A 71,500-nucleotide genomic window follows, 5' to 3' on the forward strand; every position below is an offset into this window, starting at 1 on the left:
AACAAGCACTATCTGTATAAAAAAAATAAAGATTTGGTTGAAGAAGTCTGAGAACAGGTGGTAAACACAAGCACACCCACTTTTCCAACACAAAACAGGTACTCTATCCTTGGAGAGCAATAACCTACAAAACTGTAAACCCTGTTATCTAATTCCACCCTCTTTATTTTTGTCTTAGCTCTAGCCCCACGAATTGAAAACAATTACAAAAATAGACACATGCACTTTACTTTTACTGGCTTCCTGCATGTGACTGCAGCAGAAGCAGTGGTTCAAAATTCATCTTCTTTTAAGATGTGCTTTCACTGAAAGGTGGTTACTTCTTGAGCTTTTACTTAACCAAAAAGAACTAACTGAAACAATTCTCAGTGGCTTTTTCCCATGCTCCTCTTTTCGTTCATTTTTTTTTTCTTTTTTGAAGAGCGACCAAAGTCTACTTCCAAAATGTACCTGTAAAATTTGCATTTTAATGCTCTTCATTCACAAAACACAAGGAAAAGTGAAGAGTAAAGGAGGAGATGATGTACAGAAAGTAGACCTGTAAAAAAACCATCACAATGACAATCAGAGGTCACCCAACTCTCCATTTCACCACAAAAGAAATATTAAAAGCAATATTCTTCAAACTGTGCCACATTCAATTCCTAAAACAGAACAGCAGCTACTGTGTTTCTGTGCTGAAAGTCACTTTCCCACTGCTTTCTGTACGTTGTTTGCATCACTTAACTTTAAAGAGTCCAAGAGGCTTTTGATTGTTTCACTTCCCATTCCCTTTGTCCTACTCTTCATCGTGTTTGGATTGCTTTTTCCAAATGGTATCAGTACAGCTGCCAGTCCCCAGGGTTCCTTATTGATCGTCTGCTGGGTTTTATCTTCCTTCTGTAAAATCCAGGCACTTTCTCTGGCCACAGCTACAAATTTCTCCAGCTGCGGCTGATTAACATTCTTGCTGATATTAAGGTCTTGCTCAAAAGGATTCCAGATATAAAGAGGAGACGACTCAGGTTTATTTACTTCCTTTCCCTGCAGATAGTGTGAAGAAAAAGTTGCACATATGCATCATACGCTGAGCAAGGAACAAATCACTCAAGTGACTACATTGAGAGTTTTCTGACCCAGAAGACCACTTTCTGGGGAAAAAAATAGGCATCATTAATCAAGTTAATTTTCCTGCCAATCTGAGTGCATGACTCCTGTTCTCTAAATCCTCTTCGTGGTTGCTTTCCTCGCCACACTGAACTTAGATTTCCTTCAAGGCAAAGAATGTACTACAACAACTCACCCTGTCTTTTTGGCCGTTCTCCCATCTGCTTTTCCACAAACCTCAAACTCCACTTGCTGCAATCTACTCCTATCTCTGTTTGTCTATGGGCAGCATGAGTATCAAGTTAACGTGCACAGCTTAGTCTGATAAATGACTTCATGAGCTTCACCTGTTCAAATCATTTCTCTCACAGTGCTCACTAAGAGCTGGTACAATAAAGCAAGATTACTGCCCTGGCTGAAATTCTCCCCAGTTCAGTTTGTCATTTAAGTACAGAGCTATTTAGACCACGGTCCACTTTTATGCAGTTAGTATGGTAAAATATACAAGTTATTGTCAACTATGTAGTTTGCTAGTTATACACACTTGCATCACACTGCTTATCAGCACTCCTCAGGTGACTTGCTCTGCATTACAGCATCTCTACAAGCCTTCCACTGCATGCCCTAGCAGGAACCTAGCAGCTAATGCTAGTCCAGAAGTGTTCACATGCATGCTGCATACCCTTGCTCCAGGGCTAGGACAACTAGTTAAACAGAAGAACATCCACAATGCAGACATTTCCCTTGTCCAGTTCAGGATCAGCACAAGGAGGTTTGTTATGTTGTTGTTTTGTTTTTTTTATTTTATTTTTTATTTTTTAACTTGCCTTTTAAGGCGTAGTGGCAAACAACAGTTATCCAGCTTACTTAGTTTCCAGATTGATCTATATCAGAAAAACAAACAACTTTTATGCCAGAAGCTGTTAGTGCTAAAGTAGGAAATGAAACACAACCAAGAGTGACCACACAGCAACAAAGCAATGAAACCCCTCAGTCTGCAAGAAGCCCAGCAGGAACAGGTATTAGTAGTTACTGCATTTGCATATATGTCTCTATTATGCTTTCATATACATACACACACAGAAATCCCCAAAGAGTATGACTTAATTATATAAAGAAAACAAGATTACAGTGCAGACCTCTTGGTAAGCATACAGTCATGTTATCTGTCATGCTCACTGAGTTGTAACTAGGCTAACTGAAGGTTGATGGTAACTGCAGCAAGAAACAGAAGTGTAAAAAGCAAGTTTCAAAACTCAGTTTAAATTTTAATGTGGACACTGTTTGGATTTGTACTCACAGCTTGAAATGCAAAGTTTTTAAGTGTGCTATATTTGTCACTGACTTTTGCTATGACAAATATTGTGACATTTTAAAAGTTCCTGCTTTTTAAAACAGTCACTTTTTATATAGGGTGGTCACAAAAGAATCATAAAGACTTAGCATCATAGTTTCTGCTTTCCAACATATACAAGTACTGACACAGCACTGTTAAGAATGTTACCATAAGCAATCAGGGTTTGAGGAGAAAGCTCTTCCTTCAAGCAGAGGACTCAGTTTCTGGAAACAACCAATTTGAATGCACACTGCATAGATACTTAAAAATGAAAGCAGTCGTTTAACACAGGCAGTTGCTCAAACTGAAGACAGTAGAAGTTTAATTGATAATGATGAGAAATTAAAATTCATTTACCTTTCGAAGATTTATGGAATTCTTTCTGAAGTCGAAGTTTCCAAAGTATTGAAAAAAGTCACACAGCAACTCATCTGAGGGAGAGAAAGCGAACCAGCATTAAGCATTACGGAGATGTTTATTTTCAGCACGCTCAGAAAAAGCAAAGGTAATGAAGATTTACCTACCAAGCGTTTCCATGTTTTTTGTAGGCTTAACCTTGCTGAAGTCACTCACAAATGAGCAATCATACCCTCCAATTACATGTTTGTCTTTTTCATCTGAAACAAAAAGTGCAAGCGTATTTTGAACAGATAAAAAGTAAAATGCCATTGTACATAACAAAATTCAGATATAAGACACGACTGTTTTCAATGAATGTATCCTATTAAGTAATGCAAGTTACAAATTCATAACAAACTTTAAGGCTAAGATTCAAATTAAATGGTTTAAGATTTAAAAGGAAAAACAAATCTTTGGACAAACTAAGGGAAATTGTATTTTCAAAAACCTACAGGAATAAGGTGTACAACATCTATATATCTCTGAAGTTGAAGCAACAAACATGGTATCTCTGCATACAGAGCTTTATAATACACTAAGCCAGTAAAGTTTTCTGAGGTTAATAACTACACAAAGGCACCAACAGCTACACTCAGGCGTCCATCCTCTTTTTCAGAAAAGCTATTAGGAAAGTCTTGTAAAAATTTCATAAATAGCTGTTTCGTTATTCTGCGTATACAAGTGCTTCATTTTTGAGAGTCTGTTGGTAACTGCTAATGGAAACATTCAAATAATTTTAAAGCAACAGAAGGCAGATCATCTTCTCAAAGCTTCCAAGGAAGCATGTCAGTAAGCTGTGGAAAAAAGCAAGGAATCAAGAATTTGGGATGTCATTTTCCATGCTTTGTTCAATTAGCTGAAGATAACATGCTCTGAAATTGAAATATTACGACAGTCAGAACAACTTGCCTATTAAGGTAAAAAATTATTTGCAATTGCCCTGAATAGTCTCAAGGACATTACAAATAGTGTGGGAATACAGGTACATTTGGTGTCTTTAAAACAAAACATGGAATTGTAGAATCACAGAATCACTCAGGTTGGAAAAGACCTTCAAGATCACCAAGTCCAACCACAACCTATCCGTCCTACCCTAACTCTAACAACCCACCACTAAATCATGTCTCTGAGCACCACATCCAAACAGTTTTTAAACACATCCACGGATGGTGACTCAACCACCTCCTTGGGGAGCCTATTCCAGTGCTTAACAACCTTTTCTGTAAAGAAGTTTTCCTGATCTCCAACCTAAACTTCCCCTGGCACATATAACAATCTGCACAAAATCCTTAAAACCTGCAGAGACATTTGAAATCTTACGAGTCTGCTGCAAAATAAACAACAAAAAGAAACAGCGTGAGAGCACTGGGAACATAAATGATTTTAAGTTGTCCAAGGCACTCTGAGCAGAATTAAGCACTGTACTGAAAACTGATGTGGTTTGCATTTTAGGATAAATCACTTTTACAAAAAGTACATATGAAACTTACACATTCCCTCAAACATCAGGCACAGGCAATGCATATTGCTACTTGAGAGCACAGAGGAATGGCTTGGGTTTATTCCTAACCTTACAAAGTTACAATAATTGTGAGAAATGCCTCCAGCTCTTTCACAAACAGTTGCTCTTACCTGCCAGCTCTTTAAGTTGGTCTAGTGTTGGAATGATAGGTGGCGATCTCTTTTGCAGAAAAAACATGATCATCATGGTTAAAGAGAAGTTTGTAATCCAGGTACCAGGCACACTGTTTGTAAGCCCATGAACACGGGCCCAGCATCGTAAACTGAACACCAGAGCTCTCACACGGGGATCTAAACAGCCGTAAATATACAGGAGTTCTGAACACCTTATAGCAATGCTGAGGAAGAAAAAAGAAGTGTAAGACGTAAATAATAACGCAATTATTATTATGATGCCAGCACTGGCTGTTCAGCACAAATTATCAGTTATAAGGGAAGAGAGCATCAATATAAAAACAAAGAAACAAACAAAAATCCACACATAACTTTTATTCATGGAAAACAAACAAACAAAACAGATGAAAGCGTCTGAAATTGTCCAGGATAATGTATCTGATAACTGTCAATAATAAAAAGGATACAGTTAAAGGTAAACACTAATACTGCACTTGTGCTGTTTCCTGTTTCCTTGTTCCACGGAATAGTGGAAAAGAAAAAAGAACACTATGTATTTGGAGTTAGATCTACACACAGTCGAGGCCAAAACCACCTAATTTAGCCATAATTGCCTTTGGACTGTACTAGAGAACATCCCTATCCTAACATAGAGGGGGAAAAAAAATCAATACAAAAAACACAAAATAAACTTATCTTACAATCTCACTCTAAAGACTTAACAATTTATTGATTTTCCAACAACTAATGTTTGAAGTTGGATGTCATTCAGTTTGTGACAGCATAAAATGCACTTAATCTTGTTTGAAAACAATTTTGAAGTATTAAAAACATTATTGGTGTGACTGGAAGAAATTTGAAGTTGTTCAGCAAATTCTTTAAACAAACACAAGCAGACACTGCAGCTGAAAGCAGCAGCTTTGCTCCCAGGTGCTCACTCTTATTTCTATGTTACCACATCCATTGTGCTGACAGTTGTTCATAATAACTATCCAAATCCAGGTCCAGCTGCAAAACAACTAACCTGGAAGGACAGAAGTTTTCAGATGGATCAGCTCTGTTTCATCACATGGATGTACAAACTTTGTTACAGTGTACAAATGGGAGGGCAATATAAAGCAGATAATAAATGGAAGGAGGATGTGAGAGCAAGACTTACATTGCAAAGCTAGTTTAAAGTGCTTGCTGAACTACCCTGCTCTTACTTCCAGTCTTGCACTCAATTCCTCTAAAAATTCACCAAGGCATTAGGGGATGGCTGCTGCATCAAAGCCTTCTAAACCTGCACTTCTAAAGTTTCAATTGTGAGGTTCTCCTTGTGTCCACAAAGATTTCTTAGTTCTCCAAGTAACAATACTAACACAGTCCCACAAAACCATCTTTTGCAGAGAATTAAAAACAAAAAAAAAAAATATCTGCCAGGAAACCTATGCTGACTCTCACTGTGGCTAAACATTAAAAAAAAATGTTAATGTTGTGACAATACTGAACAAATCATAGAATCATAGGATCACCAAGGTTGGTAAAGACCTAAAAGCTCATCCAGTCCAACCATTCACCTATTCCCAGTAGCTCCCACTAAACCATGTCCCTCAACACAACATCCAGTCTTTCCTTGAATACCCCCAGGCTCGGTGACTCCACCACCTCCCTGGGCAGTCCATTCCAGTGCCTGACCACCCTTTCTGAAAACTAATACTTCCTCATGTCCAGCCTGAATCTCCCCTGCCGTAGCTTGCAACCATTCCCTCTGGTCCTAATATATATATCACATATAAATATCACAGAACTCCTGTATATTCTGAAACAGAATGTGGGGTAATTCAGAAAATTCAGTCTGACTGTCCTGACTGCATCTGATGTGTGCAAATTACAAAATCTGTAGCAGAAGGTGAGTTGAAAAGAATTTTGAAAGACAATCACTTGTGTTTTACCATTCCCTAACAAACAAAAATGGGGACGTACGTGTTTTTAATTCTGCAATGGATACATCACAGAATTAAAAACAGATGGATACTGGATTCAGGTGGTTATTTCTTAATAAAGTAAGTGACTGCAAAACAAATAAATCAAATGCTTGACTATCAGCCACTGATTACCTAAAAACATGGGAGCAAGCAGAAAAGGAAAAAAGATGCAGAGAACAATTTGTGAGATGCCTGCTCCCTCTACTGGGTGCTGCTGTGAATGGTACAAATAACAGTAAAACTTCAGGCTGCTTTCTAATGCACAACATTAATGCAGTATTCAAATCTTTTGCCAGTAAAAAGGATGCAGAACCCAAAATAACTTGAAATCCAGTGACTGCAAATCAGCTGATAATTACAATTATCATGATATATGGCTGCTTAATTTGGAAAGCAATCCAAACAAGGCTTTGCATATACATGTACCTGAAGAGATGACTGAAGAACCATGTCTGCTTTCAGTTCCTTACAAGACAACCATATTGGGAAGGCAGTTTTTCAGTTTTTGCTAGCAATTTACTTACTACACTGGAGAAACCGATATTTAACACACTGGAAAACAAAATTCTAATAGGCAAAAATATCCCTTTCAGACCCAACATTCATATTTGATACAAAACACAGAACTGAGTTGGCTGAAAACTTCTCATGACAAGTTTCCAGAACTTAGTATTCACCCTGAACCATTTAAAACCAGGTCTTACCTGTTGCTCACTGACAGGTCGCACTGGAATCCTGTTGGTTGATGGGAGAATTTCACCAGGGGGCAGCGAGCGTTGAGTATCTTCTGTACATTTGAATACCCAGGACCAAAGTTGTCAAGACAGTCACCAATTATAGAAAGAATCTTCTGAGTTGCTAATCTTTCCGATGGCAATCTTTTCATCTGATACTCCACTTCAAAGGGACCTTTTTTCTAACGAAAGATTTTGAAAAGTAAACTGTTAGTTCTGGAACTAAAGAGAAATTTAAGAATACTTCTGCAAGATTACAAGAGTTTGCAGAGTAGCAGTGTAGTACAGTGGATTTTCCAAAGCAGTCTGCAGAACTTGTAAAAAGTTAAACCATACTGCTTTTTCTTGTACAATTCTTTTCTCAGTGATTCAATTTTTCCCACGCTGATAGTGAGTAACTTACTGTGAAGTTGGCTATTCTGATGAGGGTGCAATGCCACTACATTACCTAAAACAATTCATGTGGGATTCTCAAGACCGCATATATGTTGACTGAAGAAGGTATTACAAGGCAGGAGGGACAAAACACAACCAAACTGTAACTTGCCAATTTCAAACCACCAGTAATTCTATTTCATAACCTCAAAGTACAGTGTACCAGTTAGTACAAGTATAAAGGAAAATGCCTTTTTATTTAAAAATAAAATAAAAAATCAGCACGCGAGTTGCTTGCTGCTTCAAGATGAAGGTTAGTTTCCTTAAGATTTAAAGTAATCACACCAGAGCAGCTGCCTCTTGACATCAGACATAAATTTCCCTGTGGATCTTTGAATTTTGAATTTTCACGTGCAGTTTACATCCCAGTAAAACAACCTACAAAATCTGTTCTCTTTATACTCTCTCAGTTTTTAAGCCTCAGCTAATTTTGCTTGCTGACCTGATGCTTTATAGTGGCTTACCCTCCCCTCTGAAGCATACGATGAATAGAACATGAATTCACACAATACAAAGAGCATTACATGGTGACTTAATTAGTCCCCCAGGAGACAAGTAAAGGTGGTCACTTTTGTTGTCACCATGCCAGTGCAAAGAATGCAGACTGGCAAAACAGTTCAGAAAGCACAGACCTTGCAACCCTTCCTACAGTTACACCTCAGGAACTGAAATTTATGTCCCCGTGATAACAACGAAGGTAACCTTTCCTTGCTGCCAACAGAGCTAGCATATGTGTGAGCGTATCAGAAGAGTGGTCCCTAACCCCACTGGGCTGTGCAGCTTCATGCTACAGCAGTGCTGGCTCAAAGGAGCCTGCAACTATGAACTCTGAGAGAGGTAACAGGAGAAAAAATATAGAGGGACTTGGCCAACACATAGGCATCCTGGGCGGCAGCTCGATATCTTAGAAGCTGGATGGACTTTTTCATGATGAAACAGACGCTCTTAGTCGGCAGAACTTACAGATGGAGTTTTGGTTCCTCTTGTGGGAGAATGAAGTACTGACACCACTTGTGATTCTCCATCAGTTCTTACCATGCCACTCAAAACAGGTTTGAACAAACTACTACTTTGGGGGTAAATTCATTACCCTTGGTAGCTTAAATGTTATTCTCAAACACCTGCTGTTACTCTAAACTTATCACAGAACTCTGCTTTAAGTCATTCACTGATCTGCCAAACCACCAGAAGTTGGAAACAAATGCTGTGCTGATTATCTGATCTTGGGAAGGGAACTAATTACTGAAGTACTGATGATGTGGACTGAAACATCTCTAAAAAGGCTAAATACTGGGAGAGCAACCATGAACTAGTTGTCCTTGTGATCTGAGGCATCTAAAAACATGTAAAGAAATGCTAATAAAAAAAAAAAACTAAGGGAAGTTCTATTGTCTAGGAAATCTGTCATTAGAATGACATCGTTCATTATGTCAATCAAAAGAAAATCTCCTTGTTCTATACCTTGATTTCAAAACTATTTTAGAAGCTGATCTCAAGCACAGCGATATTAAAGTGAGAATTTCTGTTCCACTGATCTTACAAAATAGGACTGCAGTGACACGAATCATTCAATTTAAGCTGAACTTATTAATCATTCTCTAATACTCCATGATATCGAGGCATGACATCACTTCAAAATTCAAAACAAAAAAAACAACAAAAGAGAAAAAATATTTAAAAATGGGCAGCTGTGATTACACTTGCCTCCCTTCTTGATTTGCAAATGTTTTTCAAAACCACAAACAAAAAGTTGACCTCAAGATAAATGACATCAACAGCCAAATGTTCTTTTTCATGGCGTTAATACAGGAATTATAGACTCACAAGGTTGGAAACGACCTACAAGATCATCCAGTCCAACCGTCTCCTCATCACCATTGCCTCCACCAGCACTAAACCACATCTCACAGCTTCTCATCCAGACGCCTCTTGAACACTGCCAGGGACGGCGACTCCACCACCTCCCTGGGCAGCCATTGCAGTGCCTGACCACTCTGAGAGAAAAAGTTCTTCCTTATGTCCAACCTAAACCTCCTCTGATACAACTTGTGGCCATTACCCCGTGTCCTGCTCATTGCCTGGGAGAAGAGGCCAAATCTCTCTTCACCACAACTTCCCTTCAGGAAGTTGTACAGTGCAATGAGGTCTCCCTTGAGCCTCCTCTTCTCCACACTGAACAATCCCAGCTCCCTCAGCCGCTCCTCATAAGACTTGTGCTCCAGACCCCTCACCAGTTTAAAAAGATTTTTTAAAAAAAAACAAAAACAAAAAAAACCAGTTAGGACTTCTGCAGACCAATGACCAATTTGATGATCTCTCTTCCAGCTTTCACACATTAAGTCATACATTTTAGGTATACTCATTTTTCTCAGAACTGGGATTAATGCCCTGCTGAAGTACATGTGCTCAGAGAAATCATATGCTTACCAATCCAACACAGTTTCTAATACCAGTTTGACTGAACAACAGATATATGCATATAAAAAGGATTAAAACAAATGTTAAACTGTGGGAAAGATGTTTTCACACCTAAGATTCACCATGACCCACTGCCTTTCTTCCTTAGGCCTGTTTTGTAATTCTGAATTCATCTTCTTCATTGCAAGACTGCCTTCAGAGTACAAGTTTTCTTTTGAAAGTATGACATGAAAGAAGGATTTTACTGCTGCAGAGCACCAATACCAAATTCAGCTAGTTAAAATATGTGCTTTGAACACAGGCATTTTATACTTAGATTTTTTCCCCAAAACTCAAGAGGCAACTAAATGTAAAGGGTTCTTGGATTTTAACCCTTCCAACAAACTCTCAGTGATCCTGTCTTTCTGCTGACATATCTTTCATTATAATCAATCACTGCAATAAAAATGAAAACTCTGAATTGAAGGCATATTTCTTTAAAAATCAAAAACAGGGCAAAACAGAAGTAGCACAGAAAAGCTGTGCAAATCAGCTTTCAAAGTGTCCCTATTCTCACCTCCTTTCGTATTTCCTTCTCCAATTCAAAAGGAATTGCCTACATGCACCAGGACTAAGATACAACACATTCTAAATAACCTTTACAATCTGAAGCTGCCTGAATCCCAATACAGGGATACACAGCAGAGATTTCCACATCCTCGCATGGGTGAAGACACAGTTAAGATAAAATTTAATACGTGTGCTGAAGAAAGCAATGCTGTTCCCTGAGTATTGCTTATTGGCAGTCTTGTGTAACCATCCAACTTCTCAAGATACAGATGGAAATTCTGCATTTGGTAAGCAAATTCAAGTGAACATATTTCAATTTCAAGCCTCTACACTTGCTTAGTAAGCATCACTTGTCTTGGTGCTTACTGCAGTGTTATCAATGAGATAATCAAATAATTACAAAGTACATTATGGAAAGTGAGACAACTAAGGACGCCCGCATTATTATTTGGCTCAGCTCCTGTTTCACTCCTAGGTCCTACTCCCAGCACACACTCAGGTTCCTTCCATGAGTAACCCAAACCAATTCCCTTCTCAATGAAACCATACGATGCTAACACTATAAATTGTCTCCGGACAGACACTGCAAACGTGAACAGCTCTAACTGCAATTATCCACCAGCATTACCCCAGCAGGTCTCAACACCTCCACCCACCCTTGTAGGTAATGTTTCTGTAGCACTGTTACAGTAACTTTTTAATCTGAGGAAAAACAATCTGACAGCACTCTCAAAATGCACACACACACACGCATAAGATTATTATGTATGAGGATAGAGAGGACCCTAAAAATCACAGCCCAGTATTGGTCAAGTCCAGCAGCTCCAGAAAAGAAAAAAGCAGCAGGACTGGAAGGTCTGGTATTGCTGAATTAGCTTTGGAGGATGAAGATTTTCTTCAGCCTGACAGTACACACAAAGTCTGCACAAGCAGCAAATTATTTTCTTCCTATTACAAAGAATGAGGACTGGAGCCGCCAGCATCATCTTACCATTTTTGTAGGATGCTTCTGTATATCACGGAAGTCCAGAAACATGTCCACATCACACCCCAATTTGCCAAAGGTGTTCACTGAAGAGCCAAATGGCTTTACAGTGCTGTCTGGAAAATACGCGCGTGCAAAATCCCGAACCAGAGAACAGGCCAGGTATCGGAGCTTGATGTTTTCTTCTGTAAGTTGATACTCATCCAGCAGAGTGTACATTTGACTGCTTACCTATTTAAGAAAATAAACATTGCTAAAGCATAGCGACCCATCTTCTGCCTACCGATACATATTTTCATCCACTTACTATCACTGCACTTAAACAATTTTAGACTCAAACAAGTTTATTTCCTATAGACAAAATTATTGTAAGCATCAGTCATTTTTTTCTATTTGTTTCAATGCATGACAGCCATTGCCACAATTCTAACAGGGGTTATTTTTTTAACAGAAAAAAAATGCTTTAAAAGCTTCACACGACCACTTGCAAATGTTACATGGACAAGGCTTGTTTTCATTTGAGAGAACTTATACTTACACTGTCTGCACGACAAAGCTTTGGAATAAGCTCATTCACTGGAATGTGAGACTGAGGAGAGAGGTTGACTGGCCTTTCTTCAGCAGCTTGACTACCGGGGTTTTTCAGTGTGAAAGTAAAAAGTCTGGATTTATATGGGACAACATGATGCTCAGCAGCCCTTGGAATTCCAGTAACAGCCTGTAGTGAGGCTACACTGCTCTTCTCTGAAAATTCTATTAAAGCATGAATACCCTAAAATATTAAAAATGGAAACAGTGTTAGATAAATGCATATGAGCATTGAACTGATTGCACTCACATTATTCAGACCTGCCTGGGAATACTATGGCATATTAGTAAGAGTCCTGAAGCTGAATGGCAGCCTCTGCACGTTAATACTTTAAAGATAATTTTATACAAAACGTCAAAAAAATTTAAGCTATGTTATTCTTGACAGTAAGCACTAAATCTACCTTCAAAAAGAAGCATAACAAAGGGTTAGCTCTATTTTTCAGACAATCAGCAGTGCAACATTAAAATTTCAAACATTTGGCACAAAATCTTTGGTGAGATTCACTTAAAAACAGGCATTGCTTAGGTAATTTAAACACACAAATTTGTTGTGCAACATCTTGTAAACAATAATAAAGACAAAAACTAGTTGAATATATTGTGTTTAATATGCATAACTTAGATGTATGAAGGCTTGACCAAATAATTGTGTTTCTTTTCATCCAAGTTTAGATTCTAGTTTGTATTGTCAGCTACTTACACGATTTTCAAAAAAGAAGTAATTGTCAATGTTTCCATGGCTGGATAAATACTGCAGTAATTTTTTTTCATTAAGTTTTGATGGGCACTTAATTAACACACTCCGATCTGCCTGTTCCAATCGTTCTGTCTGAACCTCAGTGAATGTCTTCTTCCTGCTACTGAGTTCAGCATCTGTAAGAAGAAACAACCATCCAGTTTTCCTTCTACACAAATATATAAAATTGATTTTTGTTCTCTGCTCTGGGTTTGCTCTTGCACTCTGGGAGGATCACAGCAAAACAGAAAACTCCAGAGAGAAAGAAATACATTCAGAAGTGTATTTCTCTCACAAATGTATACATTTTCTAAGAACAAAGAATAGAAAATGTAGGATGGAAACAATATTGACCTTCCTCGATACCACAGGACATCTGATGATATGAGGAATCTTTGGTCTCTGATTTGCTACTCACCATTAGAAACTCAGCACGTGAGTCCAGCATCAGCACCAGACAGAGCTACACTGTTAGCAAGCTGCTCTAAAAAGATAATGCCTCTTTGCCACCACAAAAACAGCACTTTCACCTTTGGAACAATTCTACACTTGGTTATTTTTACAACTCATCATCTTCCTTTACAGCAAACTCCTACACAAAATTTTCTTTCTGTACTGTATTTTCATCAACTCACTTCAAATAACCCGCAGATCAGTCACACCTTGCCACACTACTGGCAATCTATACTGCTACTGACAGTCAATAAAATCAGCATGGAAATAAGATATGCTGGAATATCCAGAAATACAGAAAACACATCCCAAACCTGAATTATAATTGCAAACCTGCACAACTCAAATAATCAAATGACCACATCATATTACATGTCGAAGGCTTCCTGTTCACACTACCATTCATAATTCAAGATTGGGAAGACAGAGAGCATGCAGCTATTTCCCTGTGGCTACCACTTGCTACAAAGATTCAATAGGCTGCTTTCTTTCTGACTTTGCGGATTGAAGAAAATCTTCTAACCAAACCTGTTAGCATCTATACTTATGTAAAAAAAAAAAAAGAAGTTCTACGGTTTCTTTCTGCCTTTTACACAAGCTTGTAAACACAAAGCAGCTGTTTCCACAGCTTAGCTGTACGCAGCACCGCTCATCAAAATAATGAAGAGGCACAAGTCACTGAGTATCAACAGTAGACAGTCCTCAGACGAATGTGTTCATTTTAAATGCTTGAGATGCAGTCCTCATTGCTTTCTTTCTTCCTCTGTACAATGTTTCAGGTTTGTGTCATAGCCTTGCAGTCACCAAACAGGTGCTCACCTGCACTGCTACTGGTCCCCAGCAGTGCTCAATGCACCCTAATGCTGCCCTCTGTGATGCCAACATACCTGTTCACATAGCATGGAGCAAACCAGGTGAGACAAACGACCTAATGCATACACCAAAACAAGAGGATTAACTGAAATCTGGACGTGCTCCTTCACCCAACTTGCTGCATGCTTGTTAATCCAGGGACAGAAACAGCACAGAATTGTGTTTCTTCTGTGTGACTGTCATACTACAGCCCAGCCTTCCCCGCTAGAGAACTACAGAATGCCTCTCAGGCTCAGAAACACGAGCATACACGTGGCCGCCTAAGGCCTTTCCAGCTCTGACTCAGGCGCACGGGCACAAGCTGGCTGCAGGGACCGAGCTGCACAGCACGGCCACGGCACACCGCTCAGCCCTCTCTGCTCCGTGACTCGTCCTGAAGGCGCAGCTAAACCCCTGGGTTGCTCAGCGGGACGGCCATCTCCGCTTAACCCACCTCCGGCCTCCACGCACGCAGTACGCCCAGGCCGGGCGGCGGGCCCCGCTCTCCCGGCTGCACTCCGAGCCGGGAGGTCACACGCCGACCCCACCGCCCTCGGCCGGTCTCAGCCGGAACGCCGCGACCAGCGGACGCCCCGCGGCCTCTCCCGGAGCGTCACCGCCCATCCGCCCGCCCCCCAAGAGGACACACGACAGCCCGAGGCGAGCGGGGAGCGCGGCGCGGCCCGCACTGCCTCACCTGCCTCCTCGGCGCCGCCCGCCCGCTGCAGCGCGGGCCCCGAGGAGCCGAGGCGTGCGGCCGCCGGGCCGGGGGGCAGCAAGCGGCCCCTCAGCAGGCACAGAGCCCGCCCTCCCGCGCGCTGCGCCATCGCCCGGCCGTTCCGCGCCGGCTGCCGGCATCGCGCACGCGCGCACAGCGCCCGGCCTACGGCGGCCGGCGGGGCTCAACCCGGCGCCTCCGCGCGTCTCTCGGCAGGAGTCGTGTCTGCCTGGGGGGAGGGAAACGTCGGCGGAAAGGTGGGCCTGGAGAGCCTGTGGAGAGCCTGAAAGAGTAGCTTTCATCTGAGCGATTAATTAAAAAGTAAAATAAAACGCGCCCGAGCAGTCACATACATAAGACCTGTGGGCACACCGGTAGCGTAGGTTAGGGGTGAGGTTAGTGCCTGCTTAGCAGCGCTCTTTGGCGAGCTGCACTCTTCTATGTCCTGTGGGGACTATGGTTGTGTAACTTACCCTGATTCTGTATCCCTGGATGACCCAGAAGACTGCTTGTAAAACACTGCCTTTGAATTAATACCCTATTTCACAGAGTGTGAACTCCGGTTTCCTCCACGTGTCCATAACAAGTACATAAGCTTCCTCAGGAATCCTACAGCACGTCCTTCCCAAATTCATTGATGTGGGGGGGGAGAAACTCCTCCTCTTTCCTCCTTTGAAGCTGGTCTAAAAAAAGAAAATGGTTTCATTAAAATTAATTGTGGGTTTAGGAAAACTAACAACGCAGGCATGTTCCTGGAGGAAAACCAGCGTGCTAGCTGCTGTGCGTGAAGGATGTGTTACTCAGCCTTAACCTAGAATCATTTGAGGTGGAAGGGATCCTTAAAGGTCATCTGGTCCGACTTCCCTGCAATGAATAGGGACACCTACAGCTGCATCAGGTTGCTCAACAGCCTGGGCAACCTATGCCAATGCCTCACCACTCTTAGTGTAAAAACTTATTCCCTATATCCAATATAAATCTCCCTTATTTTAGTTTGAAACCATTTCCCCCATCCTACCCTGACATAGCCCCATTAAAGAGTCTACCCCCCAGAGCCTTCTCTTCTTCAGGCTGCACAGCAACAGCTTTCCTAGCCTGTCCTTGTAGGAGAAGTGTTCCATCTCTGGTATCATTTTTGTGGCCCTCTTCAGGATGCACTCCAACAGGTCTACATCTCTCCTGTACTGAGGACTCCACAACTGGATGTAGTACTCCAGGTGAGGTCTCACTCTACAGAGTGAAAAGGCAGGATCGCCTCCCTTGCCCTGCTTAGCACGCTTCTTTTGATGCAGCCCAGGATACAGTTGCCTTACACAGCTGCGAGGGCTCATGTCCATATGCTGTCCACCAGTACCCCCAGGTCCTTTCCAGCAGGGCTGTGTTCCATCTTTACCTCCCTAAGCATGCACTTATTGGGGTTGGCTCGACCCAGGCGCAACACCTTGCACTTGGCTTTGCTGAACCTCATGAAGTTCTCCTGTACCTACTGAGCAGCCTGTCCAGGTCCCTCTGGATGGCATCCCACCCAAAATAGCACCACTGAACAAGTTCAAACCTGACACAGAAGGTACGTATTTCTTAGTGGAGGTTTGCCAACGTATTTATCACCTGTGTGTTTTGGAGGAGAAAGCAGAGGTCAGTGCTGCTGGAAGGGTTCTGCATGCTCTGTCCTGCTGCTGTCCTGGTGCATCGCGTCCCTGAGCACTCCAGAACACCACTTGCGCCATACTTTGAACTGTTTTGAATAGCAGGGGATGTACCTGTGACCTTCAGACAGGGCACTCAGTGTGTCTGGCTAACAAACAGAAAAAAAGCCACATATGCCCCAACACTGAAGCCCTGAGGGGAGCCTGTCCCAAACATCTGTAATGAAAGCTTTGTAATGGACGCAAACAGTCCTTTATAATGCAGATAATAGACAGAAAAGGCAGTGCTTGTCTCCTGGGATGGTGTGGCGGTTCTGTCCCACGGCTGCTCGCGGTGCAGGGTGGGCGACCAGAGGCGCCATTCCCTCCGCGATGAAACACCGGCAGAGGCCGCGCGGGTCAGCACAGCCCTGCCGGAGTTACCGCCGCTGGGACGAGAAGCAAAGCGCTGCCCTGCATCAACTGCCAAGCTAACAGTACCGGCACCCGGAGCATTTTAATCCGAATGCCGCCACCAAATCCTACACATTGTTGTCCTAAATTCCACCAGACTTCCAGCTCAACTTTTATTTAGCTAACGCTTACACCGTGCTCGCGTTCCGAACGGGTGCAACGCTCTGGGTCGCGTGGGGCTGCGACCCGCTGCGGCAGGACTCACAGCGCTGCCGGCGGGACGAGACACAGCTCCCCAGGCTGCGCTCCGCCGCTGCGTGGGGTGCGGAAAACACCGCGCCGCTTTTCCGAGCTCCGGCGGCGCGTCCCGGCGGGGCGGCGCTGACTCCCGCCTTCCCGTAAAGCGAAATAGAAACCGCGGCCGGAGCCCGCCCCGCGCCCCGCCCGCCCCCGGGGCTTCCCGCTGCGGGCCGAGTGGCCGCGGCGCCGGCTGAGAGCGGGCGGGAGGACGGGCGGGAGGCTGCCGGCGCCCCGCAGGTAAGCCCGGCGCGGGGGGGCGCGGGGGTCTTGGGCGGGCGGCACCTGCCGGCACCTGAGGCGCTGCGGAGCGGGAGGGGCGGCGGAGCCCTGTCCTGCGGGTGAGCGGGTCAGCGCCGTCGGAGCTGCGCTCCCCGCTGTGCGGTTGCTGCTGTTTGCGAAGGGCGGGTATGAGGACGCGTTAAGGAGATCTTTTTCTCAGAAAGATCGTTTTAAGGAAATGCCGTTCGTCATAAACGGGAAAAATAAATTCTTGGCCGGCAGGCGGCTCATGTGATGGTGTTGAAATAATGACAGAATTGGAGAAGCAGTCCCGTGCTGTAGCAACTGACCTGAGAGATCAAGCTGAGATAAAACCTGAATCCCACTGAGAACACAGGTAGAACACTATTAGTGACGTGATTTCTCGTGATTAGTGACGGATACCTGGGTTGTACAGAAAGACCTAAAGCTTTATTTAAGTGCCCAACACAAGCGTTGGTATGGAATTGAGAGTACTGTTAGCTTCATGCTGTGGTTTGGGAACACGTTGAGGCACAGAGCTTATGGAGAGCTGCGTTTGCTGTCAGCTGCACTGTGGTCTATGGTATGAAAGTATTATCAAGGAGTGACTTAGTTTAATTGTGGCGCTCACTTGTCTCTGCCCACAAGGGACGGGCCTCTGGAGGCTCGTGTTTTTCTGCACAAAGTCCCCTGAGGTTGGTGTGTAACCCAGCCTTGCTCTTCAGAAGCAGCCCCACAGTTCCCGTTAGTAGACTGGCTGATGCTTTTCTCTTTACTCCCAATAATTCGGCATCATAAAAGCAACAAATAAAAGCCCAGCTGTGGGGCAAAGGCTGGAAATCTCCTCTATGATTGAGAGTAACCACTTGTAGGCTTTCAGGGTAGTAGCGTGGTAGGGTGAGATGCTAGGGGTTAGATAACAGCTTGGGCTTCTGCTAGTTCTTGTATAGGTGTAGGCTGACAAAACCCTGACCCCTCTCAGCACCCTGCTAGATAAATGCTTGGGGGTTCCCCCTCCGTGCCCTGATACTGGGTGCCAGCACGTAGACTGCAGGCTGCTGAGCCCATCACAGGGCTTTGGAAGGGAGGATGTGGTACCGCAGCTCTCTCATGCTGTTTTTTGTTCTGCCCATGCTGAGTTTTCCTGTCCTGCCTCTTGAGCTTGCAGCACATGGTCTGAATTTCTCTGCCAGCTGCACCAATTTACTCATTTTTCTTCGACGTTAGAGCTGACGTAAGCATCTTCCAGCCCATGAGAAATATGTGCCGCAAAGCTTCCACGTCCTTGCGGGGACGTAAGATAGTGATCATAACCAGAAACTGTATCTGGGCAAGCTGCATTGCTTCATGACCTCGGGGGACTGAGTCTGCTGGTGGTGCCTGAGATAAATAGGTTGTGCTTATTTCTTTTCTTTTTTTCTTTTGTAAGTATTTTTTTGTTTGCTTGTCATCTTTTACTGAGAATAGGTGGTTTATGAAAAAGGGAAATGAGAGCTCTCTGAATGGGGTATGTGCTACTGGAGGAAAAGAAGATTCGTCTCTTCTTTGCTATCATCAAGCATGAGGCAGAGAGAATAAAACTCCAGACCTAACCATGGAAAACTTATTTTGCAGTAGTACCTGGAAATCTGGGTGATCATACAGCAGCTTGACTCTTTTTAGCTGTCATCTTTTTCTGCAAAAAAATCCCCTGTTATCTCACTCAGCCTTGTGATTACTACTTTTACTTTCCATGAAGCCTGTGAAACAAATGATCATATGAGCATAAACCAGTCCTTCTGCTTGAGCTGGTGTGCCATGGCTTTATTTGTTTTGCCTTTTTTAATAGACTGCAAAGGAACACTTTGAATCTATCATCGGTGGTAAATACAGGTTGGAGAAACATGACGTCTTTACCCATTATATTGAGACCTTTTTGATGATTTTGTGTGATGTAACCGGGATAAATATAAGGTAAGTTCACTTAGACATTTACGTGTTGAAAACTGTGTGTGTAAGAATGGTAATGGCTGATCGTGTACATGCCTTTCACTTGGGTAGAATAACTCTGGTTCAATCTGGGAATCTGGGACGAGAAAGGACTTCTTGGGATGCTGAATCCAGTTCCTTAGAGCTAAAGTCCATTTCAGCCAAATGGCCGAGATGTATCTTAAAAGTTGTTGTTAGGAATAGTAAGGGATAGTAGGAATAGTAAAGTGCTTGAAACTGCTTTAGAAGTTCATTACTTTCATAGTAACTCTATTTCTGACTTTTTCGTAAATTGGTAAAAATTTCAGTTCAAGTCTAATTCTAGTCAGTCATTTGCAGAAAAGGTGGGTGTTGTATCTCAGCTGGTGATGGATGGTGCTTCATGCAGTGATACTAACAGGTATTTATTACTGGTGGATGCTTATTAGCTTTGCTCTGTGATCTTCTGCTCTTTCTGGACACATCACATAAGTTGTTCACAAAATCTTGGGGATAAATTAATATGATACATTTATATCCCTGTTTGTCATCCATTTCCAAATGATGAGTCCTTGCAGTGGCACTGAGGGTGCTCCATTTTTGCATATCCAGCAAAGCATAACTGGCTCATGCTTCCTTACTGTGTCACTACCTCCACTGAGAAACTTTATGTAAAGTCCAAAATTGAATGGTTGGAAGAGTTCACAAATAACTTCCAAAATAGGTTGTTAGTGGACACTTTTTCTTCTTCTCCTCTATACCCATTCTACTCATGATGACTTTTCTTAATACAAAGTAATTTAAAAATCTAACCATGTAACAATGAACTACTCTCACTCTGATCGCTTCTTTTCCTTCTAGCTTTGCTACTGTAGATTCAGATGAAAAAATGTCCTCAGGTTTGTTTTATTTCTCTTTTTTTCAGGAGTGGTTTTGCAAAGTGGACAGTAATGGAGTATATGAGCACGGGTAGTGATAGCAAAGAGGAAATTGACTTGTTGCTAACTAATTTAAATATGTCTGAAGTGATAGACATCATGGAAAACCTTTATCCAGGTGGAGACCTTGCCGTCTATGAGGACAGCTTAATTACGATGTGTGAAGAGGAAAATCAAAATGAAGAACGTGCAGAATCTTTACTGTTTTGTGAGAGGGAGGTTTCTTTGATGTCCTCCGTCAAATATGGGACTGTGGAAGACCTGCTTGCTTTTGCAAATCAGGTGTCTAACGCTGCAAAACAATTTAAAGGATGCAGACAGCAAGAATCTGGAATCCTCTTGAATATGGTATGTCTTTTTTCTTTTCACTTGAAAATTAGTAGGTATAGGTGTTACAAGTTATTGCTGAATCTAAGTGGAGATCACCTCCAGTCCCAGCAGTAACAGGCAGACTGAGCAGTAACAGGAAGCTTGAGCCTGGAGGGGATTCCTAGGGACATCAGATCCAGCCCCTGCAGTCCCGGGCAGCAGTGAAGAAACATCTGCTCAGAAAGATGCAGTCTGTGTTGCGTGTTGGTAGCCTGGAGATTAGAAGGCATTTCCCAGTGCTGGAGGCAAGTTTAATACGTGCAGTAAGAAAGCAAAAGCCACAGATGTGAGGGCTTACAGGGAGCATCTGGGAGTTCTCCAGTGCCTTTGCTCATGCAGTAGCAGAGATCATTATGCTCAATTCCCAAGTAAAGGTCTGGAATCTATTCTGAATTCATTAACTGCACAAAAGGTTGCAAAACATGGTAACACAAGGAGAAAAGGTGTTTAACATCAACAGCAATGTTTAGAAATACAATATTGTGTAATATATCACACAATGCTAAATGCAAGCGTAGATGTGGTGTCTTGAGAGATGTTAATAATTTTTTTCCTAAAATGACCTTTCTTCTATAAACACCTATGGATATTAGTGTCATTGAACTGCTAGTAAAATCAAAATGTTGCTTTGGAAACAACCAATCATAAAATGGAAGTTTATTCATATATTTTTTGTCTTGCTGTTTTCTTAGTATGTTCTAGATCTGTCATCTGAAATTCTTGCATGCAGTGTGTTTTGTACATGAGGATTCATTGCTTGAGCCTTGCCAGTTTCTTAGCACCGAAACAGCAAAGCGTAATGAGTTATCCTGATTTTGAGGGAATATTGCAAAATGGTCACGTCTTGAATTGTAACACTGAAATGACAATTACTAACATTAAATGTGTCCTATACTTAGGGTAGGCACTGTTTTATGTACTCACAGTTGTTTTGCTTGGATATTATTTCTATAGATGCATACAATTGGTATGGACCAGGTGTTATTAGGTGCACGTGACTCATTGAGCAACTGAGGACTGCAGGCAGAGCCTCACCAATGGATGCATTTCAACAGGCACATCTGCACTGCATGTAGCTGCCGCTCCTTAGCCGGGGTCAGGAACATTCCTGGCTGTCTGCTTACCCCACAGCCTGCACTGCGAAGGGCCTCTGAGTGCCCACACTGAGTTTCTTTAAGCTGGAAGACAGCAGGCTACAGCCACAGGAGAATGTTCAGTTCAGTGTCAGGCAAGGATCTAGTCTGATGCAAAGCCTGCTGAAATGCGAACAGTGTGCTGTTTATTGATCTCTTTTGTTCTGCAGATCCACCCTGTATCCGTGTTGCTTACTAGACAGTTGTAACACATGCAGATTAGCTACTTTCTGCCTGTGAAACATAGAAGTGCGTAGGGGAGGTGCAGGAGGTGGTACAATTTTTGCCTTGGTTCTAATAAGCACCAGGGAGGCTCATTCTGCTCATCCTGAGCAAAGCGCTTGTGTTAAAAAGGCACCCTCCACATCACTTAAGAACTTATCCTCCCAAAAGTTAACTAAGAATGAACTTATTTAACATATTTAGGTACTAGTCATGAGTGCCAGCTTTAGATACTTTCCTAAATCAAAACCACCAAGGTAAAGCACAGATTCTGTGCGTGACATCTTAAATCTAAAACTGGTAATCTTCTGAGATGTTGTTATCTTACAAAGGGCCACAGAAGAGCTGAGCACAGTGAGACCATGTGACAGACAGTGATAAATATCTTTGATCTACTTTTATATGTCTTTAAACATCTTGGTTACCCGTCAGTAAACAGGTTAACAATATTCTGTTTAGCGGTGATGCTGTATATCCCTGATTTAATAAGAAGCATATTTGCTGGAAACATTAGTGCTGTTTTAGCTAAGAGAATATGAAGAGACTTCAGAACCAACATCAAACCTGAAGCAAGACTTCCATCACTACAGTTAGGAGTTTGATCTCTGGCATGTGCAGAGGGAAGGAGCTCTTCCAAAGGGCGATTCAGAGCAAGATACTGACTTGGATGCTCAGGACCACTTCGCAGAGGAACCTCCTTGCCCTGGTCACAGTGCAGAGACCCAAGGCTCTCTATGCATGACCACCTAAAACAGATAGTGCGACTCCCAGTCACTTTTCAGCTGCAAAGTAAAACTGCAAGAAGGTAGCTGGTGAAATCACAGCGGACTTCTTCAACTGCTTTGTAAGCAGCAGAAATTTTGATACGAGATGGAAAATTGAAATTCTTCTAGCAGTCCATTTGATATTAGGAAATGCTGAAACTCTTGCTCACATCATAGAAGATAGCCTGTGAGTAACAGCTATGTGGCATAACAAGTTAGCAGATTGCAGGAAGGGCAAACATATGCGGGTAAATCTAATAACAAGAGGTGGGTAATTTCATTAACCCAGCTGCTGTTGTTGTTGTTTCAAGACAATTAATTGCAACTTACACTTTGTGAGTTAGTCACTTGAGAGAAACGTGGATGCCTGGGCTGTGAATGGATGCCACACCTCACATGCTGTTCCCATTTGGTGTTTCTAAATAAAGACTGCTGAACAGATTGCGTGCATTGTGTACATTCATAAGCAACATATATTTTTTTTCCATCCCATGTATAAGATTAATTAGACTTGATGTAGTTTTAACTTCAGAGTGATTTATTATTTCATTGTAACTTAACTCCACAGATCACTCCCAAGAATGGCCGCTATCAGATTGACTCGGATGTGCTCCTGTTTCCGTGGAAGCTGACTTATAGGAATATTGGCTCTGACTTTATTCCGCGAGGAGCTTTTGGGAAGGTGTACTTGGCCCAAGATAGAGAAACCAAGAAACGGATGGCATGTAAACTGGTATGTTAGTTCAGGAGCTTTATCTATGTGCAGATACTGTGTGACATAGAGCATGTAGTGTATTTTTAAATGTGTCTGCATTACATTCCACTACTGGGCTGAATATTGCCTGTGTTCCTTTGGCCTACGTAAAGCAAGAGAAATGGATGTTTTTAATTGTTAACTTGTTTTCAGCCTTGAGACTTAAAAAGTTTAAGAGCTGTGGAAGTGTCTGGAAGCCTGTATAGCTATCCTGTGGGCAGGCCTGCTACCCTCTGCAGCTGTGCCTGGGGTAAATGGAAGAATTTATGCTTGTCCTGCAGTAATTGTGGCAGTAATGTATCAACATCGAATCACGTCCCTGCTGGAGATGATAACGAAACCCTGCCTCTGCAGATGATTCTGAGATCCCACCCTTCAACTGAGGCTTTCAAACATGTGTTTTTGTTACTGCAATGGCATTTCTGTCATAGTGACCTCAGCTTATGTGCAGATCTCATGGTGTTTTGGACACTAACTCAGCATAAGCTTGAGAGATGTCTCTAGGAGATTGCTGACCACCCCTCTATGTTAATGCAAGCCTGTCTTTTCTTTTAACATCACCTTTCAATGAACTATTCTGAATTGAGGGTCAGCAAAAACTCAAGTGGTATGCTTGTCTATACCCCGCCACTCGTGAATAAGTACCTGCCTTCTATGTGCAACAGAATAGGCAGGGAGTTGTATGTCCTGCCCTTCTGCCAAACCTATGGGCCTAGAAAAGGATTTAGTTTGCCAGTCCTGCATAACCCACTGCAGGGTTAAAGTTATCTAATGTTTCTGAATGTGCAAAAAGTATTTCTCACTGCACTAAAATTATTAGTGTGTTAATTGCTTCACAGCCACAAGCCTGAGGGGCAGAAAATAAAAAGAGTGATAATAGCCTTCCTGAGTGTAAACAAACATTGCCTATTGCTTTAATAATCTGCCATCAGTACTTTTAAAATAAATAAAGTGTTGCTGAGTGCTCACTTTAAAGCAGATTTCCTTTCTCAGAAGCCATAAAATAAGGCTGATAAGGAGTTAAACAAGGTCAGTAACGGTGTGGAGTACTGTCAGTCTGCAGACCGTGCTGAGCATTGTTGTGCTGCAAGCACTGATCCACATGTCAAAAGCGTGTACAGTTCTCATAGAGCGGATGAGGCTGCACAAAGCTAGCTAAAAAAGCAGTGGGATTTTTATCTCCTTCACCAGGAAGTTTGCATAGAGCTTTTGCGTAACAACCACCCGTTTTTGACGGGAATAACTCTTGCTACATTGCTTTTTCTGGAAGACTGCACTTTTTATTAAGGCAAGATTCCAAAAATTCTCTTATTTTTGAACAGGATGTGTCTGGATTAGAAAAGAATAAAGCACAAGATCAAAATAAAGCTTCACATTTAAACAAGTAGTTAAGAGCCCTTTGCTTCCTTCTTCCATTTTAATCTATAGGAAAACTAATGTTAGTATAAATAACCTGGGTTTTGAGCTGCTTTTATGTAGTTCTGTTTCCACCTCCTAGGTGCCAGTGGAACAGTTCAAACCATCAGATGTAGAAATACAGGCATGTTTCCGTCATGAAAACATTGCTGAATTATATGGAGCTATTCTGTGGGATGAGACCATTCATCTTTTCATGGAAGCTGGGGAGGGAGGATCTGTCATGGAGAAGCTGGAGAGCTGTGGGCCTATGCGAGAATTTGAAATAATTTGGGTGACAAAGCATATCCTGAAAGGGCTCGACTTTCTCCACTCCAAAAGGATTATCCATCATGATATCAAACGTAAGTGTGCTCTGCTCCTTGGGGGTGCTCTCTGTTCCAGATCAGGGTGGGGCTCTCCTAAAAGCCTGCTACAGAAGTGGGGTGCGTAGCCTTGCATCACAGGGACGGAGAAACTGGATCGTGCCAACAGATAACAAGGTCGGTTGTTCAGATAAGTTATATACACTATTTACTGCTGTGTTAATAGAGAGGATGATTCAAAAGTCATCGGTCCTTTGCCTTTCTTGAGCAATACAGATTTGAAATAAAAATCAAAAGAAGTTTGAGCAAAATTATCAGAGTGCATGTGCATTAAGCCAGAAGTTTGCTTCTTTCTGCGGAAATTTGCCCTAAATATTTCCCTTCCTAGAATTATAGAATGGCTTGGGTTGGAAGGGACCTCAAGGATCTTCAAACTCCAACCTCTCTGCTGCAGGCGGGGCCCCCAACCTCCCCATTTAATACTAGACCAGGCTGCCCAGGGCCCCATCCAACCTGGCATTGAACACCTTGGGGCATCCCACAGCCTCTCTGGGCAGCCTGTTCCAGCACCTCACCATGCTCTTGATAAAGAACTTCCCCGATGTCCAACCTAAATCTTTCCTGTCTTCTTCTTGTGCCTGCTTTTAGTAGTTCTGTGCCTGTACATGGCTGTTCCTCAGTTTGACTCCGTTTTGGAACTAAATACATAATTTCTATTGTTTTTTTTTCTTTTAACAATTATTTCAAATTTCAACTTGTTTGTTTTTAAAATCCCCTGGGCATTAACTTGTGTAAATCATCAAAATATATTGATACTAAAACTAAAATTATTGGAATCATATTTAATTGCTTTATCATACAGCTTTAATGCACTGCATATAATTTAATATTGAATACTATTCCTCCCAGTATCTCCTCCCCACTGCAAATAGATAAAATCTGCCTGCCACTCTAGTAAGAGTGTTTCTAATTAAGACATATTTCCTCTGTAAATTTATTTTTGCTTAAAGTAGATTTTTTTTTTCTGTGTGTGTAAAATAGAAATATTCAACTTAAAGTGTTAGAATAATTAGTTGACAGGATGATTATTAGGAATTACCAGTGCCTTCTGGAACAGGAGAGATGGTGGGTGCCCCATCCCTGGAGACACTGAAGGTCAGGCTGGACAAGGCTCTGAGCACCCTGATCAAGCTGTAGGTGTCCCTGTTCCTTGGAGGAGAGTTGGACCAAATGACCTTTAAAGGTCCCTTCCAACTCCAACAGTTGTTATTCTGTTATGTTAGTAAAAGGTTTATTTGGAATACTACCCAGTGCTCTGCCTCAGATACCTGACATAGAAAAAGTCCCCATACATCTGATTTCTTCCTGATTGAATCCTCTTCTGTTGAGTCCGTCATGCTGATGTATGGGGGATTGGGATTTTAGTGAGAGAAAGGCTTCCTTGAGCCAAGAAGGAGGAACCACTTTCTGTTGGATTTTAGCAGTAGATCAGTGGGTTGTTTTAACCCTTCAAGCTGTTAAATCACAAGAGCTGAGTACAAGGGGACAATCACCTCCCTGCACCTGCTGCCAGCTATTTCTGATACAAAACAGGATGCCATTGGCCTTCTTGGCCACCTGGGCACTCTGCCCCAAGCCTGTAATCTTGCCTGGGGTTGTTGTGGCCTAATTGAGTGTAGGGTCAGTGTTGGGCTTTTTCAGCTGTGTCACACAAGAAGTGAAGCAGAGCCTGACAGAAACTGGAGTTTAATGCAATCCCAAGGAGGCAGCAAAACTTGCCACGTTTATGGTAATGCTGCATTCTACGTGATTTTTTTATGTTGTGTAAAATCTGTGTCTTCATAGTTATACTTAAAATTACTGATTTATTCATTTATTCATAGCACTTGTAAGTAAGCAGTTTTCTGGGAGATTACTTGAGGAATCAGTATAGTGCAATGAAATTCTGTTTCTTCCCACTGTATCGGGGGGCACTGTCAAGATGGGAAATCACCTGACTCCACTGTTTGCTTTGGGGGGAAAATATATTTCTCTTGCATAACTTGGAGACTTATATGTAGCTGCAGAAGAAATGAATAAGAATTTCTCAAGACTTAAAAAGAAGCATTACGTTCATGAATATTTGATCAGAAATACAGCTGCAGAGAAGGTCTCTGAGTACACTGTGCCTTAGGCAGAGTTTAATGAAGGAAGGTGAATGAAGCTCCTAGATAGTGCTGCAATTCAGACAGGGAACTCTGCCTTTTCTTACTTTTGCATTTATCTTCTTTCATTATGCTGAGCCACTGTTGCTGACAGGTATGGTGGCTGTGGAGGGGCCTCAGTTCTTATTTATTTTGCTAGTGTTAAGAAATCCCTTGGTGACCACAGTTTTGTTGTCTGTAGCAATAGTTGCACAGCATGCTCGCAACTCTGGAGACAGGAAGGCTCTTCAGAGCAAGCCAGCAGACTGGCTGTGCAGAGATCTCCATCAATCCCCCAGCTTGATCCTTTGCCTTCAGCCATTTTCTCTGTTTCTCACTCTATTTTATTTTTGTTTTGTTTTGTTAGAAAAATGACCAGACATTAATTTCTGCTTTTAAACAAACCAGTCTTGCTTGATTTTCTGAGATATAATTAAAAATTGGTCTTGGATCACTAACAGACATGTTCTGGCTAGCAGAAGGACTGGCTGTTGGGACTGGTTGTGCTGGCCTCCTGTTTCAGGCAAACATCCAAATGAAACAGTCACATTGTGAAATAAATGCCCGACATGCTAGAACCTTAAATGCCACTTTTTTGTTTTTCTTTTAGCAAGCAACATTGTGTTTATGTCAACTAAGGCCGTGTTGGTGGATTTTGGCTTAAGTGTTCAAATGACTGAGGACATTTACTATCCCAAAGACCTTAGAGGAACAGAGGTAAGACAAAAGAGGGACAAAAATCTGTGTTGTATCACTCCTATTACTGTGATGCCCACATTCAATTTTGGAGCTTGAGAGTAAATACATATATTACTTGATGTTAATATTTGTTTGTAAGTTTTTAATGGTTTTTTTTTTGTTTTTTTAACTTGCTGAGTGGAGTCAGGTGTTGCACTTTGAAAGCTGTGTTAGCTTCCCTGCTGTCCCACCTGTTAGTGATTATTCAACATGAAGTCAAGGAGGAAGTCGGGATGCTCTGAAGCCAAACAAAGGAACAGTGTGCTGGGGAGGGTGGTTTGCAGTGTGCCAGCTGTTGGTCAGAGATGCTTCAGACTGGAATTTAGTTCTTTGCTCTGTCAAAGATTTCTCCCGAGATACAAGCCATTGACTGGGGTGACCTGCTGAGCACTCCACCTTTGAAACCACAGAAACAACAAACCTGTGGGTTCTTTAGCATTTCCCACATGTCTGTAGTCCTTATGTCCTATGGAGATTATGTACTGCGTGGTTGATGATTATCTGGTAAAATGCTTAGGTGTTACAGCAAAGGAGGCAGGGGCTTTAAACATTCTCGATGACTTGGACTCTGAACACACAGAGAGGTCCTGCTCACCATTTGAGTACTCTCATACCAAAGTGTTTCCAGACTGGCAATTTAGCAAACAGCGAAGCAGCAGCAATTAGCTTGGATAGCTGCTACAAAGGGGCCTTTGCTTGCTCTCTGTTGCCACAGGAGGCTGTTTACAGGAAACACTCCAGCTAAACTGTTGGCACTTACTATTTTGATGCTCTTTCACAGCATAGGCATGTGTACAGAGGAGATACTCATGTAACTGACAGAGAGCATCTTGCTTCCTTGGAAGGGTAGGATAAACTCATATTTCACAGAATGCCAAGCTTGTTTGATTTTTGTTTTCAGAATATTTGGGAAAATACTCAGGCATTTGTTTGTGTTGTCAGAGGAGTTAAGAGTTTAAAATGCTTACTGTATTGGAAGTAATGTGCTTTTTGGCATTTAATGTATGTGCTTTGATCATTTGTGTGGGTGCGTGCATGCTATTAATAAGAATCAAAAAAAAAAAAGGAGGGGAAGGGACATGATAGAAAAAATGAGATGGAAGCCCTGCTATGTAATTTCCCAAGGATAGAGTTGTTTTAGATGGGCAGTTTGCAGGCTTGTGGAGCAGGTGATGGTCCAACCCTGGCTGTTGGAGGACAGGTCAAGTTAATGTTGGGAAGCACAACTGTGAGAAACACTTATCCTTCCCTTTCAGGAAGAAAAATGAGTTTGCATTGTTGAGCACCTGCAGTCATGCCCACAGAAAGCAGACAGTCCATGCAGCTCTAAAACATGCAGGGTCCTGTGGTGTGCTGTATCCTACAGAGCGGTGTAGAGGGGCAGCTGGTTTTCAGAACTGGCCATCTGGTGCTCTGCCGCAGCACGCTGCGTGACAAGTAGGCTGTGGAAAGATTACTGGGAGAAGAGATGCTGAAATTCCAGTCGAAGACTTACAGGAACATTGTGAATGCTAGCATATGAGTTTTTGTGCTCACGAGACCCACAGCACTCATGCTGAGCTTTGTGGAGTCCAGTCATTCGCAAATGCTTTCTTCAGATGCACAGCACTGTTTTCTCATTGTTTCTTCCATGTAAGATCTCATCTCTTGCTCCAGAGTCCTCCTGAGCTTTACAACTCCGTTACATAGCCTTAAGAAGTGGTGCAGCTGTTGTCCAGGAGGGCTGTTTCTGCATATGGCTGTGTAATGACATCCTCTTGTTAGGGCTGTATTGCTGCCGTGCAGATTCCTTCATAGGAAATGCCTGGCTCCTTTTGCACTGGCCAGGGCTGGTTTTCACTCAGGAGGCCACAGTTGGAGTTAGTGTTCTCCTCTGAGGGTCTAGGTACTAGCTACGTACTGTGCCATGTTTCTGTCACTGTTAAATTGCACAAGCTTCAGTTGCAAATATTGCTGAGGTATTTAAATATCGAGGGTGTGGTTAATTCGCAAGAATGCTAAACTAAAACTAGCACAGTGTTTAAAAAAAAAAAAAAGGCTGATGTGGCTGGGTTGCCAGCCCAGCAGCAGAGAGCAGTGGCAGTGTGACAGGATCGGGGGTTGGGCTGCCCACCTTGATGGCAGCTGAGCTCAGGCCAGACGAAATCAGTCTGAAATCACAGTGTGGGTGCACATCTCATGTTTGCTTTTTGTCCTTGTGCAATCGGGGTGTGTCTTGACCTTTCTCACACTCTGACTGTAACTGCAGACAGGTTATACTTCCAGCATCCTTTTTCCTCATGAAAGTAACTGCTTTTCATCCATACAGATTTCACTGTAGTTGCATTGTTTGCATTGTATGCAGTTGTAATTACTTATTTCATAAAAATGGGATTCTGCTCTTTGGTCTTTGTGAGACTTAATTGTGGCAGATGCCTCTTTCTACCACAGCTTTGAGGAGGGCAATGGACAGGAGTCAGTAGCAGCTCCAGACGTGCTCCTGGGCGTGTGCTTCTAGTCCACAGCTCTGGTTGCAGATGTGATGTGTGATTTACTGGGAAATATTCCATGGTATTTGCGTGAGCCTTGCGGCCATTCTCCATCTGGTAGCGAGCAGGCCAGCAATGCGGCGATGATTTAACTTCCTGCCCTTGTCTCAATTAATGGCTTTTAATGTGATTCTTTGTGGCAGGGTGACATGAACTAATTAAAGATCTGTTTGGCTCCTTTAGAGGGCAATTGGGTGAGGGAAAAGTGGAAACCAGGAGCGACAACCAGGGCAGCTCGGTGCTGAAACCTTCCCCCTGCGCATGGCCAGGTGCTCGGCAGCGGTGGGCAGGCAGTGCCTCTCGCATCTCAGCTCTCCTCACCCCAGCTCAGCCGGCAGGGAGGTGCCCTCAGAGTGCTTCAACTGCTCTGACAAAGCTCAGCTTTTCTGTGGAAAATTTTGGATGGAAACCATAACTTGGACGGCAAGGAAATTCTGGTTTAGAAATTAGTTTTAGGTTTTAGGAATTTCTGGTTTAAAAAGAAATGAGAGAGAGACGCTTGCCTTAATAGCTGCTCTGGGGCTTGGTCACACAGCAGGAGCTGACTTTTAATCTGTGCCTTACCTTAGACCTGGCTTGTGCTTCGCTGCCCCATTTCTTAGGGTAGTTCCCCACCATGCTGGTTATTGGATAATGAGTGGAGAGAAAGCCAGTTCTGCCCAAACAGTTGTGTATTGTTCAGTGTAACAGAGCGGAAAATCTGTTCCCCAGCTGGTGCTTGGTCTCTAGGCTGCAGGTATCAGAGGGATTTGTCGTGTGTGTGTTTCAAATCGCAACGTATCATGGCTGGTCATTGCTTATTGTTTTCCACTGCTGATAGTCTTTTTTTTTGCTATGTTTCACAGATTTACATGAGCCCCGAAGTTATCCTGTGCCGAGGCCACACAACCAAAGCAGACATCTACAGCATGGGAGCTACTATTATTCACATGCAAACTGGCATTCCGCCCTGGGTGAACAGATATCCTCGTTCTGCATATCCATCCTACCTCTATATTGTGAGTGCCCTTAGAAAAACCGTATCTCTGCTTTCATTGAAGGGGCTCCCGTACTCTTGTTGGGAAAGCTTCAGTCATATAAAGACTGTCAAAATATTTGTCAGAGAGATGATATCATCCTTTTTGCTGTGGGGGAGGGAGGGAAGAAGTAGGTTTTGATCATTTAGTGGAAGGCTGAAACTGAGCTGGAGTAATCTCTGCGGTTTTGTTACAAGTTGACAAGCCTTGGGCTTCCTGCAAGAACAGGGATAGAACAGGGTGAAACTTGATTGGAACAAGTTCATCTCTGTCCCACTGTTGGTCTGTTTTGCTTAGAAGCTGCAGATAAAAAGAGCTTGATTCTGTAGTTCACATGCTGTGGTACAAAAGTCTGGTGAATTTGTGCTGCACTGGATTTTATACTTCGAATTGCTTTGAGTTTTAAAATTTATGATAACATCTGATAAAAGGTGGATTTGCTGTTGTTACATATTATGTTCTACTTGATTGTACTAGCTTGGAGAGGTGGTAAGTTGTAAATGAGGAATTCCCAGATCACCAAGGTGATTATTTGTGACTTCTTTTTCAATTGTTTTTGCAGTAATGGTATCAGTAGCCTTTATTATTATTATTATTATAATTCCAACAGATACATAAACAAGCTCCCCCTTTAGAGGACATTGCTGAAGACTGTAGCACTTCCATGAGGGAGTTGTTAGAAGCAGCTCTAGAAAGGAATCCTAACCATAGACTGTCTGCAGCAGAGTTATTGAAACATGAAGCTTTACACCCACCCCCAGAAGACCAGCCACGTTGCCAGAGTTTGGACTCAGCACTGTTTGAAAGGAAAAGGCTACTTGCAAGGAAGGAGCTGCAGTTGCCAGAAAACATTGCAGGTAAGTAATACCTTACCTTGCAGCCTTACATTGCACTCTGTAGATTTTACGTTGTGTCAAACTTCAGCTTGACAAAGTGTTTGGAAATGAGCTAAACTCAAAAAGCTTCTGGAAGGAGATCAGTAGAAATCCCAATCAGATTAGGTCAGACCCAGTACTCATTAGGTGTTATGTAAAACACTCATTGACTTCAGCAGGAGAACTTAGCCTGAATTCTGCGGCTCCAGAAGAATTGGCTCATGAAAAGGCCTTGGCAGTCATTTGGGGCAGTTTTTCATTAAGTATAGATTGTTGTCCCAAGATGACTAAATGCATCCCTATATTACAGGTGTTTTATTTATGTCAGCGATTTGTCTTTCAGCAAGCAAAGTTTCAACAGCTGCCATGAAAATAAATACTTTATGCCTCCTTAAAGATAAGCCACACACAAAATCTAACTGTAATGATGCTGTCAACAGCACAAGCCCTTTGTTTTAAAAAGTGCAATGACTGCAGGATGGAATTCAGCTCCCTTGTGCATTGATAATTGCTCTATGAAGGATAACACATGAGCCAGTTAAACAAACAAACAAACAAAAAGAAAAAGCCCATAAATATGTGGCCTCAGATAGTATCAAGCTCAAGGGAATTTTGGTGTCAGCAACTTACTAGCAGGCTTCAAAATGCTTTTCTTCTACTTCTAAAATATATTAGGATCACCCTGATAAAGGGCATTTATAAAATGAGCCCAGACAAGTGGTTCATTTAATTGCACTAATTACTTGAAGAGATACCTGTGCAAAATTTTGGGTGCGCTAATGAGTAACTGTTGAAATGAAACATTTAAAGTAATCACTGCCTTTACATCTATAGTGGTGTTGCTCCTTCTGGATTTTGCCTCATGGGTGCATAATCCTATGACCAGCACAGGCTATCTCAATCAATTCTTTTGAAGATGAAAGAATATTTGACCATTACACTGGAACTCTAATTTAGGTGCTTGAGATTCCAAGACACTCATTGCACAAGTATTCAGGGGAGTTCTGCAGCTGCAAAGTTTCTTCAGACCTTGACTTAAAAGAAAATAATCGGAGACAGACAGTCCCAGGTTTGTTCTACACTGTCACAAAGAGGATGTCGTTTACTTAAATGAAAAGTCCCCTGTAATGAAGGGGAATTCTCGACTGTCAGAAAACTAGCAGTTTTTTCTTGCACCAAACTCTCCTTCAGCGCTGTGGCACAGAGAATGAGGAAGCTCTCTCTAGCTGTGCCAGCAGACAGGGTTTTTTTTGCAACTGAGCACACTTGCTATTTGCAGTACCAAGCTGCTTACTTTTCTTTGTCCTGGATTTATGGGTTGATTTGTTATCTTTCATTTTATTTTATATGAGATTTATTTTATGTTGGCTTTAAAAATGAAGCTTTCTAAACCACAAACAAATAAAAGCAAATGCTAGGCTAATCATTCCAGTAATGCCTTTAACTATGAAATTGCACTGATGTGCTATCTGTGCAATAATGGTGTGCTTTGTGTCTTTTCTTTTTAGATTCCTCATTGTGTACTGGGAGCATGGAGGAGTCGGACCTGGTAAAGAGGCAAAGATCACTTTACATAGACCTTGGAGCTCTTGCTGGTTACTTCAATATTGTTAGGGCACCACCAGCATTGGAATATGACTGACCCAATAACGTTTTCTATCAGAAGGTCAGAAATGGACCTCTACCTCTTAAAACTTGATTTTAAGACTTGATTTTCAAATCTGTACATAAAAATATTGCCATTGTAGGCTGTAAAATGTGAATAGTTTGTAATTGCACAGATGATTAAGCTAAGCCCTTAGGGACTCTAATAAGCTGATCTCAAGCAATGGTATTGGTGCATCTACTGGCTGACCAACAAGAAGACAACAGAAAGAACACTGCAGGAATGTCTTCTTCTGGGGGACCTTCCTGTGCTGGGCCTTACACTTTTGTAAAGCTTATATGATATGCTTACAAGTATTGCCATAAAAAAAAAAAAGAAAGAAAAAAGAAAAAAAAAAAAGAGCGTGCGGGCCATAAGATCTGGTCTGTCTGAGCTGTCCTTAGTGAAAACCTTCCCCAAAAAAGTCTTTTTTCAGTCTTGAGACCTGGCCAGTCTCTGGTTGTTCTCAATGTAAATCAGGAGCTTCCTCAAGCTGAGCTAGTTTCTATATCAGGTGTCTCTGGAGTCAAAGCATCACTTGGTTACAGATATGTTTTAGCTTTGTATCTTCCCTGTCCCCCTGCTCCTTGGGCAGAGGGAGTATCTGGCTGTATCTGTTAGCTCTGGGAGTGGCACAGCAAGTTGGCCCTGCCTCCACCAGCTTTTAATGTTGCAGCTACTGCAAGGATATCTCAGCTAGTTTTCAAGGGTAGGGCAAGTGTCAGTTCATATTGGTAACAGTGGGCAATCTCCAGTCTCTTGCTTTTTAATGCTTTAAACTTGTGTATGATTGGCGTGAGCGCTACGGTTTGGAAAGCGTGTCATTAGTGACAAGCTGTGTTTATGTTCCTATGGAAATGGAATTATATTGTTCTTGCTGTGCCTCATACATTTGAAACACGATGTTTTGGATGATAGTAAAACTATGCAAACTGCATAGTTCTGTACATCCCATGGGATGAGAACGTAAACTTTTATAAAACTCTCTTTGATGCTTAGGATGACTCTTTTTAAGCATTTTTGTTAAAATGGCATACTATGTATGTTGTACACTGAATCTTTTCTGAAGCACAGTCTCTTTTTCATACATCCATTATTTAATGCTGCTCCTTTCTAACATGTAATCTTAAATAGATTATTTCCAGTTTGATACTGATATGGTCGAATGAATAAATCCAGCTCAGTGCCTTGAGAAGTGGTCGCTGTGTTCTTTGAAAGCAGTGTGGGGCTGTGACCCTGTATGTCTCCTTCCACAACCCGGTTACACTACATGCATTGTTCCACATGCTGAAGTGTTGGGTGGAGGGTGCTGTTAACAGATTTTGGACTTGGAACCAACAATTAATGCTTCTGACAAAACCTTACTCTTGGAACACCACACTCCTTCTGGACTGCCTGAATCTTGCACAGCAGATGTGGGCAACATGCACCACTTAAGTTCTGATGGTAATTTCTGCAAAAAAAAAAAAAAAAAAAAACCCAAACCAGATGGGAATAGCCAAGCTGCCCAATGCTGGCTGCAAATCTCTAGACGGCCATCAGCTTTGAGGAGAGCTGTTCAGGGGAGTATCCTTCATATTTACATTGGCTGCAGCTATCAGGATATTTGAGGATCAGATTTCCAATGTAGCTGACTTAAAGAAGAGGTGCCATAATGGTTTGGATACTCACATTTTTCTTGAGAGAACAGTGTTCAATTTTCTGATACCTTGCTGCTGCCTTTTGATCTCTGAGATTTACAGAACCAATAGGAAACAACTTTAGGGGGTGGTGAGTTTAAAATATGTTCCCCAGTTTCCATTGTATAAAGTTGTTTATCATTGCCAAATAGTGGCTGGATGTTATGCAAGTGCTTATCGAGTGCTAAGATACTGCAAAAATGAGGTGCATGTAGGAATTAAAGGTTGCACGGAAACTTTTACTATTGCTTGAAAAGTGTTATGCTGAATTTTTTGCTTGTTTTTTTTTTTTTTTAATGTGGTCTTCCTGTATGATAAACACCCCTTCAGAGGCCTGGTACACAACCAACAGATGGCTGTTCAGGTACACTAAACACCAAGCAGTGCTGCTGGCACTAATAGTTGAGGATGATATTTTAGATGAGCTGCAAGCTGCAGCTAAGCAGGGATTTCTCTCCAGAATGATGCATTGCATACTGTATCTCTCAGGAGTATCCCACAGGGATTGTCCCCCATGCGCTTGAAGCAATGGAAGTGAACCGATGATGGGGAAGGAATGAAAAGCAGTGGTAGGAACACTGCCACCCAGGGGGATGGCTATTGTGTCCCATGCAGTGGGATTCTGCCAGCAGGTTGCCTTTGTGCTAATTCCTATTGTGTCATTTCATTTTTACCTGCAAGGAGACTGACACCAGCTGCAGAGGAAATTATGTATGTAGAGAACACACAGCTCTGGGTTGCAGGTAGCATAGGAACAGAAGAGCTAGCAGTCGAGTTTGTCCTGAGATCAACCTGAGACTGAAGCCTCCACTGCTGTCCTCTGCAGAGTTTCCCCATGCTCTCTCTCAGAGCCCTGCAGGAGCATTTGGATGATGCAGAAATAAGGGCTTTCTTGCCTGTCTTCTCTGATACCTGTTCCCTTTAAACAAGCACCAAAGCACTGTTGGGAGCCAGAGCATCCATTTCTCTTCTCTGAGGAAAGCTCAGCAAGGTGCATTTCTAAAACCATCCCCATCCAAAGCTAATAATTGGAACAATGCATAAACAACTCCTTTATAAACTGCGTGCCAACAAAACTCAGCAACGCCCCAAAACTTCAGACAGACCGTGGGAGTGGCTCATTACGATCCTGGGCTGTGCTCATGCTACTTCAGGAATAGCCCTGCTGCACGGTGCTGGGGCACAGTGACTCACCAGGGAGGAGACAAGCGGCCACCCCACAACACCCACAGCTGGCAGTGCCTGTGCAACGTGGGCAGTGGGGTGGTATCGTTACAGGAAGGTGAGCTCGTCTGTGGCAAAAGGAAGTCCTCAAAATGAGTGTGAGGATTCCCACTGCCAGGCTTTTCCCATCACCCCTGCCTGCAGCTCTCCCTTCCCACCTCGCTCACCCTCCCTTGGCACTGCAGGTGTCACTGCTCATGCAGTTAGCCATAAGCCATTTCCAGGTACACACTGGGTTATTTTCAGGGACGATCGAACAAACTTATGCGTAAAGTAAAAACTTCCAAGCAAGGCAGGCTACCCCTTGGAGGCAGACTGACTTCCCCACAGAAATATGAAAACATACTTGGCTGCAACACATCAATAACTCATCTTGCCAAAAGAGCAACACTTTGGGGAAGGGAAATGACACAAATAATGACAAAAAGGCTCAGGAAGTTCTGGCTCACTTCTTACTTTTATGCAACTGCTATCACAGCCAGGATCTGTTTTCCAGTTGTGCAGCAGTTCTCCAGCACTGACTGCAGAACCATCTCTTCACTGCCTGTGTAATGCATGTGAATAAGCACGTCTGATAAGAAGGCAGAGATGAGATAGAAGGAGGAAGCCTCGAGGTGTGTCACTGTGCGTGCATACCTTACGGAGAGGCCTGGTATTTCCTCCTGCACCCATTAACTTGTACATGGGGCCAAAATATTCCTGCCTCTGTGACGAGTGTGGGGTGACATTCAGATGGCACTTACTGGGCAGGCACTTGGGCAGTGGTGCACATTCAGCCACCAGCAGCCAGACTTGGCATCTGTCTGGCCCATGTGCTCATCAGCAGGTGTCCATGCACACCTCATCTGCTGGCAGTGATGGGGAGAGCCAACCAGCAGGCCGCAGAGTAGGCTGCTTGTGGACATGAGTCTCTTCTCATGCATGCTTCCGGGTAGCACAAGCTCTGTGGGCTTAAGAATGACAGGATCACTGAATGGCTGAGGTCAGAAGAGACCTCTGGAGGACATGTGAAAGAAGACCCAACATGGTCACAAAGCCCACTTACCTAAGGGATGAAACAAGGTGGGGAGGCCTGATGGAGACAGTGGGCAATGGGCCATTCATGCATCAGTGTCCTGGGAAAGCAAAAATTCTGGATTCAGGCAAGGCAGCGTGGCTCTCCTTGTGAACTTCAGTCATAAGCTGGAACTTGCTTTCTCTTAGACTTCAACTTTTTGTGTGCTCAGCCTTTGTATTTCAGTTGGTACTTTCCTTCCAGGTTTTCTGCTACTGATATTACAGTACTTCATCATGCCTTTTTAAACAGGAAAGGTCTTATCTATGTTTAGGAAGTGGTTTTAGTGAACTGATGCTACGTGTAAAGGCGTCATAGCAGTCAAGGTGCTCACAGGAGCAACTGGCACCAGAAGGCTTGAAGACATCTTGTCTTCTGAAAACATTTTGTCTTCTCAGAAGTGATAATGTGGTGCTCTGCTTGCACATGCTGTCTCAGACCACATCACCTCTGCCCTAGAAAGATTACAAAATGAGGCAGAGTTTAAGCACCAGGGAAATATGTGCAGTGACTGAATATTGGCCTGCATGGGTGATTCAGCCTAGCAGCAATCCCTGTTGGGTTCTCCTCTCACCAGCCCCAGCCCGCGAGGCTCTGACTGTTTCTTTGAAGTCACACACTTGCCATGACATAACATCTTCATACCTGGCTTTTGGAGATACCAGCGACCAACTGGTACATAAGACTGCATGCACATTTTCCAGTCTAATTTATAAAGCCAGTCACCTTATGCTTGCAGACTTGTATTTGGACAGATAAACTGATGAATTTTTGAAGCATGGAAGTGCAGGCCCTTGAAGAACCAGTTCTGTCTTCACAGTTGTCTCGTGTGGAGCAGAGGTTGGACTTGCGACATCTCCTGCTCACTGCCTGACCTCAGTGTTGTGGGGCCGCAGGCAGCAGGGGAAAGAAGAGCTGTGCTGCATCCCATTGCCCACTGACACACAGTTCTGGTGGAGAGCAGAGGCTGGTAGATAAAAGCCGTGGCAGACCTTGTCTCCCTGCAGCCTGCATGCTCACATCTGGCTGATTTGCCCAAGAAGTGGGACCCATGCTCCTTGGCTTGCTCACCAGTGGTCTGACACCTAGCCTTGCTACGTTACAGGAATGTTTTCTATTATTTCCACCTTCCCGTAACACTGAGTCTTCTCCTCTCTATCTCTCCAGGCTACTCCTAGAAAAAACTACAGAAGGAAGCCTTTTTCCCACCATTCAGGCATCCTTTGATGTGTTGTGGGGCAGGGACATGCCCAATAGCCATGGCTTAATTATCTGCTGTCCCCTCTCCCTGGAGGGAGTCAGAGGAGAAACATGTCAGTGCTTCTCCAAGTGGCAATAATCACATAAGCACAAACACTGTGATATATCAGGAATAATAATAACTGTGATACCAGCATGGCTCTACCTCCTTACAGCCCCTGCAAGGGAAGTTTTACTGAGAGAGGAACCAGGCAGAAAGGCTGGAACTGTCAGAGCCGCTGGTGCAGGACAAGACTTGTCATAACTAAGAAGTCACCAAAATGAGTTGAAGAGCAGAATTGGCCTGTGCTGGGACCAACTTCCATGCCGAGTACCCAAGGAAGCTGACCACCATGGGACAGAGCCTGCACTGCTCATGAGCCAGCACCAAGCAGCCCCACCACGCAGTTTGTGCTGGCGGAAGGATGAGAGATGATTTATTTCCACTTTCCCAGCATTGTCAGTGACTCCACCTCTTCTCTCAGACCATGAGGCTGTAAATCCAAATATGCCATCGTTCCACTGCCATCTCATGAGTCAAGGCCATAGAGTGATGCATCCACCCAAAGGGCACCAAGAAGGTAGAAATGGAGAAAGGCATGGAGTGTAGACCAGCTGTATTTGTTTCCCTAATGCATTTATCTATAACATGCACAGAGGTGCTTTTTTTCAGTGAAACGAATCTCATCCAGACTCTACCTTGCACCTCCACCTTGCAGACCCAGGCACGCTCTTCAGAAACTCCAGGCAGAGCATGCCTGCTGTGTGTCTGCTGGGCCAGCACATAGCCACGTGCATTTTGGGAGCTATGTTCCCGCTGGCAATGAGCTCCACGTAGTTTCCCATCACAGGGAATGTCGGCTCTTTCACAACCCTGCAGCCCCCCTAGGCTGACTTCAGCTGTTCCCAGCGTCACACTGTTCACCATATGGCACGTTGCCAGGGATGGGATGCCTTCCTGTTTGTAAAGGGCCTCTAGCTGCTTCCACTTATTTCCTTGCTGTTGAGAGCTAAGCACAGTGTAGTGATTATTTATTTGTGCCTGAGCTCATCTTTCACAGAGTGAAAAAGAAGAGCAGCATCTTCTCCTCTGCGCTCTCTGCCCTGCCCTGTGGTTCCCCAGCCCCTGGGGGCTTTCCCCAGAGGGGTTCTGTGCAGTCGCTGTGCGATGCAGGAGATGCCCGGCTGCAGAGCTCACCACAGGCAGCCAGCTCCACAGCTGCAGGCCCAGGGGGAGCTCTGGTGTGGGGCAAAACAAACAGTGAGAACACATGAGATGGAGAGGAAGTGGTTCAGAAACCTTCAAGCTGGAAGGGAGAGTTATCACCTTGCTTTACTTGTTGTGTCACACAAGGTAGGAGCCTCTTTGCAGGAAGTTCCCCTGCTCCTTTTCCTGGCCCTGCTCCCTGGAGCAGATGGGGATGAACTCCTCATCATGCCAGTCCTTGGGCATGAAGGTGGAGATGGGGTGGTGACTCCATTATGGGGAATGCCTCCATTTCATGCCCTCCTCAACAACTTTCTTGGAAAAGCTGAGGCTCTTGGGCTGAAGTTCTCTATGCACAAGAACAGTGCAGAAATGAGCTGGCAGACTGGAAAGTTGAATTTGAAAAGAACTTTCAGGCTTCACTTGAATGCAGAGAAAAACTCTGACATTCTCAGGCACTTCTCTCTACTCTGGGACATCTAAGTTAGCTTTATTTTAAATACTGGAAGCTGGGGGATTTCCTGAGAGCCTGAAGGAGGAACGTGTCTGGAATCAGGTCCTAAAAAAGGCTTAGGAACTGAAGTCAGGAACTGATCAGCTGATGTCATGCTAACATCATGTCTGAGGGCTCCTCCTCGATTTTTTTTTTTTCCATTATGCATATACTTCCCTAGAAACTGGAGGTAAACTTGAACAAACTGAGAGGATGTAGCAAAAACACTGTTAGGGAAAATGTCTGCACTGTATTGGTTTGTGCAACGCCCCCAGCACTGCTGCAAGCAAACCTTGCACAAAAGAGGAAGGTTCCTGTGGTGAGTTCTTTCTCCACTTAACCCACGCTTTGCTCTTTGTTTTGATGTCCCTCAGCTGCTCAGTTTCTTTTTTCCAGCTTCTGCAGTTTTCTTCTTGCACCTGAAAGCTCACTAATTCATCCCATCAGAGATGGAGCCTTCCCAAACTTTATTCTTTGTCTCGCAGGGCCAAATAGATTCTGCATTTGCTACTCAGAACACAAAGCAGTGGCTCAACAGACGACAGCAAAAGGAAGGTGTAAGAGACAGAGACGTGCAGCCCACAACAGTGATGCCACATCCTCACCATTCCTTTCCTCATCGTCCTCATCTGATGAGGAGGAGAGCATTGAGAGTTATTGGAAGTGCAGGACTCTTAGAAGTCATCTACCAATAAATTTCCAGGAGGATGAGTTGAAGGGAGATCTTAAGGACTGAATGAAAACTTCTTCAAGTCTGGCTGACGTTGATCCAGTGCAAATCAATTGTTTGGTATGATTTGATGCCCTGGATGGCCTTTCAGACTGTATTTCAGCTTTAAAAGAGAAGGCCATTTTTCCCATTCTTTATCCAGAAATATTTGAGAGATTCGAAATTCTATGGTCCACTAGGAACTGCAAAAACCCGGGCTGCTTGTGCCCTTTTTAGATGTTTTGGATGTCCCATCCCTGGAGGTGTTCAAGACCAAGCTGGATGTGGCCCAGGACAATCTTATCTAGTGCTCGATCTAGTAGTGGTCATCAACCCTGCCTGCAGCAGGGGGTGGAACTAGATGATCTTTGAGTCCCTTCCAACACAAGTCATTCTATGATTCTTGACAAGCTTGCCACTTATCCCTGACAGGGGAAGGCTCTGCCAGCCCACAGACCATTCTGTCACCCTTGCTATCAAGGAGTCTGTTTGTTTTTTTTCTCCTGTGGGGCCTGTGTCCATGCATGCAGGTATCATACTAGCAAATGGCTGGGGGATGAGCTGCTGGGGGATGAGCTGCTGGGGGATGAGCTGCTGGAGAGGAGCTCTGCAGAGAGGGTCCTGAGCGTCCTGGTGAACGGCAGGTTGGCCATGAGCCAGCAGTGTGCCCTCGTGGCCAAAAAGGCCAATGGCATCCTGGGGTGCATTAAAAAGAGCGTGGCCAGCAGGTCAAGGGAGGTGATCCTCCCCCTCTACTCTGCCCTGGTAAGGCCTCATCTGGAGTACTGCGTCCAGTTCTGGGCTCCCCAGTACAAAAAAGGCAGGGATCTCTTGGAAAGAGTCCAGCAGAGGGCCACAAAGATGATGAGGGGCCTGGAGCATCTCTCCTATGAAGAAAGGCTGAGTGAACTGGGTCTGTTCAGCCTTGAGAAAAGAAGACTGAGAGAGGATCTAATCCAGGTCTGTAAGTATCTGAGGTGTGGGGGCCATAGTGGTGAGGCCAGTCTCTTTTCAGTGGTATGTGGAGACAGGACGAAGGGAAACACAAACACGTGTCTGCTTCTGCAGCAGAACTGCTGCCCTGCTTTGCAGCTCATGAAGTCAAGGAGAAAAGCCTGCTGGCTGCCACCTCCAGGGAAAGGTAGGCCATTGCCAGTGCCCATTCAGTAATACAGGAGCTGAAGTTCCTCTCCGAAATTGTCATTATTACCCCTGCTGTAATCGTATTTAGAGACTGCCATCACAATACAAAATTCTCAATGACCAGTTCAACAAACACAGATCAAAATTACTTTCTTTCCCATTGCCAAAGTGAGGCATGCTTTCCATCACCACCGCAGTACCATTCTCCTTCCTGCCCTCCATCAAGCATACAGCCCTGAAGAGACATTCTCCCTGCTGTTATACCACACAAGCTGATTTCATGTCTTTTATCAGAAGATCAAGGTTCTCCTCATTTCTTCTGTTTTACTACCTGGGCTGTTTATGTGTAATGCTCCTCAGTTTCTTGAAGTTATTTTTTTGTTGTTATTCTTTTTGCCTGTCATCACCATGCTAGTGGAAATAGACACCATTTTCTCATTTACTGTAATGTTTCCTCAATAAGTGACCTTATCAGCATGATACTTCCTTTCTCCTTGACACACATTCTTCTTGTATCCCCTACTTTATCTTATTTCCCTCTTCCTGTCTTGTAAGATTAGGCAGAGCAAGCATAACCTTTTTTCAACTGTTAAAATTTGGAGCTGAATGGGAAGTGGCCCAGATGACAGAACATGAGCTGCCAGGATAATTCCCTGCCCAGACAGGATTTTTTTATTTATTTAACTTGAAGCATCCTGGATTTGGCTCAGACCCAGAGCTCAGTTTTCCAGGTGGATAGATTTCATTCTGTGAATGCCTCCTTCAGGTCTTATATCCCCAGACTGTCCTTAAAGAACAAAATCTTAAATCATCTGTTTGTTTTCAGTGCACAGCCAGGACTGTGCAACCCTTCTCTGTGGCCATAAAACTCCACTGGACATCACCTAAAACTCCATCCCTTGAAGCAGCTTCCATAACTGGTCTGCACTGGCCTATTCCAGTATGAATTCCTCACAGGCATTTGATATAGCATAAAGAAAAATCTACAGCCTTTCACTACTCCTAAACAATCTTTTCAGTTTCAATTCCACGCTTCACGTTGTTGTCGGAAAACACGTTTGCTCTGCAGAAAAAGCTATCATGCTCCTTTGCAAGAAGTGTGCAGTGCATCATCAGATCTGCCCCTCCCCTCCCCATCCTGACCACAGGCTAACACCAAATCTGTACTGAAGTGACCGTGAAAAGGAGACAATCATTATTTTTACCAAAGTAGGCCTTCTTGCTGAAGGAAAATGTGAGGAAATACTGCCTAGGTAAGGACAGAGGATGCCTAGGCTCTATCCCAGCAACAGAGCATTAGCATGGGCAGGTAAGGTTCAGCCTCCTGTTCAGCAAATCTGATGTTTCTCAGTTCTTTGGCAAAATGAGAGTTATTATGTATTTTGAGACCTCCAGACAGGAATTCCTTCTGAAAAGAGAAACACTGTTACTCAGAAACATTTTCTGCTAGGCAAGAAGCATCTGAACAACACCCTCAGAAATAAGGTCTAATTTCTGCGTGATTCTGTGGGGATCCAGGAGTTGGACTCAATGATCCTTTTGGGTCCACTTCAACTTGGAATATTCTACGTGTCTATCATGTTATGAAAGCTGGAACTGTCCTGAGGATGCCGACACCAAGTGGGTATTTCAGATGGAGGAAAAAGTATACGGCTGATTCACAGGCATAGATAAGTGTCAGAGTTTGGTTTTCGTTTAGCTAAGCAAAACCAAATTATCTCATAATGCCCATTTTGTTTCTGAAACTTCCTGACGCTGCCTGAACCTAAAATACCCTGAGAATGGCCTTTCTTGCTGCTTTTTTACTTCTGTTTTCTGATGTAACTAGAAACCAGAAGCTCAGATGAGCATGAAAATGAAAATGGTGGTGACAGAAGAAGGAGAATGACATGTACTCCTTTGAACTACTGATGAAAAAAAAAGCTAAAATTCCCAGCTTCATCCAAGCTTTTGGTGCAGCTCGCAGAGAGCAGCTGGTGTGACCGCAGGTACCATCCCCAGGGCAAGAGCCAGCTCGCGTGCCTGCAGGCTGGCTGCCTGTTGAGATGCAGGTATTAAATATTAAACTGCTGACATTGACTACGACTGGCCAAAACAGAGCATTGCAGCTTCTGAGACTTCCATTTTTACTTCCCTTCCTTCCCCTCCGTTCCCCCCCCCCCCCCCCCCCCCCCCCCAGGTTATGCTGATATTGTCAGGATGCAGTTTTGACATGTCCTTCAAGATCCCCTCCAAGACCTTGCCTTGGATGGGAGGAGTGCACTGATGCTGGGTTCCACTTTTTGTCAGAAGACTTCTATCTCAGCCTGAGCTCTTCAGGCCTGTCAGGATTTGTGGGCATTTCCACTGGTAGGAGAAGAGAGTGATGCAATCCTGACCTTTCCTCTGCAAAGCCTCCGTGACTGTGTGAACTGCCTGGTAGCATCCTTGGCTCCAGGAGGAGTCAGGCCAAGCAGATGGGTCAATATTCATCATACCAAGTTAGTACTCTGCCCTTGCAGCATCCAAGTGACAATGGTCTGGGGGATGGGAGATACACTGTTTGGGCTTCTGTTTCTGAGAAATGGAGCAGAGAAGCTCCAGGGCCTGTTGGCAATGAGTACTGGCTTTCCCCAAAGCCATGTTGACACCATGTTGATAACGGCACAGCAAATGCTTGCTGACATACTTCCTCGGGTGCTGCACAGCATCACCTTGCTCACTGAGCCTTGCAGTAGGCAAGCAGGGTTTGCGGGGGGCAGTGAAGCATCTGAGGTGCCCATTTCTCTTAGCTGCAACTAGCAGTTATAAGTTGAAAGACTGTCATCTAGACTACAGCCCATTACTCCTCTTTCTTATCTCATGGAGCACAAATTCATCCAGATCCTCACTGCATGGCAAGGGGCTGTGGGAGATAAAAAAAAAAAAAAAAAAAGGCAAACTATTGAGAGGGTGGCACAAGGACAAGCAGCCCATGGCAATGTGCTTTCGCTCCCCAGCAAAGACATATTCTTGCTGCAGAGATATGACCAGACCCTACCTATGTCTGCATTCATTCTTGACTCAAAGGAGACAATGATTTATCCCTAGCAAGGTGTGACATTTACTGAGTCACTGAGGAGATCTGAGGCACAGGCACATGTCAAATCCATCAAGCCCATGAAGCTGATATTTCAGATGATGGATATGGGTACTGGAGGAGCAGCGGAAAAGTTGGTCATGGTGGGGACTACATAGTTGGACTACATGACCCTAGTGGTCCTTTCCAATCTTAATGATTCCATGATCAGTTTCCTGGCCCCAGCAGGACCTGCTGTTTCTGCTGTGAGATACAGGTATTACTTTGTTTTTGGGATGCCATCTCTGCTCCCTACCACCATCAGCAGCAGAGCAGAAAGCAAACAGGAACATGTGGGAAACAGGCATTCTTGGCCTTGGAAACTTCAGTAATATGCCAAAACATGTGAAGTAATTAACCCTTGTGTGATTTCATGGTTGTGTGTGATGGGCCAGAAAACACCAACTTGTTCAAACCCTTTCTAAAATTCATCTGGAACTGAAACTGTGCAGATTGCCTGACAACAATGAATCACGGATCATTTATACAGAAAAACAAGTTAATCACATTTACAGCACATAATGAGGAGATACGCCTGCCATAGCATCCCCAGGGAGTAGCTTAACTCCAGAATGGTGAGTGACTTCCTTGCAGAAGATACTGACTGCATATAGTGTTAAATTTACTTTTCTTCATGGCCTCTCTTCATTTGCTCTATTCTCCCTTATACACATACATGCTTGCATCAAGCTAAATTAATGTTAATCCTGCGAGCAGGATTGTTCCCCAGGGGCAGAGATGTGCCAGGGCTGGGATGCATCCTGGAAATGAGCCTGGACACTTCTGTTCCCACGTGACATGGCAAACACTGCTCTGGGCACCATGGTGTTGTTCTGGCCAGCTGGCAAGCTCAGGTAGCTGCAGCAGGTATGATGGGATGTGATTCTTGGCATGGCCACATTGGCAGGCAGAGGTCCTCCAGCTGCCTTTACATCCCCAGCCCAGCACATCGCTTCTGTGTCTTAAAATGAATACAAGTATACTGTGGTTTATCTCCTCTGATGGAAAGAAAGCAAGTGATGACCAGCAACAGCCCAACCTGTGGTTTCTACCCCATAGGGTTATATATAGGCAGGGGAAGTTAGGCAGTTATTCTGGCAGTGTACAAGGCAATATTAACACAATATGTGAGGTCTTTTCTTCTCTCCTGGCTGATATTTCTGCAGAAGAGGTTGAATTCCAGGTCAGTTTCGGACAGAGTAAGCCTGAACCTATAAGCCTGCACAAATCCTCAGACTTCGCTTTGTTTGAAAACTTCGATCGCCACCTAGTGATATAGCACGTAAAGGAACATTTCGGGAGCTTAGCGGCTCCCACTAGCCAGTTTAATTCTCTGAAACCGATAAGGAAAAATGACTGACTGACTGAGAGCAGAGCCACTGCCACTGCTGTGCCCTTGATGAGATGGCTTTGGTTTCACGGTGCACCAAGGTCCTGCTGTCCTCTGAGGATGTCATCTTTCCAAAATGTGGCTCAGCCTCCAGGGACAGCGAGGAGGGCCCAAAGGTTGTGTGCTTCCAGTGGGTACAGTGCCGCTCAGTCACACTCTGCTCTCTGGGCAGCCCCTCTGGACACAGCAGCCTGAGAGCAACCAGGCAGTGCTTCTCCATCACAGAGCAAGATCTGAGCAAGGCTTGCTTCAAAGCCCTAAGTACAGTGTGATCTCACTGGCATTTCACAGGTTAAACCAGCAATATAAATATGTGGTCATTGGGAGCATTTAATTGACATTCTAGCTTTACTGCCACGAATGTAGGTCAGGCCTTTATAAAGTCATCAAATGCAAAAGTTAATGTGAAGCAGAGATGAAACGTAAAATACAGAGCAGCTACATGTTCTGTACACAAAAATAAACTCATTAAAATGTTCAGCAGAAAATGGCATGCATTTGTCAATTATTCCACCAGGGATGCAAATGCATTCATTGCATTTATGAATTTTCTTAAATACAAAACTTTTAAGAGATGCCCTGAGATATTTGTGCAGTAGAGCAGGAGGACCTAGATGCACAGGAAGAAAAACTAAATACTTGTGTAAAGGTTAAGGAACAGCTGTTAAATAACATCCACAGCTTGCCACAATTCTTGGAGGGGCTGGCATAGGTGGTGTCAGATGAGCCCTGCTGCAAAGCTGGAACACAGAATCCTCTGCTCTGCTCCAGGTACTGTTCCCCATCCCTAGGCAGGGCACATTTCCCTTTCACTCCTGCCTGGAAATTGATCTGACTTTAAAAAGATGTCACAATAACATCAAATAATCTGGGGAATGAGCAGGCAGGGATGGGGAGATGGGATGCTTTTGGCTGCACTTCTGTAGAGTCTCTGATCCCAAACGTGCAGTCTCTGAGTGTTGTGGAAAGATACCCTGATAAACATAGCTTTTAGTTTTCTTTCCCTTTGATTTTGAAGTCCAAATTCATTTTCCTGGAATTTCTTCTAATTTCACTCCCTCCTTTTGAGTTTCTTCCTCCCTCTATTTCACCATGGGGTACTCAAGTGCAATAGTAAACTCCTGCTCTTGCTGGCAGCTGGGTGGAGCCAGGAGGTCTCTAGGAGTGATGGGCATCTGCCGATTCACCAGCTGCTCTGCAAGTGCCATCAGCACTTTCTTCTCTCTGTGCCTCTGCTGATGTGCAGCATTTCTACTTCTCCCTTTGTTTCTTGGTCTCACTTTCACCCAAACAACTTTTGCCCTTCACTAGCAGTGCTCAAAGCTTCACTGGGCACAAGTCAGTCCCCGGTTCCCTTTCTGTGCCGTGCAGGAGGAAGCAACTGAGGCAGCTGAGATCAAATGGGCTGCAGCACTTTTCCGGTGCTGGGGGCCCTAATTCCTGCACACACTGCACTGAGGTGACTGCTCAGAGGCCTTCCTGCACTCTGACCAGCTTGTGCTGTTCCCCAGCTCTCCAGATTCTATCTGTGCCCATATGCTCTGAGCAGCCTTTTTCTTTTCCTTTTTTCTTTTTCACTTTTCGTTTTTCCTTTTTCCTTTTCTTTCTTTTTTCCTTTTTCTTTTGCCATTCTTCAATGGCAAAAATTTACAAACTCTTTGTTGAGACTTTCTTCGACTTTCCAGTGGGGTCACTTGTGATGGAAGGCAGTGAATAGAAACAAAACAGCTAGGATAAAAATAAAATGAAGGAAATGACCTTTAAAAACAAGGAGATACACAAAGGCGTATGGAATTGAAAAAGAGTTTATTAATTGCTATTTGAGCTGAACTGGGACATATATTTCTATTTTAATCTTGGTCAGAATTATAAAACAAAGGCTTTTGGACTGCCCTTAGTTTGTATCATTACTTCTAAGTAGTATTTTTGAAAATTAATTAATTGTCAGAAACTGCCCTCTAGGTGCAGGGGGTTTCCAGTGGATTTCAAACCAGTGCCTAAGAATAGCTGTCGTAAGTTAGCCTCATACTCAAAATCCACAAGCTACTTACCAGTGAAATCTCTTTTTGAGAACTTTGCAAACAAAAACTACTGATCACTTCTGTTTTGCCAAGACCAAAAGTTTGAACATGGTCTATTCATTGTAAAATACACAAGAAAACAGTTTACAGATCAGCAGTTATCAACAACTCTTCCAGCATTAAGCAAATAATCCTAATAATAATGTATGACACAACACCCACCTCCAGCAAAATCACTTTTTCTGTGAAATTTTCGATTAGAAAAAAAAAACCAAACAAACAGTTTTCTGAGTCCATCTCAAGTACTGATTTGGTTTTTTTGTTGCAAGAAGACAACAGGGCTGTCCCTGGCTCTTCCTCTCCTGGCATAAGAAATAATCCAACCATCCTCTTGTGTTCAGAAGCCTGAGCTGTGCAGGCTCACCACAGTGCTTTAGTGGAAATAATGCTTATGCCATGATACCACAGGTTTTCAGAGCGTGGGCCCCAGGAGAAGAGGAAAAGGACTAAAAATAGCATAGGAAGCCAACTCGTCCTCTCTCACTGGTGGCCCATGACCATGTGCACCGTCACAGGCAGTGATGGGCCACTCTTGGGCCACTGCTACAGCATGGGCCACTACTCACACATGGGTCACCCTTCCAGTACCAGCCACCACTGCATGGGCCACCACTCCCATATAGGCCACCATTCCAACACAGACCACCACGCCTGTGTCAAGACCATCATTCCAGCATGGGCCACCAGTCTCCTGGGCTGCCATTGCATTGCCATTGTGGTCCACTGCTACAGTTTGAGCCACCACTCCAAGATGGGCCACCTCTCCAGTATGGACACTCACTCCAGCATGGGCCACTACACTGTCCCAGTGACAGAATATTTCGGCAGACCTCTGCCAAAACGCTGCTACATCCCAATGCTTCCTCACCAACTGAATGCAGGAAGAAAATCTTGCATCCCTTTGAGTGTTGGAAGGCATGTCCAACATTTGGTATGGGGAGATTTTTAACAGACAACTTGTTCTCAATGTCAAAGTACATTTTGAGAAGTAGCATACAGTGGGTTTTGAGCTAATATGAAGTCCTACAAACTCCTGTAAGCACAACTTGCAAAATGAATTGGTGTTATGTAATAAGCACAAGCCGGTAAGGATAAATGAAGTCAATACCTGTGCTTGTGGCTCAGAAGGAAAGATAATATACCTGAAAGGAAGCAAAACTCATCCCACCCTGGAGATTATCACTATCCAGCCATATAAACATCGCTTTGCTAGTAAAGCCACACAACACTGTTAACTGGTTAGTACATTAAACAGGAACTATGGATTTCCCAGATGCTCATCTCACTTCCTCGACAACTGTGCAAGGGCTTACCCATGTATGCATCCATTTTGGTATCTCTCTTCTTCATCTACAGGCAGGACTGTGAAGACTGAGCTGAACTGATTTCTGCAAACATCTTTGCTTTTGTTGGCAAGAAGCTCCTGTACCAGGTGAAGAGAAATCACGCAGTAAGCAGTCGCCTTTGCTCAAAAAAGTTTATTAGTTTATAAAAAAAAGGCCAGGAAGTTCCTCCCTGCCTGGCTATAATGCCACTTCCTTCAGCCTGCAAATTGAAGCTGCCCTTTGGCTGCTCTGCTCTGTATACACTGCAGTGCTTATTAAATAACATTCGACTGAAAAGGATCTGGAAAATCAAATAGAGTTTACTACTAGTTGATAACGATAGAGGAAACTACATAAAGATAAGCGCTTTCATGTTTCAATAACAACAACAAGACCTATAAAAATAATCTTCAGTATACAATGTCATTTCCTTGAAGTATAAACCACCAGTCCTGTCTTCTGCAAGCCTGGAACTTGCATCTCAATAAAAGGCATACACAAACCGCTTATTTACCACTGGCAGCTCAGCAAAAGCTTTAGCTTGTGGAAGTTTCCAGTGAAAGGAGTTCTCAGTCACTTGAAGTTTTCCAAATCTTTTTACTATTAATACATTTTGTACTGTTGGTTTAAGGGCCACTACACCTCTGTCATTAGCAGCTGATTTTAGGAGCAACTCTTAAATTGGTGTAAGTTTTCACAGACTTTACCTTGCTTCTTTCAGAGTGACATTTCCTGGATTTTAGGGGAGAGTGGTCAGTTCTTTTCCATAATTTGGGCAAAAATGGATTGCTTCTATTTAGGACCAAGTGAAAATCATATGTTTCCATTTAAACTGCTATTTGGGATTGAGGTGGGGATGAGTTGGCACTGGGAGGATGGAAGTGTCTCATGCTGGACGCTGTGGGAATAGCATCTTGGCATTTTGTGTGTAGGTGAGCTCACCATCCGGGCAGACTGGGGTGGGGAATTGGTTTTGCAAGTATGCCTGTATGTCACTTTCACAGACGAGCATTAACAAAATTAAACACTGCTAACGCTTTCATTAAACATCAAGCAAAAAAAATCTTGCAACTCTCTCTCTCAGGTTCATTTATTTTCAAGCTAAAATCAAAGGTAGTGTTTGCCGATACAATATACACCAGCAACTTGTATGACTGTAGAGTGGAAGTCCTCAGAAGCTCTTCCATTTAAAGACAACACACCCTAAAACACTTCGTATAATTTTCCTTCCTCTTTAAATACCAGCACTTTCCCATCCAAGCTGTTGCAACGAAGCTTTCAAATTACCCCAAATTCTGCAATAGATTTTTTTTTTCTTTTCTCTTCTTTTTGACATCCTAACTGTTGAAATCAGCAGATATTTATGCAAATTTTGTATGGCCGCTGCTGGGAGGTCGCCGTGCTGTATTGGGGAACGACCAGAATGACCACGACCAGTTTGTGGTCTCTGCTCTCATCTGGACTTCGATCCCGCCCCACGCCCCGCGTTGTGCGGCCGTCCACCCAATTCCCTCAGCGCGGCCTGCCCTTCCCGCAGCCCTGCGGCCTCTCGGTGCCCGCGCTCCGGGCGATGTGCGGCGGCCCGCAGCCGGCAGGGGGCAGCGCGTCCCCGGCCTCGGGCAATGCTGGGCGCCGCGCTCTGCCCGCGCTCTCCGGCAGCTGTAGGCAGCGCTCAGGGAGCTTAGGGTGGGGGGGGAGGAGGCTGTACTGCACTGCCGGCAGTGGCAAGCTGGGGCTCTTGGAGGCTCAGTGCCGCAGGAGCTGATGGCGATGGCCTCTTCAAAATGCGCGTGTTCCGCACCCATCAGAGGCAGCTGTCTGCTCTCCTTGTCCTACCTGCTTTGTCTCCAAGAATGCAGCCATGGGGGCAGCTTGAATGCATTTCCAGCCAAGTACCTGGTGCCCTGAGGAAAGTCTCGTCATGCACAAGAGTGGAAACATTTGACTGAATCATGAGCGTTTTTCATTAAAAAAAAAAAAAAAAAAAGTTTTGTTTCTTTTCACTCTAAAGATATGTCTTCATATCAGTTTAGATTATCCATACCTAAGTCCTTTCAGACATCTGATATAGACTTGGCTCAAATGCAGTGCATGAGGCAGTAAGTGCCAGAGATAACGTGATATTGAAATTCCTTTCTTCTGTTCATTTCAAAATTGTCTTTAAAAGTGTAACTTTTCAGTTCTATTGAGTTACACAATTCTAGTGTTTCTCATGACTCAAAAATTCTGTGAAAAACAGAGAATCAGAGAATTGTTTGATTTGGAAAGGACCCTTAAAGGCTATCAGGTCCAACCCTCCCGCAATGGACAGGGACACCTACACTAGATCAGGTGCTCAGATCCCCATCCTACCTGACCTTGAGTGCCTCCAGGGACAGGACATCCACCACACCACTGGGCAACCTGTGCCAGTGCCTCATCACCCTTATAAAAATCTTGCTCCTTACATGCAATCTAAATTTCACCTCTCTTAGTTGGAAGCCATTCCTCCTTGTCCATCAAAACAGATCCTGCTGAAGAGTCTGTCCCCTTCTCTCTTACAGTTCCTCCTTAGATACTGAAAGGTCACTCTCACATCTCCCCGGGTACTTCTCCAGGCTGAACAGCCTTTATCTTTTTTACCTTTGTAGCCATTTTACTATTCCTGTCTTGCAGCTCTCATTATCTCTGCATCATTTCTTGAGACTGACTGACCAGAACTGAACAAATTCAGGTCAGGGCAGACTTGACACTTACTGAGCATTATAAGAGGTAGGGTGGAGGACATGCAAGGGGAGCTAGTTTAGAGGCATGGATCTAAGTTTTCTAGGATCTCCTGGTTGTTTGGCAATCACTGCTGCATGCACGGCTCACAGCTTGATTTCTGTCCCAAAATGTGCTTTGATGTCATGATATTGCAGTCACTGTTGCACTGTGAAGTGAGTATAGCCAGAGCTGGAGCAAGGGGAGGTTGATGGCCATCAAGTGAGGCAAACAAGTGACTTCATGTCTCTTTGCAACATACACTGGAAGTTCAAGTCCTGCTGTCATCATGCTCTGTGAAGGGTGTCGACACCTGCCTTGGAAGCATTGGCATGACCCACAGGCACGCGGGAACTGCTGCAGATGGCGGCTGGAAGGCTCAGCGCTGTGCAGTATGGAGAGGTAACATCAGTCAGTACTGGAAAATTGGCGCAGAAGATGTTTCTGACCTGCGGGCATCCAGTTCAGCAGTGTACTTTGGTATGGACAAATGCAGGTGTCTAGACTGTGCTGTGCCTGTAACAGTTCTGCAGGATGTGAGAATTATCTGGCGTGTTTTTAAGGGGAGAAAATGACCAAGGCAAAGCTGTTCCTTCGACTGAAGGATATGAGAGGAGACACTTTTATAACCATCAGAGTAATCCTAAACAAATCCTGAAACTTTAATGGGAGTAATTTTAGCATATTTCCTGTAATTTGTAATATTTATTTTGATATACATTCAGAAAGTTTATGTAATATTTTTTATGCATGAGCTGCTTTTGGCAAAATACAGAGATCTTCACATACGAACAAATTTGCTATTATGATTGGCTGAGCTTTAATAAATGATTTGTAATACCAAATATTGGACATGTGTTTGGAACAGAGATGTGCCAGGAGCACATTGCTCCAGGATGGAAATATCTGCTTATGGCAGAGGACCTGACCTCAGCTGGCCTTTGTGTGACCGCTGCAGGAATCACTTTTAACCTGTGGCCCAACTTTCTTGTCTGTTGTTTTCCTTTGAATATTTGGGAGTGTTTTATTCCGGCTTTGAATGTGCTTTCAACAATATGAGAAACGCTGGTGAATGGGGCAGACACTGATCTCTCTGTCACTCATAAAATCACAGAGTATCTCTGTCATCGGAAAAAGTAATTCAAAATTATAGTCTGGAACTGAATTCAGCTTGTCCATTAGTAAGAGTGATTAATTTCTGCAATTAATTTAAAATTGTGAAGGAAAAAATGAAAGCTGGTATTAGTAAGAAACATTTAGAAGCAGGAGTTCCCGAGGTACCTGCATGTGCATTCATGAGAAGCAGTGCCCTATGGTAACTGAATGTAACTGATGTTGTGTGTTAAGTGCATGCTTCCACAAATATCCAGCTTTTCAAATGAACTGGTTTTCTTAATATATGAGAGACTCTGATGCAGCATGATGCAGTATGATGCAGTATGAGAGACTGATGATATGTTGTACTGTGGGCCCTTCCAAGGAGGAAGGTGTCCTCTCCTCTTCACCCATGGTCTGGTGCTTCCATACATCACTGGCCACTGTTCACCAATGGAATTTTCTGCTGGCTACCACTCATCTCAGAAACTGAGTGTCACCCACATCCTTCATGAATCAGTCTTCTGACTGACTTTCTTGGACCACAAAACAGAGGGGAACACTGCAAAGCCCGTGTGTACAGCAGCACATCTCATGGAGATGCTCTCACCTCTGAGTGCACACTTCAGTTTCATCCCCAGTCCTGGCAGCTCTCTCTCCTTCAGGAGCTGTTTGAAAACTTGGCTGGCTTGACTGAAAGGGTTTTCTGTTTGCTGGCTGCCGACCTGCTGAAGCCATGGAAGTGAGCATGCTGCTGCTCACCTCAGCCAGGCCAACGGGCAGGGGCTGGAATTCTTGGAGCAGCCTTGCAGCAGGTGAGAATTCTGAGCTTGCATCCACACCCCACACTGCACTGGCCAGATCAGTTTCTGCCAGTCATGAGGATGCTCAATTTGCAAAAAACTGCAGGCACCAACCTGCATCTGAGCTAGCCCCTCTCTTTTAGGGCACATCTATGCATCAACCAGACTAAATTTAGCTTAAATCAGAGAATCTGGCTTCCAGCTAATTTTAAAGTACACACTTTGCATATTGCAGACCTATGTATCAGTGGAACATTGCTATTTCAGCAGTAGTGCATCATGAGAAAGGGGCTGTTTCCGAGGCAGCACTCAGGGCAGTTACATTACTCTCTAGCACCATCTAGTGGGTACATCGGCCGCAAAGGCAGCTTTCCTGGATGCACTCCGCGTTAAGAGAATGTTTTCCCATTATTGCAGGTTTAAACAAACGGTTATAAAAGCTTGCACTTGACCTCTTCTTTCCATTCATTCCTTCCAGTGCTGTCTGGTGACATGATGCACCTATGAACAAGCAGTCTGGCCTGTCCCCGGGGGCACAGGCTGCTGAAGAGCACAAGAAGATCGGAGTTTATCATCAGCCTTTCATGAGAACTTGACTGGACAGGCTCTGAAAGAAACTGAACTTCTGGTAAGAAAAAATTATGTTTGACAAAGCTGCTACTGATCTAATTTTGTTGCCTGAAATACAGTGGACGTGTCATCTGTAAGCAGATATGAAAAAAGAAAACATTCATTTTCTATTATTTATAGCATGGCTGTCACATTCTCATAATGCGCCAGAATTTTCTTGGCGGTTGTTTTCTTCTGGGTTTAAAACACACAAATAGTAAACAGAGAACAGATAAGGCTAAGCCACGGCAACATATAAAAAGAGGCAGCAAACAACAAGGCTGCCTGCAGCCCCTTAGCACTCCTGCATCTGGATTTATAGATTGTGCTCAAATCAAACAACCTTTAAGCTAGGTTTTATCATAGCTTTTGTTGTCAGAACATGGAGGACAGGCTGACTGGGACCTTTCAGCGAAAGCTCTGCCTGCTCCTGAAAACCAAACCTGGTTTTTTTTCATCCAAGGGAAGGAGGCAAATTTATATGCAGACTGAAGACGAATGTGGGAGGAGACACACAGGAGAACACTGGGTCCTTACTTGTTGACTGGCACTCCTCACAGCACAGGAATCCAATCAGTGGAGCCCTAACCCTGAGCACACACTGCTGACACTTTACTCACCTTAGTAGTCCTTTACCTTTTTCACTCAGACTTGATGCAGTCTGGTCTGTGGATTCCAAGGAGGTCTGGGAGAAGCTGTTCTTTGTATCTGTGCAGATTCTTTTCTCTGTTGAACTCTCACATTTCTCTTATAGCAGCATATTATTACACAGTATGTTGACTCCTGGAGAATTATTTCCAGTTCTCACCAGCTGAGAGAACACATTCACTGTAAATAACCTAAATAATAAACCTTGGTGGAACAAGAGCAGACACAGTCAGGAAGGGGCATTTGCTGGATCCAGCACTTTGTAGATGTGTCTATTAACATCTATAGGTAACATTCAGACCTGTGCTTCTCCATCTCAGTCCCAGGGCAGAAAGTTGCTAGAGACATTACTTAAGGGACAGGGATGATGGCATTCCCTGTACAAGCGACACATGCTCTGGGAAAACCTTGTGAGCGCTGTAGCAGCCAGTACAAACAAGGGCTTTCCCTGGCCAGGATGTTGGCTTCTTCAGGCCTGCCCAAACCTCCGCTTGGAAATCCCAGAGGCTCATTCTTTGTACCTTATTTCAACTTTTCCCAGGCACAGAAGATCTAGTCTCCAGGCTCTGGTTGAATGCTTTATTTTATTTTATTTTATTTTTTGCTCAGAACTGCACCCAGTTTGCACAGTGCTAATGTCAACCTCAAATAATTAGCACACGTGGCCAGTTAATCATCTAGCTGGCTCCAAGTGGAAACATGCCAAGACGTTTCTGTAGTAGTGAGGCCATTACATTTGTATTTTATTTGCATTGGATGTTTAAATATTTCTGCATCCCAGTCACAGTTTCCTGCACTAATTTTTTTAAGTGTTATACATGTTTTGGATGGAACTGAGCAGAAAATATTTTCAGTTAGTATATACATTTGTGGCAGTTTTAGAGCAATTGAATCAAGTTGGGTCAAGTTTGATAAATCATTTTGACAAAGAATGGGGAGAAAGCCTGGAAAGCATCTTGACATTTTGTTTTAAAATAATATTTTTACAAAGGCAGATAGTGATAGGACAAGGGAGAATGGTTTTAAACTAAAAGAAAGGAGATTTTGATTAGATTTTTGGAAGAAATTTTTTACTCTGGGGTTGATGAGTCACTGTGGATGCCCCATCCCTGGAGGTGTTCAAGGCCAGGTTGGATGGGGCCCTAGGCAACCTGTTCTAATGGAAAGTATCCCTGCCCATGGCAGAGAGTTGGAACTGCATGATCTTTACAGTCCCTTTCAACCCAGGCCCCTCTGTGATTCTATTATTTTCATTTGGAAATCAGGCTATATTTAAAAATAAACAATTCAAATCAGCCCCAAGTATTTCTACTTGAGAGTTATTAAAAATCCATAATTCACCCAGTTCTGCTGGAGAATTTGACAGGTCCTGGTGACCTAGTAAGCACATCTTAATAGGAGAAATATTTCTGGGTAACTTGTGGTTGAACCCATAACAGCTTCCCACTCTGGATTGTCACAAAAGGTTTTGCAAGCAAAGTTCTTACTATATGTGTGGCATTCCTGGGCATTCCTGAAGAAATCATTGTGCAAGTGACTGTCACTTCAGGATCATTTTCAAGGGCTGATAATTCACTACAGCATGAGGAGAACTGTAAGCCAGGAGGCTGTTCTTTCTTTCAGTCTCTTGGCCAGAAAGATTTGGTGGCATTGCTTCTGGAATCATTCTCTGTCTCAGCTCAGGTTGAATACAGTTCCACCAAGGAACTAGATGGTGTTTGGGACTAGGAGAAGGGGTTGGAATTGATGATCTTTAAGGGCCCTTCCAACATAAGCCATTCTGTGATTCCAAAGAACTCTGTGAAGAAGTGTTTTCACACCCAGGTGATTTGCTGATGCATAGCTGTCAAGGATTCAGTATGTGTACTGATCGTGCTTGTAACCTATACCCACACATGGGAGAGATGAAAAGAGAAGCTCAAGTGTAGTTTGTGTGGGAGTGTCACACTACAGCACCTGCCAACAGTCATTTTTGCACTCCCATTAGTGTTGCTGGTTACCACCTGATCGATGTCACTGCTGTCGCTGCTGCCACTGGTCTGACTAATTTATGTTGCTTAAGAGCATGATGTATATAAATTACCCCCTCCCCAGTATGCACGTGTATATTTAATTGTGAATAAACTCTCTGAACAGTCTGATCCATCTTCTGCTCATGTTCTGACTTCTGTTTGCTTGTTCATTATTCATAAGCATTTGCTGAATAACACAGACAAACAGTTTTCAGACTATGAGTTTTCTGGGAATCATTCACTTCAGCTATTCACTATTCATCTTTTGTGGTATAAGACTGGCTACTTAAACCACATAGTGGTTTTGCCCTAATTCCTAACTGGGTATTTATAAACAGTAAAATAATGACGGACGAATTGTGAATGCATTTCTTTGATTGTGAAGATCCTGTTTGCCTGCCTACGTGGGCATGTGTCCCAAATGCAGCCTTGCCTGGAACAGTGTACATCCGTACAAACACAGAAATTTGGGCTTTGGGAAAAGATCTATGAATATAAAGGAGCATAGTGCACTGAAGCCATGTTTCAGGGCATTGAACCTACCATGGACATGTTTTGAGTAGAATATAGCCATTCTTTGCTTTGTTTTGCAGTGCAGAATAATACTGTTTGCTCTTACATTTTCCACTTTGGTCCAGTGCTACCTTTATGCACAGGCAGGTCCCTCCTAGGTCTGTTTGGGTGGCTCATTGCCACCTGCACCCTTGGGTAGAGCTGTGATGACAACGTTAGAAATCATCCAAAAGGACAGACAAGGAGGTTTTCATAACTGTAGTTCATCTGGAAAAGGGCAAAAGTTTTTTTTGTCCCACTGAGGTAAAGTATCTCTAAGGCTGCCCTCTGTGATCTGATTTAGACTCCAATGCTTGATGGTTTAGGGTGCACTCCATCTCTCCTTCGACTGGACTCCTTCTGTACGTAGGAGTGCATCTCAGGAGGGAGAGATGGATCCCCTCTGTCAGTGTTGACTAGAGGGCTGAAGGTTCAAACATGAGCACTGATGTGTTCCTATATGTGCAACTCACACAAGTCCTTGATGTACGTTGGTTCCTTGGAGGTTATAACTACACCTCTCTCCTTTACAGAAGATTGTGAGCACCTTTGAGAGGTTTTTACCAGGTTGTCTGCAAGAAGTCCATTCAGTTTTACTTAAGAATGAGGTGCATTCACAATCAGCTAGGTGTGATCCATTGAGCTAAGGGGAGATAAGATAAATGACTGTGGCCAGCTGAAATGACTTAGCTTTTGTTAGTATTTTCCAAGTAGAGAGCCTTCTGAGGAATGCTTGTATCCTACCATCACTGGTATTGCGCTGCCTAGTCAAACTGTTCTGAGAGCCTCTGGAGTGTGGGAAAACTGGATTTTCAGTTTTTATTTCAAAGTAAAAACCTCCTGAAGTATCTATGGGTAACACAGCAAGTGACTGGAGATTTTGTGCCCTACATTTCTGAAGTACTTCAGTTCTGCTTATAAGCCAGATTTGGTGACCATATCTTTTTTCAGCTTGAGCCTAGAAAACAGTGATATCTTGCTGCCAGAAAAGATATCCATTTTCTGTAATTTGTTTTAACCTATTTCTATCTATGTATCTATTTCAAAGTTTACTGCAGGTCCCATCATCACTGTAAATAAGCAGATGAAGAAAAGAGAGTTTCCATGGTGATGTGCTAAGGAAGTAGTGTTTGATCTAATCAGTTTTTATTTCAAACATTTCCAGGTCTGGAGCTTAATGATAAAATAGTGAGTGGGCTTGTGGATTCTGTTAAATAGACATTGTTGTTACTACAGGAGGAACCTCAGAGAACACAGGAAATTATGCTCACTTCAGACAGCACCATGCTACTCCCTGAATTGCAAGCAAGTGAATAGCAATCCTTCCTCCCTTACCTGCAATATATTTTGCAAAGGCTGTTGTTCAAAGACAGAGATATGGAAACACAGAGAAACAAAATAATCATAAAACCAAGGGATGAACATTGGGCTGCTTTACATGATGTCCTGCCCCATCCCTAAGCCACACTGGAGACCAAGAGGACTTCTCCTGTGCTTTGGGAGAAGCACCTAAGTGCCATGGTGAGCCACAAATATAGTTATGAGGCTATTGGAGAACAAGTGATGACAAGCAAAGGATCTGTGCTTGTTATTCCTTCTCCAGCCAGTATCACTGAAAATTGAGAAGAAATAAGGTCATTATACTTCTCAGGCCAAGCACTAAATGCTAGAAAAAACACACTTTTGGTAGAGGGTCTCAGAACTCTGAGGTGTCAGTCAAGGTGTCATTATTTACCAGTTTGTAGTCCCCAAGTTGCTACCCTGCCATGAATATAAAAGTTTCAAAGGAGGTATGCTCGTAGATTGGACTGTTCAAGGGCTGAGGGAGATGAAGGTGGGCTGGACTGCTTTGCTGCAGACACATTAAGGTGGGTCCAACAGCCCTGTACTGTTAAGTCCAAAGATGAGAACACTTACTTCCTTGCAGATGCATCAGTGAAAACTTTGACCAAGCTGGATCGTGAGCATGCCAGAAAGCTATACTGGATTTCACTTACTAGTTTAATGAGGTACAAATTTCCATTTTCTCCATGAGATGTCTGAAAACCCACGACCTTGCTAAAGAAGTTAAATTAAAAAAAAATAAATAAAACAAGGACTCATTTTGGTCCATATGCAAGATTACTTCAACAGTCCATTTTCAACCACAGTCAACAGAGTACCTTATGTTTATCAAAGTAGATTTTCCATTATATATACAAATATATTTTTTTAAATGTGAAAGGCCATTTTGAGAGACCACAGTGGCACACTGTTACATAGGCCTAACAGAACTTCTGCAAATCTTTCATTTGTTTACCGTGATGAAAGCTTCCTCAAACAAAGTGTGCATCATTTAACTTATTTATAGGACTCCTCACTTCTCCGAATTATACTCTCATTCTTTCTTTCTGCTAAGAAAGCCTTGCTTTCTTCTGACATCAATTTTTAGTGTTTTATTGTGAGCATTAAGGGATAGTCAAACTTGTTCAAATCAAATGAAGATATGTGCAGTTTTCTGTCACCTCTCTCTTCTTCCTTGGAGTGTGTGTTTGTTTGAAACAGCCTTTTTGAGGACTTGGAAAAACACAAAGATTTTAAAGTAAAATAGAAAAGATGCGTGAAGGGAAAACAAGACATACTAAGCTAAAAGACTCCCCAAACAGACACAACTTCCCATCTACTCTAGTAGACTACAGTATGGTCTGATAATGATCCTAAAAGGAGGTTGTGGGTGAGATGTGGGTCAGCCTCTTCTCCTGTCCTATCAGTGACAGGACTAGAGGTTTTATGTGGCATCAGGGAGCTTCAGGTTGTATATTAGGAAAAACTTCTTAGAATGAGAGGTGAGGCACTGGTACAGGCTGCCCAGGAGGTGATGGAGTCACCATCCTTGGAGGTTTCCAAGAAACTTGTAGATATGGCACTGAGGGACATGGTTTAGTGGGCACGGTGGGGATGGGTCAGTGGTTGGACTATATGATCTTAATGGTCTTTTCAACCTCCATGTTTCTGTGAGTCTGTGAATGCTTTCAGGAGAGCCTGAGCAGCCTCCCTGAGAAGCTGGACTTGCTTAGTGTATCTGAGGGCAAGACTGGCCCCATGCTTTCTACCCAGCTGGAAGGCTCAAGGCTGCTTTGGTGGTGAGGTCAGACCATAAGGAGAGGTAAGGAAGGGCTGCAGAGCTGGGATTTTGGCTATGTTGGGCGTACCTCAGGAATTTAATTTGGCTGTGGGATTATTCCCAGCACAGCAGTATTCTCCCTCATTAAAGGAGGGAAAATAGCTGTAGCCTGTAACCTCTGTAGGGGAGGAATTAAACTGAATATTGCATTTGGATAGGAAATGAGCTTAGTGGGGTCTGTGTGCTAAAAGTGTGTGTGCTTTGGTATCAACACTATGTCAAGTTTCAGTCTATGTGTGCAGGAACAATAGTGAAACGAACCAGAAATTAATTACTGAGAAGTGGTTTCCAGTTTAAAAAAACCCTTATCAGTTTATCATGTACCTTTTCTGAATGCTTTCTAGTACCACATAATTTTGATGATTACTGAAATAATTACGGAAATGAATCATGGAGGTCATTTGCCAAGATGGAAGGTGTGAGCAAAAGCCTTCTGAGCAACTCTATGCTGTCTGAGCATGGATGCAGAGCTGCACTGTGACCTGCAGCCATGCAGGTTGGCATGTTGTCAGTGGGCAGCTTCCAGGCAGCCTGTAGAGAAAGGGGAGTAGGGTAGTGAAGCACTGACACAAGTTGCCTAAAGGGGTGGTGGATGCTCCATCCTTGGAGGCATTCAAGGTCAGGCTGGATCGGGCTCTGAACAGCTTGATCTAGCTGTAGGTGTCCTTGTTCATTGCAAGGAAGTTGGATTAGATGATCTTTTAAAGATCCCTTCCAACTCAAACGATTCTATCATTCAACAGTTCTATGATTCTGTGGGAACACATGGTGCAAGACTGCAGGACTGGGGAGCCCCATAGAGCTTACCTCCCAGAACTATTCAGGGCTTTGTTTCACTCTGCCTTGCCTTATGTTTTGTTTTCTTTCATGTTGTGAAAAATCAAATAATGAGTTAGGATTTGATTAGGCCATTAGGTTGGTTTTAATCTTAGTAGAGGTATAAACAAAAAGCTGAAGTTTAAAGTTGAATCTTTTTTTTGATTACTCATTCTTGCATTGTAATTTTACGGCATATACTCTCATGTCATGGTGTCAGAAAAACATGCTTCTCCTGAATAATTCATCCAAGAAAACTGAAGCAATGTCTTCTGATATTTGCTCTGTAATATCGGACCTCTGTGGAAGGGATGAATTGGAGTCCTGAAAATGTTCTTTCAACGCTCACATAGATTACTGGAACTGCAAGTACAACTTTTGCCAGTTAATACAGCTGAAGCTTAACATTTTTATGACATTCCCAGCTTTTTAATATGTTTTCTTTCTAACTGAAATGTGGCTCATCAACGAAAAGAACCAAGAATTAGCTTAATCTTTTCTGGAGCATTTTTAAGTCCAGATCACTCTTCTTTCCTTGGGAGACTTCATGAGCCTTAAGAAGTTCCAAACTCTCATCAGATTTTTCAAAGCAAAACATGTCCAACTTCGATTTTACATATGTATAAAACATTATTATTTTCAATTTCTGACTGATGCTTTTCCAATTATTTCCTTGGTTTAGCTAGATGAAATTTTGCCTTACTTTTTTACTGAAGAATGTAGCCATGTAGCCCGAATATATGTATAAGACAGAGTGAATTGTGTGTCACCCTCTTTTTCTTAGCTGATTTCTTTTCCTTTTTTTTTTTTTTTTTTAATTCCTTGAGAGGATTCAGGAAAAAGAGAAAAAGCTGTTTGATGTCTGAAGGTGACATTTTTACTCAAACACCATACGTGGTCATTGTTTATGTGAAGGAATTTTTATTGCCATTTTATCAGCTTTGGTGTAAGTCCAGTGCCTTTAATGGCACTTTTTTTTTCAGGTGAAATGCCAGAATTTGTGATCCGTGTTCTGGCAGAAAGCTTTGCACTCCGAGAATCACTGCAGCATCACAGCTGCACACTGTCTTGTAGGATAGGAGTATTTCTTTAAATTTCATTATAATTTTATAGCTAAAACCAGTCTCAGTTAGTGTTATTTCCAGAACTTCTTTACAGAACTGAGGTGCTTTATGTGTTGTGCCAAAGGTGCTTTTATTCTGGCAGCATCTCTGCTGCAAGCTGCAGTCTATGGGCAGAGTGGTTTTAAACTCCTGGCTTCAGTGTATGTTGCAAACTATCCTTTGATGTTGACCATGTCACCTTGGATGCATCTCTCAAAGACTGAATTTTCAGTTTTGTCTCTCATTTTTTCTTTGTTTTATTCAACTCTTTCACCTGTTTGCTCCATTCTCTGTTGTCTTATTCCAAGCATGCAAACAACTTAAAGAATGATCTCTAAAAAGAAATAGTTATGCCTTTAGAGGCACATGTTATGCTCATCCAATAATAAAGTGCAAGAACATCCAGTCTTGCAGGAATGTAGTGAAAGCTTGTTACGAACAAATGTTGTGTAGTACAATACACTACAATTAAACTAGACTTTTCCTTGTCTTTTTTGATAAATCTTGAATTGATGGTTGCTGAAGTGGTAATTTTACTTCATGCGTTTTCCACTTTAGTATGATTTTGTCCTCAGCTCATCCTGACTGGAGTCAATAGTTTTGCAGGATCTTGAACCCTACAGTAGTTTAAGTAATCTGCTGTCAATGATGGCATCTACAGACAAACAACCTGCAAGGTGGTGTCAGTCAAGTCCTACTATAATTGACTTGTTTTTAAATACCAGTCCAGAGTAGTTTGTGCTATATTAAAATTCTGTGCTGAGGCTTCAGTGATAACATGTATTTCTTGTGATTCTTCCCTGTCCACATCCTGCTTTTCCTTCATAGAGAAAAAAGTAAGTGCAGCATATTCCTGAGAGCACTATCTTTGGCTGTACCTCACTGTTCAGCCAATGCACTTCCCGCTGCTTCTGGCTGACTGAGAGGTTCAGCTTTGACATTGCTGTTTGAAGTACTCATATGTGAGATCCTTCCTAGCTTTTGCATGAGCTGTTCAGGTTTGAGAAGGGGTCCTGTTCATTTTGTCCTGATCATGTCAGTAAACAGGACACAATTATGGGCAGAATGCACACCAGCGCTGGTAAAACAAAAACAGAAATAATTCTCCAGTTCCTGTTTAGTTCCAGTCTAATTCTGCTGAATTGCTCCTCTTTGCCACAGAGCCCTGGAGGAGTGTTTTCCATCCACTGTGTAGTGCTGCTCCAGTCCAGGACAGAGCTGCTGGATGGTGATGTGCTTCCCTGAAGAGAGTAAATAGCAATGGTCACTGCTTGGGCCGCAGCTGTATGAGAGCCCTTGGCCTCGTGCTATCTTTTCAGAATCTGCCAGGCCCACTCACTTAGGAAAGAATATGTGAACAAGGGGTTTTACTATGCCCCAATCCATTGGTAGCACCACAGAGTGGTGCCATTAATGCTTGCAGGAAACATCATGAGCATGAAGTTTTGCCAGAAAGCAAGCAACCTATTTATTTCTTTAGAAATATTTTTAGAAGTTAACCTTTTACAGTTAAGAAGTACTCATTCCTCACCTCACTAAACAGCTACCACATTTTCACATTCGAACTGGTTGGCAAAGACCAACTGGGTGAGGATATTGCAGACACAAGTTTGGCTCATGAAGGTTTGTTTGTGCTCTGGTGATTCATTCGTGGTGCTCCATGATTCATTCTTACTCTTTGGGGGGGAAGGTCTAGGTATGCAGCAATGCTAAGCTATCCTGATCGGCCATTTCTTCCTATGCAAGAATATCTCCCTTCTCTCTTTTCATTTATTTTTTGTCCTATTCGGTGCTGATATGAAGTGTTGCTAGAACAACAGTCTGTCTAATCCAAATAGTGATTTCATTGTAAATCACCAGGGTGTTGATTTTACAATTCAGGTATTACTGTTTTTCTTCTGCTTCTTTACTTTGCAGGCTCAAAATCAGACAATGCAAGATTTCAGAACATGAATTAAAAATAAAATGTTTCAGAAGTTTGCCAAGTATCAGCCTGAGGTGTTCTGTAACTGCACTAAACCCCAGTGTATATAATCACAAAAGAAAAGCTGACAGACCTTTACCAGTAGTTTTGCAGTAATAAAGTATTATTATTAACAGATCCTTTCATCCAGGGATCTCAAAGCACTTTAGGAATATTCTTTTACAGGGAAATGAGCAGGAATAAGGCATACAGTTTAATCTTCATTATGTTATTCTGTATCAACAGCTGGGTCCAGACACTCCCTCTTCCCAGCATGTGGCTTCTGCTGTGCAAGTGACTCAGTCTTAAGGACATGGCCATGGCAGAGGTTTTGGGAAGGGGTGAATTAATATGAGGATAAAAGACTGGATAAGGCATGAATGTGATGGCAAGTTTCTCTGGAGTAGCAGTTCCATATGAACATGTTACAAGCTCTGACAGTGTCCTGATAAACTTCAAGGACCTGAAGTATTCAGGAGTGTTTTTTTCCTCTTTGCACAACATGCTATTGGCATTCTCTCTTTTGCTGGGACAGACTGCAGTGGTGGCTTTGTGTCTTGTGAGGGATGCTTTGCCTTGGACCCCATGAATTTATGGCTGACAAGGCTGCTTGTCTGATGTCCTCTGGCTACAGAGACCCAGTGAGGTGACAGCAGGTATTTGAAGGAAGTCAGATAATACTTGCATGAAAAGAGCCAGGCTATGAAGCTTAGTTTATCTCTTGTTTGTCAAGACTTCAATCAAATAAATGCTATGATTTTATTTACTGATTTAATCCCTGATCAGCCACTGCAGGGCTTGGGCTGCAAAGTCTCCCAGTCTGTCTGTTTGAGTGACTTTAATGGACTGGGCTTTGCAATGAAATCTGGGCTAGTGCAGCTCATGTTCAAGTGGCATAAGCATCCTTTCTTTTTGACATCCCTCTGCCCCTTCTCTGCTGCACAAACACCCCTGTGCTTGTATGTGCTGCTCAAACATCTGCTAGCAGCAGCCTGGGATGGCCTCATGCAGCCTTGCTCTTCCTTCTCTTTGCTTACCCCTTCAATCAACAGGTGTATTTATTAGCTCACATACCCTCTATGGAGCATTTCACCATTTACTCTGGGAAAGGTTTTATTAATTTCTGACTTCCTTCTGTCTCACTCAGCAGCTGTTTGTTTAACATGGACTCGAAAAGCTGTACCCGCAGACTGATAGAAAATAAAGGCGCTCTTAAATAATCCGTTTGTAGAATATGGCACATCTGCTAATGAATTTTGGGATATTTTTGTGGCACCAAAATAAACCATGTAGTGAGAATGCAGGAATGATGGATATCATGAGAAAAGGCACAAGGAGGTATCCCTTGCACAGAGCTCCCATCACAGCACTGTGTCTGATCAAGGCAGGGATGGCTGCACATGTGCTGTTAAAGCTTTTGCATGTCTTAGCTCCCCAAACTCCTCTGGTGCCTTGGTGAGATGGACACAGCCCCACTGGGCATTCCTGGTGGGAAGGTACCTGCACTGCTGCAGGGGGACAAGGGCTGTCTTGATCTTAAAAATGGAATCAATGACAGAATCAGAATGGTATCACATGCCCGAGAATGCTGGTTTCTCCATATGGCACAGATGAGCTAAGAGATCAGGTCATTCCCAGAGCATCAGTTCAGCTCTGCAAAAGCATTCAAATGTGGGTTTGGACCAGATCTAGTACAAAGTGAGCATCTGTCAGACACAGCAAATCTCTCAAGCCACCAGATCTCTTAATCACCCTGCCTCCCCACAAATTAAATCCATCATACTTTAAGAAAATACACTTATGGGGGGTTTTCTACCCATTATCACCCTTGAAATTTTCTTCTTTTCCTCTGTTGTCTTGCATGAGGAAGGCTTCTTACTGTCAGGAAAATATATGAGCAAATAATTCATTTTGGAGGCTGTGGGTGGCCCCCGAGCTGAACTGGTGTGCTGAGTTCTACATGCACACACCCCCACAGGCAGGCTCTGCCTTTGCTTCCAATAAGCCTCAGTGAGCCCACGCACACCTCTCCTGAGGCCTTTGTACAAGCCTTTATCCTGCTACCAACGGGAAAGCCAAGCCCCCAGGGTGAAAGAGAAGTTGAAAGCAAAGATCAGAATGATTTGGCAGAAATTGGAGCCATTGCAAGATTTTCCAAGATGAGCCCACCGGGGGACTGGAGAGCTCATCGTGGTTTAATGGTTTAAAAAAAGAGAATGGGGCTTAATCTAGACCATGTGCTGAGAGATAATCTGCTGAGCATGGAGGTAGAGGATGGCAAACCCACCCTGACTGCAGCACTTGCCCTCTCCACATCTGGATTGCTTGCAAATGGCGCCTGTCTTCTTCCCTTCCTGGTCCTTAAAACAACGGATTGCTGAGCCGAGTTTCCTTTTTGTGGTTGGGCCCTCCTACGTGTGACCGGCTCTGCACTCTGGAAATGCCTCAGGCCATCTTTGGAGAGCTCTCTATGGCTGCAGTGTTTTGGGAGCGGGTGGGGAAGGCAGATTCTGCCTGCAAGCCAGGCCAGGCATATGGGGTCCCTCAGCTCTTGAAGAGGATGCTCAGAAAATGCATCTTGAGGCATTGCTGGGCTGCAAGAGAAGCTTCAGGACCTGCAGCTGCTGCTGCAGCAGGAGGAGCCCCTGCAGTCAGCTTGTTTAAGGCATGATCAGTGCTGGGGCACTGAAGATGAGGGAAAACATCTCTACTGACTGTAAAAGTTCTCAGGCCTTAGGAAACAGGAGTTCCCAAGCCTTCTTCTTTCAAGCTGTAATTAGAAGTAAATGATCAGTGGCACCTCAAAAACAGCAGTAAGAGCTCAGAAGAGCGTTTGTGTATATGGAAGTGAGTGTACACTGATTGAAATGACTCAAGAAAGTGATTTCATAGAAAACATCAACTTCAGTCAAGCACTGAAAACAAAGAACGGTTTCTGAGAGACTGAAGCTTGGTGAAGCAATGGTGTCACAAATGATGGTTGCTTGGGCTCTTCCATGTGCCTGGAAATCAGTCCCATTGGTGACAGAACAACTTGGGTGCTCACCAAAAATAGGGAAAGAAAAAGCAGTCACAGGCAGAAAAGTAGGGAACAGATCAATGGAAGAGGACTTCATGGGGATGTAAGCTGGGAGGAGGGATTTGGGACCAATGGTGCTGAGCTCCATCCTTCCTTACCTGTGTCCTAACAGCTCCCTGTTCTCCCTGACTTCACTGCTGCTGTGTCCAGATGGACAAAATGGAAATAAAACTTTCAGCGGCTTTGATCCAGAAATACCTGTTAGCAATCTGAAATGGGACTAGGTTCTTCTATTTTCTCAGCATAAATACTCTGAACTGTGTCTATCATGTCTGGTCTGAGGGAGCTGCTTGCTCAGTCTCCCTGCAATTCAAAGTCTTCTGAACCAGAGTAGGTGTGAGATGATGCAAAAAAAAAAGTGAAACCAGAAAGGACACGAGCCCGGCCAGGAAGGATTGTCTGCAGGGAGAAACACTGTTTTAGAAAGCAAGGTTTTCTTTGTTACACTGTTGAGAAATCAGGTATTTATTCATTTTAGATAGTACACTCAGCCCAGGCCAGCCAGTACTAATCTCAGCATTCTGAGATATGGATTTGGATGGAGGTTTGCTGTGGAAGCTGGAAGAAATCACAGCTCATAAACCATCTTCAGCACCCTCCTTTGGACATGACCTTCACTTTTAGATAATAACCTGCTCTGCTCTAGTGTGGAAAGCTTTGCAAGCCTCTGCAGTGAGAAGCAGAGCCATCTCACAGGCCTTGGTGTGCCCAACAGTTAGTTAAGGGGAAGGAAGCAGTCCCAGCACCAGGAGGTGCAAAAAAAGCCTTGTTGCTGTATTTCAGTTGCTTGGCACAGCAGTGTGGGTGTCTGGGGCTGCTGGGTCAGCTCAGCAGTGTGGGTGACTCCCTGCCATGGCAATGGCGACAGGGACCATGAGAAGGCTGTCTTCTCCTGCCTTGGCACATTTAACTTTTGACCCGTATCAGCTGTCAGATTAGGAAGAGTTTAGTCACATCAGTCTGAGCAGGAATGAAAGCCAAGCTCCAGGGGTGAAAGGGCAGAGCCTTAAAGGGATCACCTTAATTCACAGGGCCTCTTAATCCGCCTGTTCTTGTACATTAATCCAAATATCTCCAGTTCTTCTTAACCTGTTTTCATAAAAGTAAAGAGAATTATGCTTAATACAACAAAGCTGAGCGTAGGAGGAAAATGTGACCTTAGCCCTCCAGAAGAAGGGGTTTAAGGCTGCTCTCAATGCTGCTCTTTATCCTGGTCACTCCCCAGCCATTCCCTGGCAGTTTGAGAACTGGGAATGATCAGACAGCTCCTCCCGGCCGAGTCGTGGCAGTGACGCTGTGCAGGACAGGGCTGTTGTTTGATGTTCCATTTGCAGTTTACATTTATAATGGCAGCGCTCTGATAACCTGGGGTCTTGAAACAAGCCCAAGCAGAAAGGCACTGGGAGCACAGCACATCCATCACTGCAGAGCCCCTCTGGCAGGGCTGCTCAACTCGGAGCATCATGCTGTATGGTAGCAGCTGGTGTGTGGGACCTGGGTGCTCTGCTGTGCACCTCTGCAGGGATCTGGAGAGCCCTGGAGGAGTCCTGTGCATCGGGAAAGAGCTGAGATTGCTTTCGCAGTGCGTGATGCACGGAGGGTGTTAAGCTTTCTGACTGTCAGCCCAGCAGCTTTCCAGGCTATCAGCTGGATTTTAATACACACAAGGAATGACAGTGGCCATTTACACTAACTCACTTTTGGGAAGCAAAGTACTGGTGCGCAAAATCAGTCTTTTCTGAAACATCGGTAAGCTCCCACAGGGGCTGACCTCCAGCACAGGATGTATCACTGAGATACAAGCACAAAATGCACTATTTGGGCAGTGCTAACTAGTAATCTGGAAAAGTTAATTACAAGCTGTTAAATTAAGCTGTTAGCCCCTAAACTGTTAAACTCTCAAGGGCATGAACTGCGCCTTTGTGTGCTTTGGCAGTGTTCAGCTGCTGACACACGGGGAGGAGAGAG

General features: G+C 43.5%; 2 protein-coding genes across 4 annotated transcripts; one reads left to right on the top strand and one right to left on the bottom strand.

The window, feature by feature from the left end:
- Positions 1-447: 447 nt before the first annotated feature.
- Positions 448-15,017, bottom strand: LOC125695885 (mitochondrial poly(A) polymerase). Its single transcript, XM_048950934.1, has 9 exons — positions 14,874-15,017; positions 12,836-13,008; positions 12,083-12,316; positions 11,551-11,775; positions 7,128-7,339; positions 4,454-4,680; positions 2,947-3,039; positions 2,780-2,853; positions 448-1,023 (listed from the first exon to the last, which is right to left on the bottom strand). The coding sequence occupies exons 1-9, from the start codon at positions 15,001-15,003 to the stop codon at positions 685-687; spliced, it is 1,707 nt and encodes a 568-aa protein (XP_048806891.1). The 5' UTR covers positions 15,004-15,017; the 3' UTR covers positions 448-684.
- Positions 15,018-17,371: 2,354 nt separating this feature from the next.
- MAP3K8 (mitogen-activated protein kinase kinase kinase 8) lies at positions 17,372-35,497 on the top strand. 3 transcript variants are annotated; one of them, XM_048951775.1, is made up of 9 exons: positions 17,372-17,470; positions 19,302-19,426; positions 20,346-20,706; positions 23,415-23,579; positions 25,099-25,360; positions 28,115-28,221; positions 31,616-31,768; positions 32,397-32,643; positions 34,170-35,497. In XM_048951775.1, exons 2-9 carry the CDS (start codon positions 19,392-19,394, stop codon positions 34,301-34,303), a joined length of 1,464 nt encoding a protein of 487 aa, XP_048807732.1. In that variant the 5' UTR covers positions 17,372-17,470; positions 19,302-19,391; the 3' UTR covers positions 34,304-35,497. The 3 variants fall into 3 exon arrangements, with proteins under 3 accessions (XP_048807732.1, XP_048807731.1, XP_048807730.1); XM_048951774.1 differs by lacking the exon at positions 17,372-17,470 and adding an exon at positions 17,498-17,849 and having other exon boundaries at positions 19,302-20,706; XM_048951773.1 differs by lacking the exon at positions 17,372-17,470 and having other exon boundaries at positions 17,865-20,706.
- Positions 35,498-71,500: the final 36,003 nt, after the last annotated feature.

Source organism: Lagopus muta, chromosome 7 (assembly GCF_023343835.1).
Source record: "Lagopus muta isolate bLagMut1 chromosome 7, bLagMut1 primary, whole genome shotgun sequence".
Classification (NCBI taxonomy): Eukaryota; Metazoa; Chordata; class Aves; order Galliformes; family Phasianidae; genus Lagopus; species Lagopus muta.

Bases quoted from the DNA above. Each gene is read 5' to 3' on its own strand.
- MAP3K8 (XM_048951774.1), top strand. From the start codon at position 20,302: ATGAAAAAATGTCCTCAGGTTTGTTTTATTTCTCTTTTTTTCAGGAGT. The intron at 20,707-23,414 runs GTATGTCTTTTT...TTAACTCCACAG, and splicing joins CTGGAATCCTCTTGAATATG to ATCACTCCCAAGAATGGCCG. The intron at 23,580-25,098 runs GTATGTTAGTTC...TCCACCTCCTAG, and splicing joins AACGGATGGCATGTAAACTG to GTGCCAGTGGAACAGTTCAA.
- LOC125695885 (XM_048950934.1), bottom strand. From the start codon at position 15,003: ATGGCGCAGCGCGCGGGAGGGCGGGCTCTGTGCCTGCTGAGGGGCCGC. The intron at 13,009-14,873 runs GTGAGGCAGTGC...TTCTTCTTACAG, and splicing joins GGGCGGCGCCGAGGAGGCAG to ATGCTGAACTCAGTAGCAGG. The intron at 4,681-7,127 runs GTAAGACCTGGT...TTTCTTCCTCAG, and splicing joins GACCTGTCAGTGAGCAACAG to CATTGCTATAAGGTGTTCAG.